We start from the raw sequence: 64,132 nt of genomic DNA on the forward strand, positions 1-64,132 counted from the left end.
AACTGCAGAGAAAGTTTCTTCACCGATATAACTTTGGAGAAGCAGTGTGAAAACACTTCATGAAAAAACAAGTTTCATAAAAACGCGGCTCGAGAGAAACAATGTCAGATAATTTACTGCGAGGAGCCACGCACGAGAGCAGAGCTCGGGCTCCAGCCACGCGAGGAAGAGGCACACGGAGGCCCGAGCAGTTTCATGTCCTCCCCGCACGTGACAGACCTGCCATGGTGTTTTAACCAACGCTTCGGCCTGCACGCCCGTGGAACTACCCAGCCACGCCGGAGCGCCCTGCTTCCTCCTGCCGGCCTCCACAGCACGCACTCACACCCGCCCAGCTCCTGCGCGGTTATTAAAAGGTGCTAATCACTGCGATGTTTTCCTCAAGCTACCCTTCAGCTGGGCCGGACGTGAAGAGCCGCCCGCACACTCATCCACAATCCCCTCCCCGGCAGCGGGGGCAGCCCCGCCGGGCCACCGGGGCTCCCCGCGGCTCCCCCGCCCATCGCCGGGGCCCCGCGGCCGCTCTCGATCCGCGGAAGCGCCTCCCCCCCGCTTCTCCGGCCGCCACGAGGCGCGGGCGGCCCGGGCCGCGTGTAAGCGGCGGCCGCACCGCCAACTTCCCCCGCGCCCCGCCGGGTCCGCCCCGTCCCGGGCGGCAAAATGGATGCGGGGCGGCGGCCGGGGAGGGGGCAGGGGACAAACATGGCTCCGCCGGCGCCCGCGGCCCGGCACTCACCGTCGGCGGGCTGCTGGAAGTTGACATAGGCGTATCCGAGCGAGCGGCGGGTGATCATGTCCCTGCAGACGCGGATGGAGAGGATGGGCCCGGCCGGGCTGAACTTCTCGTAGAGCATGGCCTCGGTCACGTCGGGGTGCAGGTCCCCCACGTAGAGCGAGGCCATGGGGTAGCTGGGGGCGCTGGGGTTCATCCTGCCGCCGTCTCCCGGCGCGGGGGGGGCGCTGACGAGGCGGAGGCCGCGGCGGTCGGTGCGAGCGGGGCCGGCGAAGGCGGCGCGGGGCCGCTCGGACTCAACGGCTGCGGCGGCTGCGGCGGATGGGCGGGCGGGGGTCGGGTCGCGCCGTGCGGGCCGGGTGGAGCTGGCGGCGGCGGGTGCTGCGTTCGGCGGGGTCGGGCTCGCTGTGTGTCTCCTCTCGGCTGCGCCGGGTCCGGGGACTTCGCTTCACCGGGTTATTTTATATCAAACCGGCCGTTTGCAGAAAGGTTGTCGGGAAGGTTGGATGAGGAAAGAGGATTATTTTTTTAAAAGGTTTTTTAAGATTTTTGGATTTTTTTTGGCTTTTTTAAATATTTTTTTAGTAATAAATGGTGCTGCGGGGCCGGGCCGGCGTGTCCGGGTGGTCCGGAGCACACGCACTGCGCACACAGCTCCGACGGCCGCGCGCGGGGCCGGAAGGGGGCGGGGCTCGCGCCACCGCCCTGCGCGTGCGCAGTGACGGATTGGGGTGGGGGGCGGTGAGGAAAGTTGGGCGATGGTGCGGGTGCCGGAGGAATGTTGTCACCGGGGAATAAAGCGGCGTTAGCGTTTAAGCTGTGCTGTGGTCGTTCCTTAAATTAGGCGGGTTTTATGGCTGGGTTTGTGCCAGAGAAGTTGGGCTGAAGGGCCCCGGGAGCTGGCTGGCAGCTGCGCTGTGGGTGCGTGAGGGGACACCGCGATCCCGGGGAGCTGGTGCCAGCCCGCATTCCAGACGGGCCTTTGGAAACTTCCCAGCGCAGCGCCCTGGCTTGTGCCATGCACAGGATCTCTCAGGGAGAATCAGGCACAGGATCACAGCACGAGTGAGGTTGGAAAAGGCCTGAGGGATCGTCGAGTCCGACCTTTGAGTGAACACCCCCATGTCTCTTACACCGAGGCACAAAGTGCTGCCTCTAGTCCTTCCTTAAACACCAAAGCAGTCCTGTGGGGTTTGGAAAACCTTGCTTTATTTTTAGCTGGGCTCTCTGGACTAAAAAAAAAAAATCCTTTTGTGAGAAAGGAAAATATTTTCCTATCAGTTAGAATTCTAGGGGGCTTTTTAATTAATTGTGTTTCAGATTGAATCAAATAAAATGTGCTTCATTCCTGCTAAACAAACGTAAAAGTACTTGCACAAAACACTAAACATTAATGCACGTGTAAGGCAGGATGCCAGATCAGGAATTTCAGAAGTCTTGGAGGTAACTGCTCTTTTATATTTAATGTAGTTTTTCTTAGTGTTTTCTTAATGTTCTTTACACAGTTTCAACATAAAGAAAAAGACTGGTCTGCAGCTTTGCATGTCTTTTTGTTTTCTTGTTTCATGTTCTGCGTGATGATTCGTTTTTCCTTGCACAGTTTCAACATAAAAAGACTGGTCTGCAGCTTTGCATCTCGTTTTGTTTTGTTTCATGTTCTGCGTGATGATTCGTTTTTCCTTGGCCAGCATTTGCCATCATGGGTTTGAGCAGAGCCGCAGGGGGAGTATTGTGGAATTGTCAAGTGTGAGGGTTCCACTGGCACTCAGCAGCTGCTGCAGTTTCGGTGCCTCCTGTTGGAGGTGACCAAGGCCAGGCAGAGCTGGCATCCCCCGTGTGTTCCGTGGCACAGTGTGACATCTCTGTCCAGCCCCCACCCCGCCCTGGCCTTAAACTGAGGAACCCTCTGGAATCTGAAGCAGCTGAATGAACACATCCCGAGGTGGCAGTGGTGGCTTCTGTCAGCTGAGTGCAGCAGATGGCCTGCACCAGCACTCTTATAGTGAGGTTTGATGTGTTTGTTAAAGTTTAGATGGTGGTTTTTAGAGAAAAATAAAAATTCTCTCGTTTAAACACTGGTTTATAACGCCCTCCCTAGGATGTACTATGTACTGTTGTGGTCTCTCCTTTCCTTACATGGTCCTGTTCTTCCCCATGTCTCCTTTCCCCAAAGTGTCCTCTTTCATACTTGCTTCTTGTTTCACACTTTCCTGTCACTGGCACTTGGTCATATTATTACATGTTTTTTCTTCCCTTGGCATGTTCCTACTCCTTCTTGTGAGTTGAGTTGCTCTGTTTCTACCCTTGAAAATGTCAGGATAGAGCCCAGAGCATGGTAAGGCATTTCTCTTTTACCAAATTTAGGGAATAAAATTTGCAAGTTTTGTTCAGCACAGAGAGGGACCTTTTGGAGATCTTGTCTCTTAACATGGTATGATTTCAGAGTTTTCTAACAATAAATGCAATTAAGGCAGTAAAAATGCATTCTCAGCCTTATATGGATATCCACAAGAGTTCAAATTATTGTTTAAAAGCACTGTGGCTTTCTAAGTAAACTTGTCTAGTGTTTGTTTTCAGCAAAATAATATATTATTGGGTCTTGTCCTCATAGATGGCACTCCTTTGGCTTTGACCTGAAGCAGGGATCTAAAATTAGTTAATTAGTTAAAAGTTTTACTGTCTATTCCCTCCCCACCGCCCTCCCCAAAGCAGCAAATGGAACTTTAGATAAAAGCCTGGTCACAGTAGGAGGTAGTGGGCAACTCTGATGGTGCCCAAAACAAGTATCTCGTCCTCCTGTAACAAACTAGACTTTTCAAGACGTGGCCTAAGTGTTTTAAGGCAGCAGGAAAAAATGCTTTCATGCTTGAGGCACAGAATTTGCATTAAACTTTAGATTCTGGTGCTGCAAAACACTCTTAGTGATTTAGGATTGAACCTTGCAAAGGACCTGGACATTTGTGTGCTTGCTTCTGCTGATTGCCCAGCAGAACTGCAGAGCCCCGAGTGAGATCTGGGCTCTGGGAGGGCTCTGGCAGGAGAGCCCTTGTTGGGTATGAGCTGATGCTCTCATCTGTGTCTCTCCAGGACCCATTTTAGCTCTGCTGCTCTCGAGTTCTCCATGGTGTGGATACAAGCTGCTGCAGGGAGCCTGTGCTGTCAGCTTACTGCCCAGGCCTGGTGTGTGTGCTGTCCTTGCAGGTGTCACGTGTGGGTGCCTGGGCCTGGAACTTGGTTCTTAGCAGCCACCACTTCCTTGAAACCCCAGGTTTGAGATTTAACTAGAATGTATAACTCAGTGTTTCCTTGTCAGCTTCAGGGAATTGCAGTCAAACAGGAATTTAATGAGGAGCAATAATTCTTTAATTATAAATGTTTTAAGTATTTTTGCAATCCAGATAAGTTACCTGGACATGTTGCCTCATTTCAGCTCAATGTTCATAGAACTAACAAATAGGAAAAAAAGTAAAGTGTACACAATGTTTTTCACTGACAGCAACTGAGAAATATTTCAGAGTTCCCAGATACATTATTTCTAAGCATAAGCTCTACCAAAGTTAAATAAAGATCCTTTGTAACTTAAAGCTCTAAGCAGATACAAGATTTTTCTTTTGTTCCAGTGGTATTATGATTTGTGAATGCAATTGGTTTTTATTTGAGGCTATCATGGAAATAGGGAAGTTATTGAATTTCATTCAGACTTCAATAAATTTCCTCTCTTGCCTAGGAATTATGACTTTTTGATACATGATGGATTGCACAAAACTATTGGACATTATGCAAACCCAGCTTTAGAGTTAGCCACAGGAAGCATTTTTAAATAGTATCTGTAAAGTGCCAGTATTGAAGATTTTCTTTTAATTAACACAGCCTGAATGTAAAAAAGGTTTTATTGTTTACCCAGCTTTATAGTTATCCACAGGAAGCATTTTTAAATAGTATCTGTAAAGTGCTAATATTGAAGATTTTTTTTTAATTAACACAGCTGATAGTTAAGGTCTTATTGTTTAGAATACACACACTGTTTCTGAGTTCAGGAACTGCTTGATCATTTTCACATCTCAGCATTTTCCTTTTCTGTTCAGCTACAGGGCACTGCCATGTGCTAAAATGGCACTGTGAAAGCTAAAACCTTGATGGTCTGTGTTAAAGAGATAAGGAAGAACACGTACCTTTTGAAGGGGAGTGCCAGTTTCTTTAAACTAAGTGCCTGACTGATAACACTGTTTGCTTTTGGTAGCCTGCTTAGTCCAGATAGTCTTTTGAGCTCAGCCAAACCCAAGTTCTGAGTAATTTGTTTAATAAAAAAATGAGGGGAAAAGATATGTCAAGATCTCAGAGCTCTATATTTTGAGTCTTCTTGAATGAGGGCAGTAGCAATTTTGCTCTCTTTTTTGGGACTATTCATTTGTGCAAAGAACTGTATGTCTCTTTACTGAACTTGTGAAGGAGAAATAATTTTGGCAACAGAACAGGGAAAGAAGTGTCATTCTCAGGCAGCCATGACATGGGAAAGGTAATAGTTAATGACTTTGTAATGTGCCTGAAGCAAACAAAGCAGCAGGTTTGTGCAGTGGGATTGTTTTCCCCAATGCCAAGTGCAGCTGAGGAAATAGGAATGTACTGAACCAAGTTTGGTCAGGAATATTGCCTCAAGTATGCTTTGTCTACCCCTCCTCACTCTACTGGTTAATAATTGAGCCTTGGGAGGTACTGTCAGCGTTGGAAAGATGGATGGGCAGAGGAAGAGAGAAGGCTGGGGCTGGGCAGGGAGCTGTTCTGGGAAGGCTCTGTCTGAGGAGCAGGGCAAGTCCATGCTCAGCTGTCACTGGCTGCACTGAGGGCAGGCTCAGCTGCTCTGAGCTCTCTCTCACCCTTCCTCCTTCCCAAGAGTGAGCTTCGTGCTGCTCCATCCCTGTCCCTAACACAGCCACCTCCTCTGCTCCATTTCACTCTGCCTGATGCAGTCCACCCCCCTCACGAAGAAACCACCAAATCAAGGTATTGTGAAAAACACATTGGTGTTTCCCTCTGCCCTTTATTAGCTACTATCAGAGTTTGTTATCTCTGAGGCTTGCTCCCTTCAGCAGTAGCTGCAGTATTTCTTCCAGAAGAGCTGAAGTACTCTAATCAAAAACATTTGAGTATCTTGCTGCTGTTCCTGAGTGTTGTCAAAGTGCCACACAGTGACTGTTAAATGTTGTGTACTTGGGCAAACAAAGTCATTGCCATATTTCTAAGCAAGCACTAGGCTGTAGACTGTTAAAGATGTAGAATTTTGAGTGGGGGCGGGGGAATGGTGTGGGGAAGAGATAGGAAGAAAGCATGGTAAGTATCCAACTCCATTCTCCCCCCAGGTGAGAACACCGTATCATCCCAACTGAGATTTTTCAATATTTTTTTAAAAATATAAATTCTCTGAGGGTGGCAGTTCAGTCTTCTCTAAGGCAGCCTGTTTTGGGGCATTACTCTCCTTAACTCGGAAATGATTTTTCTGATGTCTGACCCAAGTTTCCATTTTTGCAATGGAAAAATGTTCCTTCTCATTCTATCCCTGGTGAAAGTGGTTGGGTTCTTTTTTTTATTTTTATTTTATTTTTAACGTACTTTTGACTAGCAGAACCATGCTGCTCTTCCAGGGTATGCACTAGAAAGTGTTCTGGTGTGTGTGCTGGCTCAGGGAGTGGGTTAGACTGGAGTGACCTCTGGCATGAACAGATAATCTGCTTCAGATGGGCATTGCTGGATTAACATGTGCATGGGACAGTGATTCCTGTGCCAGCATGTGCCAATCTGTGATTCCCTGTTCCAAAGGAAGCTGCTATTGCTGTGCTATGTGCACACCTTGTGCACGATGAAGTGCCAGACTTTTCACGTTGTGGGGATTTTTTGTGGATATTCCCTTTACAAAAGGCTGATGATAGAATCATAACAGTGTGTTGCTTGAGAGAAAACAGAAAACATGGACTTTCACTGGACCAGCTGCAGTCATTCAATTGCCAGGAGAACCAGAAGGACCAAATAGCAAAGGATGCTTTGGTCAGTTTCAAGAGAAAATCCTCAAAGTCTTCACTGTGACTTGACATTACCCATATACAGGACAAATTTCTGTGATCCATGGAATATGCTTTGCCCTGGAATTTTCTCACAGGCCTCAGTCCAGGCTCTTTGACCATTTTGTTATGGTCCTGCCACCTTTGAATCAATGGCCTGTAATCTCCTAGCCCAGTGCTGCAATCCTGCTGGTCTGAGCAGGAGAGACACCAGCCTGCAGCTCCTCTAGCGCAGCCCTGCAAGCCCTGCCAGCCTGTGATTAATTATCTCAGTTCCCACAGTGAGCCAAGGAAAACTGCAGGGACCATCTGAAAACCAAGTACAGAGAGGAACAGTCAAAATGAAACTGAAGTAGAAGGTGATCCACAGGCCTGTGTGAAACTGAGGGAGGGCAGAGGCAGAGTGGGTGGCAGGGCTGGGCTGTGTGTCTCCTGCAGCCTGATGCTGAGCACTGGGCTGGGTCTGCAGGGATGCTTGCTGAGGAAGGAGGGTGCAGGGCATGGAGACAATACTTGAATGAGATTTTGTTGACTCTGCTGGCTTGATTGAGCTCTCACACCTCACGTTGGTCAGTATGTATCGGCTCCACAATGCTGCACCCACCCAAGGATTTTGTGGCTCTGTTTGCCAAGCTCCCTTCTCCCACTGCCAGCAGAATATCTGTGTACAATATCTCCCATTTCCAGTGTGACTTTGCATCAGTGGCAGGAGGGTCTCGACAAGCCTATTATGGACATGCACACAAGACCTGAGATCTGAGGCAGGAAGAGACCTGCAGGATTGAAAGGATCTGTGATTGAGGGGATCTGGTGACATGGAGGATAAAAGGGCAGATGGAGAACAAAACGGAACAGGCAATAAAACCTCCAAGGTCCTGTGCAGGGCCAGGGGTTGTACTCATTGATTCTTGTGGATCCCTTCCAATTCAGGATATTCTAAGATTCTGTAAAGGAAGTGCCATGAAACTCTGGCCCAGACACAGATGACAGCACCTGCATAAAGCCCCTGCTCATGTAAGTTAAACACAATTGTTTGGACAAATATGTTCCACCATGAGGAGTTTATTTCAGTAAATGCTTCTGCCTTTAACCCAATTTTAGGACATTGCAGCTCAATTTATTCTGTTGCCAAACTGTGGGCCTTGCTTGTGAATGGAGCCAGACCACTTGCCCATAGCCTGACATGGCCTTTGTGGCTAAAGCTGACCTGTTCCCCTCTCCACTTCTGACACCACAGCAAAGTTCTTCTCTCAGCTCAAAGGGATGGGACTGGCCATCAGCCACTGCCCTGCAATGCAGCTCTGACCTGTGTGAGGTGGGCAGCAGGGTGCTGCCATTGTTACAGACTGTGATGTCTGTTCTGCTGAGGTGTGTTTTGTGGTGTCTCTGGCTGCTGGAGCACTTTGGTTACAGTTGGAGCCCACTGTGGCCAAACCTGGTGTTCTCACAGAACAGGAGTGTGGCCCTGCCTGGCCATCCTTTAGAGGGCACTGACTGACTGTTCGTGGTTCCATCATCTGCTGAATGTACCCAGGGACTTGGTGCCACTGAGAGAAGGACCATTCCCCTTTCCTGCTCCTTTCTTCTGTTGTACTCAGGGCTTTCTCCTATTCTCCAGCCCATGCTGTCCTGACCACTTCCCTTTTAAGGGCTGCTTGCTTTTTAATTTTTGCACTGAGTTAATTTGAGATGTTTTAGTGATTTAGATCTGCTCCCAAAGTCAGAACTGACACAAGATAGCAGCAAGGTGTGTGGCCCAGAGACAAAGGGAAACTGTTCCAGTGCTGAAAAAAATGCTAAATGGCCTTATGGCCTCCTGTGGAATTATGTTATTTGCAGCACAGTTCTGGAGAAATAATTAACACTAATTTTGCTCACCCTGTTTTGCCTAAAAAAGGGGGAGAGCAGAAGGGAAGGAAGATTTAAGGGATGAGTATTGGTGAAAGGACTGAAGAGAGAGATGATGTGTCATGAGGGTCTTCAGGTCCTGGGGCTGGGCTTGGGAAGAGGATTTCAGTGACTGTCCAGAGCAAGGGGGATTTCACTAAGAACTGTAAGAGGTGCCTAGGGCAGGATTAAATGTCTAACATGTTTGGCTCGTGTCCCCTTTGTCCTCACAGAAGGGCGAGGTCCAGCTGGTGTGGAAAATAGATGATATGTCTCTAGCTCAGCACCTGGGTCTCTCTGAAGACCTGAATTCCTCTCCCACTGCTGTCACATTATTGGTGTTAGATAAAACACACTTAGTTTTGGGGGTTTTTTTGGTCATGTAAACTTATCAGCTGAGACTCCTAGAACTGCCTCCATCCCTCTTGCCAGGTTTGCAAATTTTCCCTTGAGCTTTATATGAGTCTGCAAAGAAAGGAAGACAGTGAGCAGATGAAGAGGAGCACTGGGCAGGAAGTGGAGCAGGAGCTCTCCTGCCAACCTGCCAACAAAGCCAAATGACCCACCTGGAGATGGTCCTTGGCCCCTCAGCAGCTGGGGCTGTTCTCCCAGCTGAGAGTGACTCTGCTTCCCCTGGTGCAAGGGAGTCAAACCTGTCCAGTTACCTGCACACCCAAGGGGCAGGCTACAAAATGCCAGGTGAAGCATAAATTAGCAAAAGTAACAATACACAAATTCCCTGCCCTTCCTAGGCAAGATGACAATTCACTGCCTCTGACTGAGGAGCTGAAGCAATTGCACTGTTATTTTGAAGAATGTGTTGAACTGGGACTGCTGGAGTCTCAGCCATCCCTGCAGAGGAGCAGAGCAAAAGCACTGGCTGCTGGAGCCTGTGGCACATGCTGCCTGCTTGTGAGAGGCATCTGAACGTTTTGGTGCTTTTCTGCTTCTGGAAATGTTCAACCTGCTCTAAGCATCCATACCTCAGTGTCCATCCAGAGGCTGCATGCACCTGCCCAGCTTATGGGTGTTCTGGTGAGAAATCCCAAATCCTTAGTTGTGATGGTGTGTTGCTCCCATGGAAGCTCACTGGAGAGCACCATGATGAATGCCTGGTGAGGGCTTCCTCCCCCAGGCTGGTGTGTTTGGTGGGTGTGGTAAGAGAGCCAGGCAGTGGTGACTGGGCCCAGAGAAGTGAGTTACCAGTGCTTCATTGCAACATCAGCCTTGGCCAGAACTGGGTGCCAAGGGTGTTGTACAGTGCAGCACGAGCTCTGCTCCACAATGAGCTGATGGCTGGCAAGAGAAGGGGAGGGCAAGGCATGGCACCAGGGTGTGTGTAACCCATGCAAAAAGGGGCTGGAAGAAAAGGTGCATGGAGGGAATTACATCTAGCCCAGCATTACAGACTTCACTCAAAACAAAAGCTTCAGAAACATCTCTGATACTCTCTTTGCTTGGCCTGCATAGTCTGGGGGGCATCCTGAGTTGTTCTGAGGCAAACCCTTCCATCTGGGCTCCTGCTACACTCACAGGCAGCCTTCCCCCCAGATCTGCACTTGCTCTGTCCATACAAGTGACAGCACCCTCTGAATAAGCAGAGGATGTTAGCTGTCATCCATTGAGGATGTGGCAAAGGTCTATGGACAAGCAATACTTGAAACATTGCTTAATGTTTCATCTTAATACTGCTTAAGATGAAAGATGAACCATGAAAAGGCTTGCAATTTTTAACTACAGTAGAATGACCACAGTGATACCCAAAACAAAAGGAAAATGAAATAGAAACAGCTACTAAAAATGCCATTGCAAAAGCAATCCAAAGAACTATATAAATGTAGAAAAAAGAATGGTCTTTTCATATACTGCAAGCTTCCAGTTTTTGAAAGCATCACGAAACAAGCTGTTGAGCAGTGGAATGGATAAAACCAGGCTTCCAAAATGCAGCTCTGCTGAGCTGCCTGGCCCATTAAATCTCAGTGCCAGTGCTGCTGCTGCTGGGCCAGAGGCAGGCTGGGGCACGGCCACCCCAGCTGTGCCCACGTGCTGAGGGGTGGCTGGGGCATGTGCTGAGTGGCACATCATCTGCCCCTGACCAAGCTCCTACCAGGAGAGCTCAGCCTCCCTTCCATGGGCAGGGCTGCTGCTGTCTCTTGCTGCTATCTCTTTCTTCTGTGCCCAGCTACCAATTATCAGTAAATGTATCAGAACACCTCTGTATTTGAGGCATCTTGGCCAAATTTGATCAAGGTTAGCTAGGGATACTGGGGAAGAAAACAGGCAGTCAGGCATTGGGATTGTACAAGTCTCTTGCCTTTATAAAATGCAGACTGAAAATAAATCCAGAGCTCAGAAGAGCAGCAAATGCCTCTGGCTCTTACAGAGTGCCAGAGCCTGAGACGTGTGATGTGCTTTGTGCACAGAGGCACCCAGTGCTTTTGCCAAACGTGGCACTGAACTGGGCATGCAGCACCAGAGGGGATGTCCAGCCAGCACAGGGTGGGTATCCCAGTGCAGATCTTCTGGTGGGAATCTGCTGCTGCCCTCTTCTGCTGCTCTGAGCCTGGACTGTGCCTATTGCATGTGAGGTGTGAGTGCCTTCAACAGGTCAGATGTGCCAGTGCTGAGAGCAGGGATGTTCAGGTACTTCAGTGATCTTGAGTGTGAAAGCCTTGAGGAACATGTACTTGGATTTGGAGAGGCAAAAATGCAAAGCCAAATAACTTTGATCATCACAAGGATCTGACTTACTCATGGATATAGACTGGTTTCTTCAGCTGGCTAGGGTGTTTTTCCAGGTGTTTTTCTCTGTAAGAACAAGTCTGTTCCATCCAGCTGCACTTTCAGCTCTGCTGCTGATGCTTTTGTGCTCTCTGCCTGTGGTACATGCTGCATGGGCATGAATTAGCAGGTACAGCACACTGGCAGACTCTCAAGGGATCTGCAGCAAACAGTGAGCACCATAATCCAAAATCATCTTCCATCTCATGCTGGCAAAGAACAAAGCCCAAGGGCACTGATGCCAGCTAGCATAGCTGGGCAGGGAGGGATGGAGAGTTCCGACTCCTCCATGTCTTTTCTGACATCACTGCCCCGTGGGGCTCGTGCTGGGTGTTGTTCAGCAGTCCCTGTGCTCCCTAGTGTTACAGCCAGCTTCACCTGGCAGCAGCACAGCTTCCATGGAGTGAAACAACAGCCTCTGCTTCTGCAATAGTGTCACTGCAGCCAGGTTACTGGTCTTCAAAAACAAGTTGTCACTTGTTCAGCTGTTTTGCTTGAATAAAAGCAATTCCCTGTCCATCCTCGTAAGAGCTGGCTGGGCAGCCCAGACTTGACAGCTTCAATTTCTTCCCTGGGGCACAGATAAGGTATTGTCAGATTATTATCCAAAAATTTCTCAAATCCAGGAGGAAGTCTTTGCACTGGGGGTTCTGGTGGACAGCAAGCTGTCTGTGAGCCAGCAGTGCCCTTGAGGCCAAGAAGAGCAAACATATCCTGGAGTCCATTAGGATAGGGTTCAAGGAAATTGAGGGAGATGATCCTGTCCCTCTGCTCAGTCCTAGTGAGGCCTCACCTGGAATGCTGTGTCCAGTTCTGAGATTTCTACTTCAAGAAAGACAAGGAAATACTGGAGAGGGTCCAGCAGAAGGTAATGGAGGTGATTCACAGGATCACAGGTTTGGTTAGGGTTAGAAGTTGCCTCTGGAGATCATCTAGTCCAATTGATTGGGGGTTTGGAGCACCTCAGTTTTGAGGAAGGGCTGAAGGAGCTGGGCCTGTTTAGCCTGGAAAAGGAGAGGCTGAGGGGGACCTCATCAATGTCTGTAAGTATCTGAAGGGAGGGTGTCAAGAGGATGGAGCCAGGCTCTTCCTGGTGGTGCCAAGCAATAGGACAAGAGGCAGCAGGAAGAAACTGGTGCACAGCAAGCTCTGTCTGAACATGAGGAAGAATTCCTTGCTGTGAGAGTGACAAAGCACCAGAACAGGCTGCCCAGAGGGGCTGTGGAATCTCCTTCTGGAATGATTCAAAAGCTACCTGCACACAGTCCTGAGTAATGTGCTTTGGAGACCCAGCTTGTGCACAAGGTGGAACTAGATGATCTCCAGTGGTCCCTTCCAACCTTACCCATTCAGTGTTTCTGGGAAGAATCCACAGCTACCCTTGGGCTACAGGAATGTGGAACAGAAAAACAGATGTGGCTTCCCATGGCTCTGCATTCTCACTTCCTGAGTAATTCTGTCATTTTGAGAGTGGAAACAATTCTGTATTCTGCTCCAGAAGGATCAACCCCAGGAAGGCATGAGTGTCCCAAAACAGACCCAACTCCCCAGGAAAATTCTGCTGCTAATTAGCTTTGGCTTTCCTGATTTTCTGTATAATTTTACGTTTGTCCCACCTTCATAGATAAAGCCTTTTGCCACTGTAGCCAAATGGTGGCTGTTTGGGACTGGAGCACCAAAATTAAAGGATCTTTTCTGCATTTTGTTCCCCTGGAAAGGAATTTGCATCCATGCTTTACCTGATGTCCAATTACTTGTACATGGTACTTATCTCCTCTCTTCAATTTTCCTGCCTATCCCCTTTCCATCTTTGTTCTTATTGCTGGGTCCACGTGAAAGTCAGTATTTTTTATAGCAGGAATGTACCACTAATTCCCACTGCCAGGGAGCAAACAGGAGCCCTGACATGTATTGCTTGGCTTATCAGAAAGCAGGGCTGTATGGTGAGAAGCTGTAGCAGCAGGAGCACACAGTCGGTTATGCAACTCCCTTCCCTGAAGGAAAGAGTTTGCTGTTACCCAAACAGAGCAAGCCCAAGCAGGCAGCACCCTGTGCTCCTTCCACCCTGCTGCTGTCCCAGCTGTGCCGTGGGGGAAGAAAACTGGGGGAAGGAGATGGCCTGGAAGTGCTGAGTCCTGGCTGAGACAACAGGCTGCCAGCACGCTGTGCAGGCAGGGCACAGATTTGGGCCATGTCCAAGCACCCCTGAGCAGCCTGCAGGAAGTACTTGGTGCCAGCTGAGGAGCCGTGGGGAGGAGTGAACCCAGCTGAACCCAGCTGAACCCAGCTGCCCGTGGGTGATCCCCTCCCTGGTCTCAGTGCCAGGGCTGCTGCTGCTGCTGGAGAGGCACTCTGCAGCTCCCCTTTCCCCTGCTGCACTGCCCACACCACGTGCACCTGCAAATTGCTTCTCTTCATCCCCTTTTCCCCCTTTTGCAATATGGTCAGAACAAGAGTCCCATCCAAGAGTTTTCTGTTCTCTAAGTTACTTTTTTTTTTTTTAATTATTTTATTGTTTCTCGCTCAGCCTCCTGACAGATCCCTAGCTATTTGGACCATTTGAAGCCCCTTGGTTGCTGCCCCACTCTCTGCTGGCACAGAAGTTTGTGGCCAGGTTGTGGTTGCTGAACATCAGTCACCAGCTCTCAAGAGCCTGGCACAGTTTCCCGTGTCCCAGTCCTTCTCCTGCAAGCAGCTACCATACAGGTTGTTTGAAGCCACAGCCTGGTTTTTAAGCCTTTCCTATTGTTATTGTGGAGATTCTGCAGGATTATTTTCTCAGCCACTGAGGAAATCAGCCTGAAAAACAAACTGGGAGCAGGGGGTCCCAGCTTGGTCTTATTTGGTGCAGAATGCCCCATGGCTCATCAAGGTGCTGGAACACATGCTGCCTCCATGTGCTGCTCATGAACTAGACTGTGCTTTGAATCTCTGCCTGGGGGTGATTCCCAGACTGCAAACCAGTAGGTGTCACACCTTCCTGCTTATGACCTTCACACAGGTGGTGGAGATGAAGTTTGGTTTGGTTGTGCAGCCAGGAGTGAGTATCTTGACTCAATACAGATGTTAGGCTAGGGCCACAGGATTTGAAGCAGTCAAGTTGGCAAGTTAGAATCGTAGAATAGAATAATAGAATAGGTTGTGTTAGAAGGAACCTCTTATAATCATCTTCTCCAACCCTGCTGCCACAGACAGGAACGTCTTCAAATATATGAAGTTTCTCAGAACTCCAAGCTGACCTTGCATCTTTCCAAGGATGGGACATCCATTACTTCTCTGCACAATTGTTCTAGTGTTTTGCCACCCTCATCATAAAAAAAAATCTTCATTATCTCTTAAGTTCCATCCCATATGCTGAGCTGGGCTTGACCCTACACAAGGTAACACATTTTAGATTACCAAAGCTCCCAAAGTGCTGTCCATCAGCTGAGCCATCAATTGTGACTATTGTGCTCTTCATGCTGCCAGTGAAGTGTGCTATCTGAAACCCAAAAGAAAGTGGGACTCACTCAAGAGTACTGGGCTGGGTCCAGATCTGTGTTTGTCCCTTATTATGAGGGTCTTGCAATCAGGTGCTTATGTACATCCATGTCTCCCAATATCTTTGAAAAAATGTGCAAGCAATAGAATGGTGCTCAGGCTGTTTCCGTCACTATTCTCCATCAACATAGTTGCACCATTAACAAAGCTGTCCCAAAATAAATGAATGGTTGGTACCCTCTGTTCCCAGCTTTGGTGTGAGAGCCAGCCCACAGAGGCTCTCCTGGCTCCCTTCCTACCATTCTTTAGTCCACTATCACAGCAGTGGCACAAAGGCTTTCTCCCTGCTGTGAACAGGGATGATCACCCCCAGGCTACATTTCTATACCATCATCTCAAGTGTCAGGTCAACTAGTTAAAAGCAGTTACCTTCTCCATCTCTTCCTCTGTGCTTTTCAGCTATTGCACAGGGAAATGGGTGTTTCTCAGGAGAGCCTTGTTCTGCACTGCTGTTTTGGCAGGAACAGGTAGGTGTGTCCTGCCTGCTGCATCCCCCATGAGCCCGGGGCCTGCCCTGCCCGAGCAGGGGGCAGGGGGCTGACAGGGATTGTCAGGCTGTGCCCTGCCCTCCATGCCACTGTCAACCACTGGGAGCCTGAAGGAGGTGGCCAGAGGCACTGGTGCCAGGATGCAACTCCCAGGCACTACTGCTGCTGCTATTTATAATTTCCCCTGGCTGTGCCATGTGGATGAGATAATAGGATAGCTGTTCTTCTAGGCAAGCTGTATTTGTTTTTACCACTGATATATCTTGCTTTGTCATGGTTTCCTTACTTTAATAAGAAGCTATTTTTTTTAATTAAATGCCTCATGAATTTCTGTAAACAAGGAGGGTGAGGCCCATGTTGGAGAAACTTAAAATGTTTTCAGTGAAATCCAGTGTCACAGAGCAGAGGTGTAGGGGCTGGAAACTGACCATGACTCGCCACTTCATCCCTCTGAAGAACACATCCAGAGATGGCAGTATTTGCCACTTGATGCTCCTCCTTCGTGCACTGTAGGTGGCCTGATCCAGAGGTTACTGGCTCCTTACACTGACTTCTGTGGGAATGTTTATGTGCTTTTTTGTCCCTTTGCTGGACCAAGGTTGGAGTGCTTCGTGTGCTATATGGTAGACCTGTCTAGTCCTTAGTTTCTCTGACAGCAACAAGGTTTGAAACATTTCTCTGAAATCCAGTAACAATCCAGAAGGGAATGAGATCCTATCTGCAAGAGCTTGCCTGGAGAGCTGAATGGAAAATTATAGCCCTATAACAACATTTACAAAAGACTGGTGCAAGACCTTTTTGGCTAATTAACACTCCCTACATTGTCTTTTGAAAAGCAGAACTATAATTTACAGGGAAGCTTGATCCGGAAGCTGGGATCTCAGAAATTGCGTATGTCTCTGTAAACATCTGATTCATGTCCAAAGTTTGCTGCTGGTTTCTGCTTCACTGTATCTCAGGACTGAATATGGGAGGATGGGCTCTGCTCCCCCTGAAGTTCAAGCTGTGTGGGTCTGGACGCCTCTCTTATTTCACCTGTACAACCATTACTCCAGCTGTGTCTATTTGACAGGCTGAATTCAAGCTGATGGTTACAAGTCTGTATCCTGAGAGGACCTTTCTCCCAGCAGTGGCAGAATTTTCTCTGCAGAACCCGGGCAGCTTGTCACCCCAAAACAACATGGGGTGGAAAGCCACATTTAACAAAAAAGGGAATTTAAGTAAGCTGTCTCTCCTAACTTGTTGCTCTGTGATGTCTTACATGCAGGTGACCATAGCAATCCAGATAAGCTTATTTATTTTTTAAAAAAAGCTGATTACTTCTTTCTTGAGCTCTCCTTCAGCCTCCACTCTTTTCAGAGCTGATTGTTACCCCCATTCTGTCAGTAATGAATCAATGGCACACAGATCTCGCTGCCTTCACTGCTCCTCTGGCTTCCTTCCTGTTGCTTCACACCCTTTAGAGGTTTTAGAAAGAAGGTAAAAGCAGAACAGGAAAGTTGCCCTTAAATGCTGATCTCCTTTTGCTGATCTCTAAATGGCCATGTCCTGCGGCCTTCATGGAGAAAGGAAGATGACACCAGGCTTTTAAACTCACTTCATTTTCCTGGCAGCACTGCCCCTCTGCCTAGGGGAAGCTTACATCTCTTGGGTCTCCTGCCATCTCTTGGGTCTCCTGCCATCCAATTTCTTGTGGCACAGGGTGGGGGGCTGCTCTTCTTTCTGTGTTAAAATGTGCAAAATGATTGCTCTTGAGGACAGCTTCTCCTCTAAACCATGTGGTGCCCTGAAGGAATGTCCGAGATTGCTCCCACTTGGACAGGAATAACTGAATGAAAAACCTCAGCCTGCTCCCACCAGCCCATGGTCCATCCCCTCAGACATGTTCCCCAGGCATGTCCCCAAGGCACGTCCCCAGAGCACAGCCCTGTCTCTGCAGGCTGCCAGTGCTTGCAGGGCACCCCTGGGCTGGGCTGGGCTGGGTGCAGGCGAAGGAGAGGCTGGCATTTCCCCTGCTGTGGTGAGAGAGGCTCAGCACAGGGCTCCTGGCCGGCTGCAGCTGCCCTTCAGAGGCCACCAACTGCGTGTCCCCTGTAGCATCACACTGCTGGGCATGAGAGGGAATGAGGTGTGTGGGAGCAAAGACAGCCTGTCCTCCAGGCACTGTGCTGTGGGTGCTGGGAAGTCACCGTGTTCATGCTCATAACTCCACCACCAGCTTGTGGCCACTGAATGTATAACCCCAGAGTCAATTTTTTACTATTCCAGCACATGAGCTCCTTTTTCAGCAAGACGTGGCCCCTGGGAGGCTCCAGCACTGACGAAGCAGCTGTCTTGCTGGATTTCCCCTCCTGCTGCTGATGAAAACCACTGCTTCCTTCCACAACCCCCTCCAGCCTGCCCTGCCCTGCTCCCCGGGGTAGCTGCATGCCTGCTGATCTCCCCAGTGCCACCTCCAGCCCCTGGTAGAAATACCAAGTCCCCACACCATTTTTGTGCTCCCAGTCTCCTGCATCCCCAGGTGAAGGGCAATGGAAAAAGCTGGTCCAGATGGTGAGTGCTAAATGCACTGGGAAAAGTCTCAGATTGGCACGAGGGGAAGAGGGTTCAGGGCTCCTGACAGCACCTGGCCATCACACCTGAGCAGCACTTGGGCACCTTGCTGTTGGTCCTGCTCCCAGCAGAGGTGCTGGAGTGATGGGCAGGCACAAGGCAACTCTCCATCTCTCTTACATGATGATTTTCTTATGCTGGGTAATGTACCTGGCTGTGTTCAAAGGGATGCTGGTGGCTTTCTGAATGCAAACACGTGTGCTCCATCAAGAGTGATGCTGCCTCTCTTCTTCCAAATGTGAGGGGAGTGAGGCCAAATCAATCAATTAGCACTGATTAACAAGGAAGAGTAACAAGGAAGGATTAACGAGGCTCAGGTAACATATCCATGCACTCTGAGTACCAGAGCACAGAGTGTGCAGGTCAGGGTGCCCCTCAGTCAGGGCCTCAGACACATGGAGTGAGCTGCTCCTGGCTGCTCAGGAAGCACAGCAAGCACAAAATCACCAGGGTTGGGCAGGGTTGGCCTTGGGCAGGAAGGGAGAGGGCCCAGGGGCAGGGGGCCAGGGTCAGTGAAGCACAGTCACCCCACAGGGTGCTGGCTTACAGGGCTGCCTTGGGCACGTACCTTATCTCAGTTCTCCCTGGTTCTCAGCCATTTACACTTCATCACTTTGCTTCCTCTTTTTCAGCATTCCAGTGGCAAAGGCAGTGCTGCAGCAGCTTCAGGTTTGCTTGGTTGTTTTCAGTGCCATGTGGCAAACAGACCCCAGGGCTGCTTGGTTGCAGTGCAAAACCATGGGCCTGCTCTAACCTCAGGGGCTCAGCCCAGCCCCCAGAAAGCAGAGTTGCCTCTGCAGGTCTGGCCCCATCTGTTGAGGTGGTGTCAGATTCACTTTGTTACAGACCCAGGGCTGGGACACACTTCTCTTCAGCAGGGAGCTCTGGTGTGTTTGGTCCAGTTGCAGTTGAAGGCATTGCTGCTGGAAGTGCTTCCTGCTTGGGTGAATGGGACCTGCATGCACACCTGAGGAGGCTCATTCAGGAATATGGGAAAATCCACTGTCTGCCCAGGCTGAGGGACCTTCACACCCCAAGCTCTGACTGCAGCAGCACTCCCTCAGCTCACAGCTTACACCTGAAGCCTTCAAGTCTTTGGCTAAAGTTGTATCTTGCAAGGGAAAGGTAAAGACAGACCTTGTGAAAGTGTCTTTGCTGCAATGGGGGCTTCTTAATGTGAGTTCAGCGTTTGCTGAATGGGAATAACCTGGTATCTCTTCCATGCTGCCTTACAAACAGTGCTGAACTGCCAACTTTTTCATAACACAATATTTTGTCACTTCATTATTAGTGGGAGCAAGACTTACAACTGCTAGGCTTGTAAGCCCTCCTACCTCCAGGGAAGTTGCCTGCACCTGGCACTTAGGCAGAGGCAGCCTGGGACAGCCCCACACAGCTCTTCCTTCCCCAGCACACCAGGGGTAAGGCTGCTCAGGAAAGCTGGAAAGAACAACCCAGGGGATTTGCTGCAGTACTTTAAGCACAAAGACACACCACACTGTGATTATTTTCCATGTGGATGTGAAGACATGAAACATGGTATAATTTATGGTTATGTTAAAACTGCAGTGCGTGAGCTGCTGAGGTGGCCAATGAGCAGGCACTGAAGTTTGAGGAATGCTCAAGGGCAGATTCCTCTTGATCCCCCAATCAATGTGGCATTTGGTGAGGTCTGCATGGAGATGCATTACTCACCCTCTGCTTTCAGTGGGAGAAATTGCTCTGGGCTTCCCCAGGAATGTCATGGGCAGGAGTGGGTGGGGACTGAGAGCAGGTCACAAGAACAGTCCTTGCAGTGCCATATATCTCTCTGTCAGCCTAATGAAAGCCTAATAATTAGGATTGCCATTCTCTTTATTTTTAATTATGAGGTAGCACTTTATTGTAGTGGGCAAAAGTAACTCTGTAATTAGCTTGTATGATTACTCAGTTATTAGCCAGTCTCTGATGCTGCAGACAGCCAGGAGACCCCTTGGCAGGCTGTCACAGGTCTGTGTGGGTTGGATGGGACCCCTGGCAAAACTTCCCCATCCTCCTACTGAGGCCATGCACAAACCTGGCAGGGATGAGGACAGCACGGGGCTCCAAGCACGAGGGGATGACCTCCAGCAGTGAGGAATTGCCATCCAAAAGACTGTGGCTCAGCTCCTCTGGGCAGCTGAGCCCTCGCCATCCTGCATCCCCAGCGCCCCAGTGGGGTTATTTCACCTGCACAGGCACAGGCTGGGTCTCCCAGCCCCAGGGCCCCCCTCGCTGACACCCCACGCTCCCTGGGAGCAGCTCCTGCCAGAGGCCATTGCTTAGCACTGCAGTGCACAGCAACAGCAAACTGTTGAGGGCATGGGCTGAGAAACCAATGCATTTATAAAACAAATTACTTAAGACTGAAGGAATGAAGGGGTGCAGCAGACTGCTGTGACCAGCCCTGTGCTTCTCAGCCATCTGATCCCAGCTTGCGCTGGTGCCTGGGGTTGCTCCTCCCCAGGTGGTGGCATCACCTCTGCCCAGGCAGGTTGCAGCCTGCTTGCCTTGCTTGGACCTGAAGGACTGAGAAGTTTATGTGGTCACTGCAGTGAGAACCAAAGAATCTTTCCTGGGCCTGGGGGAGGAGAGTGGAGCACTGGTGCAGGAATCACTGGGCATCGCCCCGGCTGCCCGGTGCTTGCAGGCTCACAGCTGTGCTGAAAACACACTGCATGGGTTAAGTTTTCCTTCTGCTGGGCAGATGCAAACCCTGTTCTCAGCTTAGCTGCCACTGCTGCCTGCATCCCACGCTCTGCTGGGCTTGCGGGGGGTTTCTTGTCCCCTCCTCTCACCCCCGCCAGGTTTGGTTCTTTAGCTGAGCCATTCCGGGGGCCGCCTGGTATTTCAGTCTCTGAAGAAATTAGAAACTGGTTTATGTAACATCTCGTGTGACTGACTGCAGGGTCTGCACGGAGAGACAACTGAGAACAAGTATGCTATCAGCAGAATAAGGGGCTGAGAACACACCCCACAGTGAGCTGAGGAGTCACCCTGCAAAGCCAGGTGCCACTCTGCTGTCGTGGCCCTGTGCCTGTGTGCCATGGCCGTGTCCTGGTTCACTGCAGCTCAGCTCTGTGGGCAAGGCCAGCAGCCACTCTGCCCTGTCCTTCCCAGAGCTGACCTGGACACCTTGAAAAGGAGTTCCTGGTCTCCTCTGTTTCCCCAGATGTCAGGCCAGGCCCTGTGCCAGCAGTGCAGCACAGTGCTGTGTCTGCCAGGAGCTGCTCAGGCAGCAGCTCTCCTGCTGCCCCTGCCCAGCTGCAGCAGTGCCCAGCAGACACAGGAGCTGTGGGTCAGCAGGGGCTGGCTGCTCTAGGTTCTTGCTCTTCCTCCTGGCTCCCTGCTCAGACTTTGTTTTCTGTCTCTCACCTCTGGTCATCAATGCTCACGGTGGGGCAGGAGGGGTGGTCACTCCACACGTGCATGGGAAAACCTGGGCAGAACAATTCTGGGATATTGGAATCTGCAGCTCTTGCTGACTCTCCTGGGGCTGAGGCTTTCAGCTTGGATGCTGCAGGGCTTATTCTGAGCATGCACATGTCCCTGGGCCACTGGTGGCAGACCTGACATCCCCGTGCAGGAATGGAAACCCCACTGGTTCAGCAGCGGTGGGCGGGAAGGCTGAGCAACATGCCAGCATCCCTCTCAGCAGCTGTGATCCAGTAGCAGAGGAAATAACAAAGAAATGCTTGCAAAATAATAATGCTTTTGATGTGAATAGAAATGTTTATAATAATCTGGATTTTTTTTCATGTAAATAAGGCTCAGAAAATGTGTTTTGTCAAAGTGACACACAGCGAGCTCTAGTAGGTGTACCCATCTCAGGATAAAAGGAACAGAAGCCACTCACTTGATGAACCTGAAAGCTTTCTTAGAATTACAAAAGGAATAAATGATCTTAATCATATTAACTCCTGGGTGGTCGCCTGAGTCTTTGTGAGCAGTATTCATCACATCCCAGACAGTGTAGTTTTAAACTCTCACAAAAGACAGCTTCAGATGATCTCATGGTCTCCTTTCCAGCAGTGTAAATTATTGCTAACACCCCAAGGCCTGGGATTTAACTCCAACACGAGCGTGTCCATTTCAGCAAACCTCAGCCTGGGAAGGCAACTGCTGCTCTCCCACTCTTGGCAGCTCCAGGGCCTCTGCATCCAGCGGTGTCCCACAGGGGCTCTGGGGGCTGACAGCTGCTGAGAGGAGCTGGGACAGTCACTTCTGCCCTGCAAACAGCTGGACAGGAGAGTGGCCCCTCCTCGTGCTCCCACAGGCACCGCTCAGGACAGGGGCTCAGCACAGCATCGGCCAAGCAGCTGCAATCCCAACATCAGCTGCTGGAGCTGCTATGTCATCGTGTTTATAAAGCATGAAAAACAATGTCTGGATTGTACCTTTCTCTCCAGCTGTGTGTTTTCAAAGGCAGTTTCTCAGACTGTCTTGATCTCAGGTGAGAGGTGCCACTAAATTTTTGCCATGCTGACATTGATTCAGCAGCTGTTGCCAGTCTTCTTGATCGTGAAATGAAAGTTCTTCACCAAAGGACTAATTCAAATGCAAAATGAATTAGGCTTTTTTTATCTTACTGCACATGTACTTCAGGAATTTAGGAATATTAAGAACCCCTAGAGACTACCTTCTTTTCAGTTACCATGGTTCATCTCGACAAGCAGCAACCCCCTCACTTGCAGGCAATGCCAGAGTTTTGGTTTTTGATGAGGGCAGGTGGGAGCAATCCTGTGTTGTTTCTGGAAGAGGTGATGGAGTCTGGCCACCTCAGTGTGGTGGGTGAAGTGTTGTAAAGGGCAATGGAAGTCAGATTAATCCCGCACTCTCCCTTTCCCATCCCCTTTCCTGCAACTGAGCTGGTAGGAGATGGCAAACACTGTAAAATTCAGTTTATTCACCCAGGATCCTGGCTCTGTGTTGTGGAGACATTATCACGTGAAAATGCACCAAGAATGCTGTGCTCAACATTTACTATCTAAACTTGGTCTGAGTGTACCTGAATGTACAATATACAGGTTGCTTCCCTAGAAACCTTCCAGGGCTTCTGTCTCCAGCTCATGCTGGTTACTGCAGCATGCCCCCAAAATCCTAATCCTGCAGCATATGTTAAGAGATCTCACCAGCATGTTGTTTTCATTAAGTAACAACACAACATGAGGATGAGATAAACTCTCTTACGGAAACCCTTCAATATGTATTGTTTATAAACAGAAAGTTCACCTTCCTCTTTCCTTTTGGGAAAAAATGATGAAGCAAAGTGCTTTTTTATTGCCTAACCTAGTTTCTTTTCAGGAATAGAAAAAAACTGTAAACAGTTTTAGCCTTGATTTATATCTTACACAGAAGTGGAGTGTGTGCAGGACAGGATCCAGCAGTGAGTGACCTCTGGTTCACACAGGAGTGGCTCAGGGATGAATCAGTCTGGCTTAGATCATAAATGCTCACACAAAATACAGCTTTGCTCCACGGGATGGAGTACTGCGTGTGGCTGATGCAAGATTGCAGGATCAGGCTCTGCATGCAGGGCTGTGATCACAAAGGGTGGTCCCTCAGTCCTGGTGCTGATGCTGGGCCTCATGCCCTCACAATCCTCACCACAGAAAATACAGCTTGGATTTCAGCTGCATCAGTTTTCTGATGGTGAAACCACACAGAGATGTGGAGGACAGCACAGTCCTCTGGGGAAAGGAACAGCAAATCTTACCCTGCAGTGTCAGCTACAACGTTTGCCATGATGCTTTTGCTCTCCATTTGCAGCACATGCTTTCTGCCTTGTTGAGCTTCCAATACACTTTCTCTGAAGGACAACAGCAGGGCCTGTGCTGGTTTCAGGAACAGCCAGGGCTCCTTTCCTTCATTTTGCAGGGGAGAGGAGGTCAGTGTCCTGGAAGCACCACTCCATGCAGGTAGCACCCACATGCTGCAGACAGCTTTGAATTAAGGAGGAAAATGTGTCCAGGTCCCATTTGCAGGTTTCTGAATGCTTTTTCTGCTTGAATACTTACTCTCAGCAGCATTTGGATCTGCACGTATGACAGGTTGAATCAAGGGTTTATTGTCTGCACAGCTCCTCTGTTTATCTAGAGATTGTGATTTTGGCAAGAAACAGCTTCTTGAGGCCCTGGGGTGTCCGTAGGCACAAGGGTCACTGCAGGCACCAACCCTGTCAAGGGGTGGCTGCCCTCCTGCTGCAGCCACATCAGCACACAAGTGAAAGAAACCTGGAGGATTTTGCAGGAGCTGTTTTCCCACTGCTTGGAAGCGAGGGAATTTGTTATAGAAACAACAGCGTTAAGAATCTCCCTGCTCCTCGGATTGCCACCTCCAGCCCTGCAGAGGGTGCCCTTCAGGAGCAGCTCACACACACCAGCTCCTGAAAGCCCCAGCACTGCCCAGCTGCTCCCAGCACAGGGACGGAACCACAGCGAGCCTGGCACCGAGGGGACAAGGGCACTGGGCAAGGCTGCACACACAGAACGGAGCAGGCACCAGCAACATGCACAGGGGCAGCTCCTCTGACTTCAGCCATCAGAAACATGGCTTCACTTGCCTTCACAGAGGGAAGGGCATCTCCAGGAGATGCCTGTGCCTGTTACACACAGCCCCATGCAGAGGGATCCATTCTTTTCTGGTGGCTTTAGAGGGGGCCACAGGGATTACCACGACCCTGCAGGTTGAAGCTTGCTCCTGGAGACAGGTGGAGGGGACACTGCTGCTCTGCCTTCTCCATCTGCAGTACCAAGCCCAAAGGCTGGATGCTTTACAGCTCAGCACCATGGCCTTTTACTGCTCAGTGCTGAGGAATACTGTCCAGGGGTCTTTGGGCTCAAAACTGCTCCATTAGGCTGGATGTGGTGTTGAAATGTGGGCCTGACATCTTTCTAGTCCATGACCTACCACACCAGCCACTTGCTGCCACGAGACAGACAATGATGCCGTCCTATAAGCAAGGAAAAAAGAAAGATTTTGGGTGTTCTGGACAGAAAACATGTTGCTGCTCTACCAGAAGAGCTAGAATTCGTTACTGAATACAGAAAATGAAATTTCAGTTTGAACTGCCAACAGTGCTCATTTACAGGCACCAGGGCTTTAGTACTTAAGTCTCTGGACATTTCTCCACTGAGGTTACACAGCAGATGGAGCTGCCAGGCAATAATGGACAGAGAAATGAACTTCAGCATCGTGTTCAGCCTCTGGAGGAATTCTGCAGATGCACTGAACAGCAGCTGAGAGCACAAACCCCCAGAGCATGTGTTTGCTATGCCCTGTAGAGCCCAGCACATCATTTGCTACCATTACCAACAGCAGAAACAATTCTTGAGAGGTTTTCCTCTTCTCTCAGATAATTCTGCATCTTCTGAGAATTCTGAGAAACAACACACCCTTTTCTCAGTGTTCTTTCCTCAGCCACAGAACAGTCAGACTTCTGCACAGCATCCTCAGGCTCTCCTCAGAGAGGCAGCTGAAGGTGGGTGTCAAATACTTTCAGCAGTAGCTCTTAAGTAACTACAAAAATACTTGGTTTTTCATCAACAACATAGGCAACATTTTCATTTTTTTGAAGTACAGATTTTATTCCTTGCTGTAACACACCATAAATTGCATTAGGGAGTCTGATAACTTCTTGATTTGTTATTTTGGTGGTTTTATGTTTTATTGTCAGATGCATATGGTCTTATAAGAGGGGGTTTCAGTCTATGACACAACTGGACACCTTAGCACATGCCACATGATAGAAAAGACATAATTAAAGAGGATCTTGTCACAAAGAAAACCAGTATCAGAGTCAATTGTGCAGAACTTGCAAGTAAAATAAAAATGTATCATCAGAGTGTAATAGACATTTCTTGAATCAAGAGAAGGTCATCTGGCTCATCTTCTGGACATTTCATTTCATCATGAAGGATTCTTAATTGATTCTTTAATTTGTTCCAGGAACCTTGTTAGGGAGAATGTGATGTAGCTTTTACTCCATATGTGACACAGAGTCTGTTCCAAATCCAGCTTACACACCCTCAAAGGTATCTGTGCTTTTGTATAAGGTTTAGTTACATCTCAAAGTTCCTTTTTTGAATAATAAATGCTGTAATTGGACATTTTAATTAAAAAGATCTCTTACATGAGCTTAAGTCAAACCTTGCAGCCCTGGAGACAGAATTCCATTCTTCAGCCAGGGAATAGGAGCAGGAGCAAGGCAGTCAGCCACATTGAATTTCTCTGCCAATGTCTCAGCATGACCTTTAAGGACAGCTTTTTAGGGCAGAGAAGAGTTTAGGCTTCCTCATCATGATTCCAAGAAAATGTAATTTCCTATTCTCATCCCAGAAAACAGAGAGCAGCAGTGAGGCTGGGTGTGACTGCAGCACAGAGCTGGCCCCTCTCTCTGGCTGGTGGGTGAGCCGTGTCCCCTGCAGGAAATCCATCCAGCTCCTTGGCCTTTGTCCCTCAGTGCCTGATCCCCAGTGGAGCAGGAGCTGAGTTCTCGGGGGACCAGTCTGGAATTCTGCATCAGTGACAGTGACAGGGATGGCCCTGCCCTTCCACTTTCCAGACGGCTCAGGACTGGCTCTCCCCTCCCTGGCTGACTTGTCATTCCCACTGCCAACCTGCAGGATGTTCATGTCCCAGCCATTAATGACCACAACGCACTAACTGGCTAAGCTGCACGGCTGCCTCAGGCATCCACTGTGCTGCCTGCTGGAGGGAACTTCATGGCTTTGCTGGAATTTGCTCCGTGATTCAGGGAAGTGAGGCACAGCTGGGGGTGCAGCCCTGGGGGCTCTCCTGTGCTCAGCACACACATTGCTCCAGGTGAGAAGCAGCACAGCTTCTGGAGAAGAACCAAGAGAATGAGCTCTTGAACTTTTTTGGGGAAGATTCCTCATCCTTTTGCAACAAAATACCATATACACAGAATTACCAGTGAACAGGCAATTCAGTAATTTGCCACCTTGTTTCATCCATTTGATAAAAGAGAAAAAAAGAAAAATTTTGAAATCCAGAGATAGAAAATCCAGATCATTTTTAGTCTAAAGTTTTTACAGTAAAGTTTCTTTTTAAGTCAACTACTAGGCTAAAACCAGCCCAGCAACTTCTTTTTCTCTCCCCTTTGTTATCAATCCCAAGGTATTATAGGATAAAGGACAAGTGACTCGTGAATCAGTGTTGCTCTTTAGAGGCATGAGGCACAGTCTCAGAGGCTGTGAACTCATCACAGACTTCATTGGGTGATCACTGGAAGCCACCCTTCCCATACACATTTTCTGTCACCCCCAAATGGCCATCTAGACGTCAATTTTGGCTTTTCATCTGACTTCCAAGGGTTTCCCTAATTAAGTGCAGTTTGACTAGAAAGCATGCTGGATCCATCCTTTACATTTCCATGGGTTTAGAACATAAAACGTTAATAAGGGACTTTGGAGGTTTTTTCCCTGCTATTATGCTTATCCCACTGTAGGAACACTGTCCACTGCACCCCAACCATCAGAACTATTTCCTTCCTCCTCTTAAAAATCCATCACTTTCTGCTTTCCTAACCCCTCACCTCTCTCCCCATCTGCTGAACAGTGCTGAGAAGCCCCAGGGCTTCCTTAGGCAGTCTGTGTGCCAGGGCAGCTGCTCCTGACAGCAGGAGCTGGGGAAGGCAGCTGGGTGGGCAGCAGGCAGGTAGCTCCACATGATGCCTGGAGAGTGTCCTTGGCTTGGGCAGGCTGCAATTGGGAATGTCAAGTCCAATTTTCATTTTACTTTGCAAGCTTATTCAAAACCTTGGGCCTTGTGTATACAGTAGGTTCCAGAGCAGGGAAGAATTGTTCCTGATAAGCATTGCACCACTGAAACACTCGCTGAAGCAGAGCTCCCCTAGCTGACCAACCCCCAGGATAATAATTTTGTGCTCCTGCAGTTATGGAAAAGGAGAAACTGTTGAGTCTGTGATGACATGCCCCAGCACCCACCAGGCACTGGCAGGTTTTTCAGCTAAGAAAACTCCAAATCCATTAGGCACTCCTTTAAAACTCTTATGTGTGCAGCATTTGGTATCTTCACTCCAATGACAACGTCATTTTACTGGTTCCTCTAGGACCTTAATTGTGACCTGAATTTCTACTGTGGATAGCAGTACAACCAAAACCAGATTTTCATCAACATCTCATCAGTTTTGCCAGTAACTCAGGCCTGATATATGATTAACAGGTAAATTTTTAATTTAGAAAAAGGCGGGGAAAAAAGAAAAAAAGGTAGTAATCTAACCATGCTTTTGAAGGTCACATTTAATCAACCCGATCCCATTTTGCTTTAAGTCCAGATCATTTTTCTAGGTTGCTTTCTGTCTAAAAATTCTCATGTGTCAAGTGCATGTGTGAGCAGCTTGTGAAGCACCTGCCAGTCCTACAAGATGAAGGTCCCACTGCACGTGCTACTGGAATGGTCCCAGCTCTGAGGGCTGGCTTGGAAGTCGGGTTGTGTAATCTCTTATGTGCTTTGAGGTTGAATTTTTGCTGCCTCACTTCCCTCTCTCTCTCAGCATGTCTTCTTACTTCCTTACTTTTAGTCTTGCCATCAGCATTTTCTTTGCTCACCTCACCGAAGTGCTGTTTGCATTGTTTGGAAAATAACTGTTTATCTTTCAGAATACTTAACACCACAGACTTACATCCCTACAACTTAGACCGTTTCTATAGCCCAGCTGTGCAACCTGCTGTTTTGCTGGGGCTATAGCACACAATGAATTTCAAGCACTACAAAAATAGACTGGGAAAAGATGGATAGTCTACAAAATTTGCTATGCAAATGTTAGACTTCTTTCATACTACTGATGGTCAGCAGGAAGTAAAATTCATCCTCTTTCCTTGGCAGGTCAAGCTATGCTGGACCTGCTTCATTTTGGAGAAGGAACTTGCTCATTGCTGATGTTTGCTGCCTCAGACCCTTCTGCACTTCTATTTCCCTGTCACAGGGTAGGCACCTTGCTTCAGTAATTTTCTGCTCTGTGCAAGAGCCTGTCACCCCTCCGTGCAACTTGCTCATTGCTGATGTCTGCTGCCTCAGACCCTTCTGCACTTCTGTTTCCTGTCACAGGGTAGGCACCTTGCTTCAGTAATTTTCTGCTCTGTGCAAGAGCCTGTCACCCCTCCGTGGTCACTGCTCCTCCACACCAGGCATGGAGGTGAAGGGTCTGGAGTCACAGTGAATGCCTGGCATCCCTTGGGTGAGAGCTCAGCTGTAAGCACTGAGGAGTTAACCTTCCTCTGTCTGGAATGGAATGTGAAGCTGCATAAAGAAAAATTGCCAGGTCTCAAACCACACCAAGATGCTGTGCTGAAGTTCAGTGTTTCCTTTACAAAGCTTACTGGAATCCCCTTTGGCCACCCCAGGAACATCCCTGGGCCAGAAAAATCTCATTCATGAAATGCCACTTGCTGGCAATCCAGAGACAACCTCACTGACCTAGAAGGGTTCTCCAGTTTGTTTGGCAGTAGGAGTGGAATTAGATGTGCTGAGGGTAAATGGCTTAGCATTAGCAGCAAAACAGCTTAAATACCCTGTCCCAGAAGGTTAAACTGCAATGAGCCTCTTAAAAACTCTCAGTGCATTGGGCAAGCACTTGGCTCTGTACCACAAGGCTGGGGATCAGTCTTCCTCTCACTTCCTTGTGTGGCTACACACCAGAGGAAAGCATCAGAGGAAAACATTTCCAAGTGTTACTTTTGAAACATAAAGAAATAAAACTATCAAATTCAGATGTTAAAAAAACCCCAAAAAACCCTAATGGAATTAAATTTGACATTAATCTAAGAATAAGGATATTCTACCTTGACTTATGCAATTCTTTCCTTTTTAAGGAACCTACAAAATTCAGCAGCAGGGACTTGTCTTTGCAAATTTCCACATTGACAAGCTGATGTCCTACAGGTCACCTGGGGTCCACAGCAGCCTGCCTGGGATGGTGTGCTGGGATGGCAGCTCAGGTGGATGGTACTCAGATTTTATGTGGTTGGCACACTCATCTACAGCTAATGGCACTACCAGTGGATGCTTCAGAACACAGATACCACTTTACTCACCAAAATATGTTGATTCCTGATGAAATGCTCCAACTTTAAAGAACTACAGTACAGTTTATACAAGGGACCAGGATTAAAAGCAAGGAGAAGAAAGACCATAAAGCAAACACACAGTAAAGGAGTAATTTCTCTCCCTCAAACTGATGTTTCCTGCCGAGCAAGAAGAAATGTCTGGTCAACAAAAATAATTTGCCAAGTTGCTTCAGGGAAGTACATCTGTAGTAAGAAAGAAACCACCATAAAACGCACTCAACCCTAAGAAAAAACAAAACAAAGAGAAGGTAGTCTATGATTGAAAATACTATTTTCCAATCCCTCACCAAGACAAGCCTCAGACATGTAATCCAAGGCACGACATATTTGAAGTTCTGTCCTTGAAACCTTTTCTTTTTACCCTCTTCCTCCCAGTCAGGAGCCACACAAAGTAATGGGTCTGCAATGAATTACAGCATTCCAGATCTGCATCAGGTAGCTGAGTTAGGGGGAACCTGTCTCAGCCTCATTCAAGGCTAAGACAGTCTGGTAACATCTGGAGGCCTTGCCAGGAGGGCAAAACAACCATCTGAGCAGTGACCTTAAAATGTTTCTGGAACAAATTATTTTTCTCAAAAAAAAAAAAAAAATTCTGCAGAACAATGCTACTAAAAAGTTCTTCAAAGATAACTAAAACTGCTTTGTTTTCTACAGAAATGTGGGTTCCTGAGGCGCCAAGCATGACCTTAAAATGTTTCTGGAAAAAATTATTAAAAAAAAAAAAAAAAAAAATTCTACAGAACTACTCTACCAGAAAGTTCTTCAAACATACCTCAAGCTGCCTTGTTTGCTACAGGAACCTTGGGTGTTCCAGAGATGTGGGTTCCTGAGAGGCCAAGCAAAACTGCATGACTGGCAGAGTGAACCTCCAAAGCCCATAGGAATTCCTACTTTCAATCCATAATTGTTGCTGTATTTTGCCTGGGACCAGAATGCTACTAAAAAGTTCTTCAAAGATAACTAAAACTGCTTTGTTTTCTACAGAAATGTGGGTTCCTGAGGCGCCAAGCAAAACTGCATGACTGGCAGAGTGAACCTCCAAAGCCCATAGGAATTCCTACTTTCAATCCATAATTGTTGCTGTATTTTGCCTGGGACCAGAATCTGAAGTTGTCATTTTCTCCCTAGTTCTAAAAAAAGCAATTTGGCATGTGGCATGACTGACTTGGCTCTACCCTGTATTTCACTGCTAATAACTGTTAGCCACTGGAAAACCAGAGGTGCATCCCTCACCTGAACAGTGGAGATAAGGGATGCCCAGGTAAGGATAAGGATCACTCCAGGATCCAGGAGTCCTCCCACTCCAGCCAGTGCTGATGGGATGGCCCATGCCCCTTGAGTCCCTGCTCATCAATATTTAATATTCTAGATTTATATAAGAATATAAATTTGTTGTTTCAAGCATACAGTTAAAGATAAAAGTGCTTTGCATCCACTGAAGCTACACCTCAGCCTCGCTGGGCAGAGGAGGTAATTTAATTCTCAACTCCCAAGAACTGGTGATAATGTGAAGTGCTGACTCCAGGAAAATCACACCAACGCTGGGACTAAACCAGGAGAGCTGCCTCAGCTTTCCTGCTTTCAGCTGGAAACTGAATTACACAGGACAGAAAGTCTTCAGAACACCTTTTTGTCACTCATCTTTCAAAAGCAGTTTGGAGACAGCAGAGCACAATGTAAAGAACATTGAATTGAGCTTAATTATCTGTATTCATATTGAAGTTGTGTCTTATCATGAATATTTCTGTATTTTTAAAAGATTTAAGTAGTTGTTATGGCACTTTGCACTTGGTAGGTTTAAAAAAAGGTTTGCTGTTATTGTTATTTCAAATCCAGCTACAAGAGGACAAAAAAAATCCATAGGAAAATGATTTTGTTACAGAAGAATAAGCAAAAAAACAACCTTTACTGTAGAATTCATAACCCCAAGAGTTGAAAAGCATACTTGGGTCTCACTCATCCCAACTAGCAGCTCCTACTGCTACATTAACAGGCAATGCCAGTTTTTCAAAGGGCTGGGTAGGCAAAACATTATTTTCTGTGAAATCCAAGGGATTAATGCAAGGTGTCTGAATACAGCGTAAAGGTAACCGTGATTGTTTAGAACAGTTCTCCTCACCTTAAAACCACACCAGTAGCAAACACATTCCCATGTTTAAAGGGAGTAATCATTTTCAGAAAGGCTGAAATTCCCCATCTTTCAACAAATTTTAACTGTACTTTGGAAGAAAATAAAACTACTTACCATTAAAAAATCCCAAGAGAGTTGGGAAAAGTGGCAACATCTTGACTTCCAATAAATTTTCTTGTTCCAAGGGCTGTCTGTCCTTCCTTCCGCCCTCTGTCCAGAACGAGGACGCACCAGCCTGCCAGGACCTGGCTGAGCTGTGATTTAGTGTAGGTAGAATCCTACCCCCACGTGCTGCCTGCTGCACAGCTGCCTCAGCAGTCACCTGCCTTCCCACAAGTGCCACCTGGGCTGCTTCTGCAGTGCCCTGAACTTGCACCTTTAGAGCTTCTGCATGGCCATGCTGCCATCCTGGGAGGTTTCCCCATCACTGGGGCTGCCAGAGAGGCCTGGCTGCCCCACGTCCAGTGGGGGGTTTCCATGCAGACACCCCCAGTCCCTCCTGGGGTCACCTGCTCAAGCTGTGCTGCCCAGCCCTCGTCTGTCCCTGTGCAGAGCCCAGAGCAGGGTGTGCAGTGTGTGCTGCCAGTCCTGCACTCAACAGGAAGCATTTTCTGCTCAGCAAAGCAGGAGGCAGCACTGCCACACTTCAGGGGCTTCAGTCAGAACAAAGACTGAAAACACATGAAAACACGTTTGAAGTAAGAGAAGGCTGATCACCCAAACAGGACATTTTCCATCATCACATACTGTAGATGACTTGAGTGGAAGAATGGGGGAAATGAAGACTCCATGTGAACCTTCTGTGGTATTTAAAAGATCAGCATAACTGCTGAGATCAGAGAAAGCTTTCTTCAACAAAACCCACCACACCATTCAGTGACCTATGTAAAGATACCTTCATATTTTGTGTTCGAAGTCGTAAGAGTAAAATATTCCTTAGCTGTGTTCCACTGGCATGATTATGTGTGCTTCTTAATTTTCATGAATACCTTGATTTCTCCAGGCACATGGAATTACTTCACAGAACCCTATTACTCAAAACTTCTTAGAGGTGGATAAAGGCTAAAAAAAAAGGGCATTTTTCTAGGCACACAGTTTCATCCAGTTTAAGTGTTTAGCATGCTAGCTGAAAGCCACATCCTTTCAGTAAGGGAAGCAGGCAACGTCTTCATTAAAGCATCTCTAAGACAGAACTCACATATGCTATAGAGCTGTGCTCCTTTCTAAAAGTGGATCAGATATCCCCACTGGAATTTTTTTAGTCATGGTCTGTCAACTTCCCTTGCTTCCAGACTGGAATGTAGCCCTTTGTTTTGTAAATGTATTTGATTACTGCTTTTTCCTTTTGACAAGTGCTTTCACGTATTAAAGAAGTCATTGTTACTTTTTCCCTGGTGACTGAGAGATGCACCAAGCTCTCCTCAGAAAGCCTTGTTAACCTCTGCCCTCCATACACTTCCCTTTCTCCTCTTCTTAATTGGATTCTAATTTTTATTATGTACTGTAACAGATTATCACCTTCCAATTCTAGGCATGGTGACTATGTCCCTAACTACTTTTATAAAGGTGTAAAATTGTCCTAACCACCTTTTCTACCAATCTTCATCCTTAAATACCAGAATAAAGGGCTCAGATGTTCCTGGAAATGGAACATCATGATCCAAATGCAGTGATGTAATTAAAAAAAAATAAAGGCATACCTAATTTGTAAAAGTAAGATCTGTAACTTGCTGAAGTCAATTCCATGTGCAAACGGGTAAGGCCGCTGAGTTCATGTTCAGTGAGGTGGTTCAGCTGTTTCCTCCAGATATAAAGATTAAGCTGGTAACTTTTCACCCCAGTAAAGACTATGTAAACCTAGAAAATACTTACACTGTGCTTACAGGTGCAGCTCAGTCAAGAAAAAGCCACTTAAGCTTCCCCGGTGTTGACTATGTGAGTATAACAATATTTGAATGCTATTTCATTACTTTCCAAGATCCTCAGTACTTGACAGGGATATGACACTTTGAAAATCAGTCTCAATTTCCCTGTAACTATTTCAGTTTCACACCAAGTATCCACAATTGCTGTAGTTAGTCTGAATACCATGGATGCACACCTCCCTGAGGATGGGGAATACAAGAGCATCATTGCTTCATCACTCTGGGCTTTTCCACAAGCTGAGCTGTAGTGTCTGAAACCTCTGGACAATATGGAGGCTCCTCTCAGTTCTCTTTAAAGGCCCAACAGTAGTGAGCAAGGGTTTTCCATATCAATAAAACTATTCCTAAAAGTCAGCTCTTAAAGAAGCTTCTAATGCCTTTTGCTGTAAGTCTGGGGACCATCTATGTTAAGGTATCTCCAGAGTTCCAGTCACAAACAGTAAAAAAGCTCAGGCACCTAAAAGTTCTAAACTAATTAACCAGAGCAATCTTAAAATCAGGTATGGAGTACTCAATCTCAACTTCCCTAAAAGAAACTAAATACCTAAATGTGTATTAAAATTTTCTGTAACAGAAATATACTTTATATTGAATTTCTGTCTAGTACTGCCATTCCTCTTAAAGGTGTAGGAAGACAGATGACATGAAATCTACACCAAAGGTAGTTGAAAAGTCCATTCATAAAACTTTTATTCCACTTACATCAACTTAATACACATGTTTTGAACAGTTATGCTTGGATTGTTCATGAAAATTTCATAAGACATTAAACAAAGCTAGCCATCATCTCAAGTTATTTCCCTGTTAACTATTTTTACAGCACATGCATGTTAGGCAAGTATCAAAAAAAAATCACAAAAGCAAAAAACCTAAAAAAGTTAAATACATGGGTTTTTGTTTTACTGCTGTGCTCGATATACAGTGTCATTATGAATATCAAGCAATTCATTTTTTACTGCATCTTTACTTGTACATTTGTTCTTAGGTTGCTTAAACCATTTAAATACAAATAAAATGTGTAGCAAAAATAATGAAAGCAACAGCAGGTAACTTTACAAATAATGGAATGTGAACCGTTTCTCTGTCCTTCTCTAGAGAAAGCTGACTGGGTTATCGAACTGTCTTAAGGAACACTTCAGCTGCAATCAAAGATGTACACTTGATTGGAATATTCCACAGATGTCACATGTTCCCCTGACATGCAATATCTATGGGACATCAGTTTATTCACAGCCATGTGTGCTCCAGGTTGGATATTCAGACTAACTACACCTGTGGCTGCAACATTGATTATCCCTTTTTTCCATCGTGACAGACCAATATGCAAGCAGTCACCTTTGCCTGACATAGAAAGCTGTTTTAACACTGGCCTTGTGGGAAGCCACAATGTACCAAAAGTACTATGCCAAACATGTAAAACTTGTATAAAAATTTCACAACCCTATATTGGCCACCTCAGATGAAAACAGATAAATTCCCCAAATGTTAACTGGCTCTATTCCCCTAATATTAAACAAAACCACATGGGAAATATAGAAATCCAAATAGAAGTAACATAAACCTGTCAAATCGTAAACAAAAACTATTTGTGGGACAGCATGGATGACAAATGGTCTACTGTTTAAATTTCAGAATGAGGCAGATAGAAGTTGGAAGGCTGGTTAATTCTCCCCTCCTTCTCCTGCTTCGGCTTCATCTCCCTGGGTATCCGATGTCCACAACTGTTGAGGAAAGAAAACAGAGTAACAGGTACATTATTATACATTTATTACTAACATTTAGTAAGCAATTTTTAGAAAGAAGGTCTATATCTTAATAATAGCAACTTCTAACAGGTCCTACTAAGCACTGTGGAGCAGGAAAAGGCACACAGCAACATGAATCTATTTCTTGGCTATGGCAAGATCAAAATTCAGTTCTAGGCAACCCAACACTGCATTTAATGAGCAAGTTTATGAACAGTCAAAACCCAAGTACCTTACTCACAGGGCTCACTAAAATACGACTAACAAGCAGGCAAGAATCAGACCTACTGAGCAGGTAAGTGGGAATCGGGAACTAACAGCAATTTCTTTCTCCCCCATCAAGTTTTACATGTCTTTCTGAAGGAAAAGCTTCAGTAAAATTATCTCTCCACATCCAGTGCTACAGCAAATGTTACCTTTTCTTCAGAACAGGCATGTGAAGGTTTTCTTTTTTTTTTTTTAACCCCAAAATATTTCATCAAAATCTCTACCCTCTGGCTATGTTCAGTTAATTGTGCTCCCCTTTAGCAACTTTCAGAACACTGAGCTGCCAACTTGGCAAGCAGGGCAAGGATGGAAGAAAATCAGGCTAAGCACACACTATGCACAAAATGTTATTTTCAGCTCCATAAAATCATACTAAGGAACCATATATCAAGATTAAGTACCAGCTAAGGAAACTAAGCATCAGTTCCAGAGCAACAGTCAGTGCCAAGAAATTATTTCGTGAACCAAATATCTCATGCTGGCTGCTTCCAAACTATCCCCAGCCTAATATGATTTGTCATCTCTCACCACTTTATAGAGTTAGAGAAGTATTAACCAAATCATTCATGCTTTGCAGTATAAGGTGGTAAAACATAAAACCAACTAATTCTCTCCACTGACAGTGTTATACCACTGAAGTCTTGCAGAATGCCTTCATTTTTAAAATCCATCATCAGAAAATTTCATACTTTCAGGAGCAGAAGGCAACAATGACACTAGTACAAGACCAGTAGCCTTGTCCTTGCTCTGAACATAATGCATGGTATCTGCACTTAATCTTCCTTGCTGAAGGCATTAAGTAGCAAGTTATTTTACTGAAGATAACAGCACACCAATAGTCTGTTTCTAGACCTGCACTGCAATCTTTAGTACATTATTATATTACTACATTAGTCCCAAATTCAGTGCTATTCTTGTGAGGAGAATTAGTAAGAACAATTCTATCATTTTATCAGAATTCAGAAATCAAGAGATTTCTATCCTAAATCATCACCCCTAGAATACAGTCACAAGAGTAATTTAGGATGGTAAAGACCTTCAAGATCACCAAGTCCAACCATTAACACTGCCAAGTCCACCATGTCCCCAAATACTACATCTACACAAATTAATTACTTTCAGGGATGGTGACTCAACACTTCCCTGGGCCACCTTGCTTGACAACCCTTTTAGGGATGAAAATCTTCTTCATGTCCAATCTAAAATACACATTCATTAAGACAAAAGGGCCTGAGTGCTATGAAAGGGGCATTACCAATTTTACCAACTGAGACACTGAGATCAGTTTAACCAATCTACTTGGGGTGGGAGGGAAATGCTTAGGAAGAAGGATTGCCTTTTATTTAATAAAAGACAACAGAATTTCCTAACAGAACAAAAAAATTATCTAGTAATTCCAGTAAAACAGATTTTGATGATATGTTAAACAGCCCTCTGAACACTCCTCTGCCTTCAGTCCCCACAGAGAAGGAACAGATTTCTTCAGCCATACAAGACTCAAGGTAAAATAACCAACTGAGGAAAGTGCTACTGCACAGAACTGATCAACATGCTAAATCACTGTCTAAAGCCCACCTACTTCAGACTTCACCACTTGCATAACCAGCAAAACAGACCTTTTTTACATTTATGAAATTCACTGTAGTCTTTGTCAGTCGCATACATATCAGAAGTTATTTTCTACTTCAAGAAGTTGTGGATAAACACAGAATCAATGTACTTGTACAGATCACACTAAGCATTTAAGGCAAGACATATCACTCATTCAAGAATCTTGCATCTGTTTACAGCTTTCTCCCTTGCAATGGAAAGCTCACATCAATCATCAGGTCTACTACCCTAATTCACAAACTATAGTAGCTCAGCCTGACTTTTGTTCTTGTGTGAAACAATTTGCTTTCCAACTGCTATGACAAGCTTTACATTATTTTTACTGGAAGTTAGCAATTAAAGTCAGCTTCTATCCTGTTTCAAAACCACTCATTCAGAGGGCAGCTCTTGAGCAATCCTACTCAAGGGGACAGTACACAGACACTGAGAGCAATGCCAGCCCTCTATCTGTCTCCAATACAGAGGTTGAGAAATCACTTCCATTTGTTTTGTAAGCAACAAATGGGACAATAACAAGTAGTTTTTGCAGCAGTGTTAAGTTGCAATTCCCATGGAAAAGGCTCCAAAAGACAAGAGAAAATAAATGTTAGATGCAAAAGCAGAAAAAGTATGGCAACTCCAATTTTTTACAACTGCACAATTTTACTTGTAGGTATTTTTAAAGTAGTGCAGCTATTTTGCAAAGGTCTCTGATATCAGAAGCACAGAGTGTTAACAAGGGGCTGCATGTGGCAATAAGAAGTGTTTCTTATTTTTTCATTTCTTGCTTGCAGCTCTTCTCCCCACAGACCAAGGACTGAACTAAGCCATCTAATTACACTATTGCATGTTTGCTCACATTTAGGTTTCATTTGCTTTAGATGTTTATCTTTGTCAGTTTTAAAGTTCAAAGTACGATAAAAAAATCCCACACACAAGATGAAGATTTTGATTATTCTGACAACTTACACCACAGCTGTGAGTCCAAGGAGGAAAAAAAAAAAGTAATTAAGACAGTTATGTTACAACTGCCATGGAAATAGCCTGGCTAGCATCAATTTCCATTTCAGCTTTACCAAAATTAAAGCCAAACAAAAAACCTCTAAACCACAAGTCCTTAAATGGACTTGCTAGCTGCTAGCTTTGTTTCCAGTTTTCATGCAGAATCTGTTCCTTGCAGATACATTAATGCAGAATAAGCTATATGAAATTTGACAATCTTTAAAGAAGCAAATGCAACTGCATTCTCAAATGCTGCTTAATATTGGGTAGTAGGTTTGATAGTCACAGTTCAGACTCATAATTTAAACATGCTAGATTCCTTGAATAAAATCGCCTGAAAAATGTGGTTAATTTGTAATTTGTCAGAAAATCATGTTAATTAGCATGCAAACAAACAACCCAAAAAAACTAGTCAGGAAAAATATTTAGTTCAGAAGGATGATGTACTATAGACTTGTTTCTGAGTGAAAGACACAGCTCCATGGCCAGGAACAAAAAGGACACCTTGAACTGCCAGAAGACCAATCCTGTAATCTATTTGCAAACTTTGATGATACTCACTGTCAAGTTGTCTCTCAGTAACTGCATTATTAGCGTGCTGTCTTTGTATGACTCTTCACTTAATGTATCAAGTTCAGCAATTGCTTCATCAAAAGCCTAGCGTTGTAAAAACAAACAGCTCCATTAGCCATGTGACAAAAGGTTATGCAAATAATTTAACTGGAATTTCCCCCTCTTTGACTTACCGTTTTCGCAAGGGAACAGGCTTTCTCCGGGGAATTGAGAATCTCGTAATAGAACACAGAGAAGTTCAGAGCCAGGCCTAATCTGATGGGATGTGTTGGTTGCATCTCCTTTTTACTGATTTCAAAAGCTTCTTGATATGCCTGTTGTGATTGCTCCACTATCCCTTTGGGGAAAAAACAAACACAAACAAAACCCACAAAAATTAAGTCATTCACACACTGTATGCAGACATACAATCAGGACTGTGTTCACACTTGCATGAAGAAACCATGTCAGGAGTGAACGCCTGTGAATGAGCACTTTATCTAACAAGTACTGTTTAATGAAGATTTTATTAAATTGCATTTTCAAATTATTAAAAAGGAGGGAAGTTGTTACTGACCAAATCACAGCTTTGAGTCTCTTCCCAACACTCTACTCTGTGACTACCTCTATTTACAAATGTTTGCAGCAGTTTTGCAGCACTGAAGATAAAACCCACCATCTACTTGATACAGTACCACAATTTCAATGTCTTTAAACACTGCAGTGCATTAGAGAGCCACATTTTAGTCACAGGAAACACTGATGACCTTTGCCTGTCATGCTGAACCCTTTCAGTAACAGTCATCTATGAGTCTCCATTCAAACTGCTCGGCAAAGATATTGTGGCGTATCTCAAATCAAATTAAATATGTATTTTTAAAAGCTTCCAACACAGTTCTATTTCCAGTGCAGATATGGGAAGCATTTTCACCTAACTTAGAAGTTCTAGTACCTATAAACTTTGAAGGGAGAAAAATTAAGAATTTGGCTCCTTTATTTTAGAGATTGTCACTCTTGTCACTCTTAATTGGTTCAGTTGTACAGGTTATTAACACTTGGCAAAACTACAATGTGTATATCAAGATTGAAGAGCTTAACAGCTTCCTTTCTCACTGAAGGCACCTGAACTTAGAGCAGGTTCTGCCTGCACAAGTCAGAGATCACGGCCCAACACAGCCCACAAGCTGCAGGGGCCAGGGAGGCACTGCATGCTGAGCACAAAGGGGCACTTGTTCCTCAGCTCTCCACCAGCATCTGAGAAAAAGGTGGGCAGAAAGTCATCCAATTCAGATGCAAAAAGGATTCCAACCCTAACATTTCTGGATCAAACCAGAAATGCATCCAGCATGATGTCTGCAACAGTGCAGTCACACGTATTCAAAAACACAGAAAGGAATTTTAAGGAAAAGACTCAAAAATACAGCAGGATTTAAGTAAGGAGTTTTCAGACTCCAAGTCTGAAAACAACTGAATACCAATACTCAGGATGTCTATGCAATCATAATTTGTTCACCTTTAGACAGTCACAAAAATTAAAGCATCATTATTGTTCTCTCCCACATGGAAGAGCGAGGACACGCACTGCACAGCTCAACAGTGCTCTCTCTGCACTCATCACTAATAACTGAATGCTTCAGACCTGACAGCTGCCCTAACCTCTTGAAGATGACTAGAACTTAGTACATTACAGCTGAGAAGAACTAGGTTTACTGCAAGTTAAATTTAGAAATAGTGAGAAATGTTTAGCTCCTCTCATAATGGAAAAGCCTTAGAAAATGGTGCTGTTTATGAAAGGCAAAACAAGCAGAATGAAAAACAAGTAACTTCAGGGAATGAAGCTGAGTTTTATTTTCTAGTATTTTTTCTTTAACATAATTTCAAAGTGTATTTTTTCTCCCTATTTGAGAAAACAATTACCTTTTGAGCAATAATTCAGAGCACTTCGTGCATAATTTGATGTATTCTGTTAATTTTTACATCAGTCACACAGTATAAAAAAGTTTTTAACCTTGGATTCTTTAGGAAGTGCAGCTCCAAAGTTAAAAGGATAAAACAGAGTGAGGTACCTGCCTGACATTCCTGTCTGCTAGACTGCCATAAGGAAGCCCCATCCGATAAAATAAACAATGTCCTTTATGAAGATAAAAATCCAATTCCTAGAGTTGGGAGCTTTATATTGTTGCTGTATTTACTGCAAACGGCTGAAGAATAGTGTCCAACTCAACAGCCATTCTTTCCTACACAATAATTATCAACTGCTTTTCTTCAAGGTCACAGACAACATAAAGGAAAAACATGTGACATGAAACGCTGGAGGAGGGGGATGAATTGAAAAAATGGAAACCCACCAAAAACTACTCAGGCAGGAGACTGAGTTAAATAAAAAAAAGCTTTAAAAGCACTTTAAACAAAGATTTTCACAGTCTAATTTTAGAGCCTGTTACTTAATCCTCAACAGAAAAAGAAACTTTGGGGCTCAAAATATTGTATCTCCTATGCATGTGAACAGAGATCACTAAAATTACCAAAGAAAAACACGGTAACTCTCTATAACAGATCTAAAGTACTGGTAGCACATACAATTCTGCAGTCACCAAGACTGGCTCAGTTTGCATGCAGTAAACATCAGAAATCAAATCCAGCCTTACGAGTCTTAGGATCTTTGTGTAACTCTCTGTTATCCAGCATGCTGAGAAAACTGGGCTTCACTGTGTGATGTGGATGGAACACATGCCAGTAAAGCAGACACATCTATCCCCTTGAAATTATCCCATTTCTGTTTCACATCTATGTCTCTGAGGTCCCACAGCCATGGTCCTGTGCCACACGGGGGGTTTAGCCAGGGGCTGCAGGTGCTGCTGAGGGCAGAGTGGGGCTGCACAGCTCACTCCACACCCCGCGGGGTCCCGCATCCCCGATCCCTGCAGGCTCAGGGCAGCCCAGGGGAGTGTGACACACCAGGCTGGCTCTGTGCTGGTGTGCTGCTCCTCAGGGCACACTGCCAGCAGCCCTAAGTGGCTCCAGGAAACAGCCTGGCACTGTTTGCAGCGAGCTGGATCTTGCTAATGCACTGCTCTGAACTGAAGGGGACTCTGCACGAAGGCAGCAATGCTGTCAGGATGGCTCCCACCACAGCAGGTAAGGAACTCAAAATGCTGAGTACCTAATATTAACTTTTCAAAATAAAATTAGGTGAAGGCAACTTACCTGCAACTGTGACAAGCTGCTGACGTGCAAATATAAGAAATTTGAGGAAATTGAAGACATTTGGACATTAAACTACCATGATTACAGAAGAAACTTTCCTAACAGTAAGATTAATTTTATTAAACCTTTTCTCTTCCAGATTGTTTCTAGTCTCTTTGCTCACTGAACCTATGCAGACTTATATTCTGCAGAAATGCAGGAGGAATTGCAAGAATAAGTCTAAGGGGTAAAACCCCTAAGATTCAGCCAGACAAAAAGAAATGCATAAACCAGTACGCCAGTGGTAAACCAGATACATGCGTGAGGAAGCTGGAGACAGTTTCAAGGTTTTGAGACTCAGTGTCTGTTTTGTGCCTCCATGAGCATGTATGTGGACATTTCTGCAACTCATTTGAAAACCAACAATCTCTGATTTTCCTTCAGAAAACAGGAAGCCTATTACTAAAGAAATTTACACGCAAATCAGAATTACTCTAAAATTAGTGTTGTGTCACTACCCCACCAAAAGCAATCTAACTGGACAATATTTATCATACAATACCTTTCTTGTCATCTCCAGCAGCAACCTCAGCCAAGTAACGGTAGTAGTCTCCTTTCATTTTCAAATAGAAAACTTTGCTTTCTGCTTGCGAAGCATTAGGGATCAAGAACTTTTCCAACAGAGACTAAAAGGGAAACAAAGAACACAGTGTTTTGTACATATGCTGAACCAACAATTCAATTATATTTCAATTTATTTCAAAGTCAAGACAGCTTCACTTCTTGCTTATTTTCTTCACATCCTACATAACACAGTCAGCTAGAGAACGTGTTCTGGATTCCAATTCTAGATATAAAAGGAATGCTGCATTGTGTGCCTTGATGGGGAGAAGGAGGCTGTGTCAATTTAGCAGATGAGTTTTATACAACCAAAGGATGGCTTTCTATAAACCACTATACAGAACTCTGGCAGAAATAAGGTAGTCCAAAGACTCTGGGCAGAGGGTATACCATGAAAGAAAGCTTGCATCCACAAAGTACAATAAAAGGATTTGATATCATCATTTACCAAATCAGATACCTAATTATTTTACATACACAGGCAATAAATAAGCTTCCTTAGCCCAGATCCCATTAACTTTAATGCACTAGTGGCATTCCCAGCAAAAAACCACAAGGTGAACCTGTATTCTTGCATTTTCAGACAGCTAACAATCTGACATTCAGCTCTGTAGCACCTCTACCAGACTTTATCTTCCAAAGCAAAGGTAGCTCTCTGGAGTCACTCCACCAAATCCTCCCCATGGGCTGACATATAAGACCAGGTTTTTCTAGATTATTCTAACTGCTTGTTAACATAGCAAGTTAACATAGCTGAGGCAGTCATGTAATTTAGCAAGAATTCTATTATGATGAAAAAAAAAAATCACTAGCTCCAACACATTCAATAATTAAGGTACAAGCTTGTCAAACTTTGTGATATTGAGTGCTTCAAGTCAGACTCTAAAAAGAAAAGCCAGTTATTTAAAAGTCAAAAAAGGTACAGCATGCCTGAATAGTCAGAATTCAATCAGAAGCTGTTACATATACTTGGTGAAGGCTATGCAGAAAATAATTTTTTAAAAGAGGTTTTAGTACAGATTTTTGGCCGTATTTTTCCCATATAAATTAAGATTACTGGCACTGCAGTTTTGCTTCACTTTTTTGACTTTTACTTCCAAGGATACCACAAAAACACAGAAACTAATTTAGTTCCAACTTATAGAAAAGATTGGTGCTTTACAGCGCTTTCCTCTCAAGGCCATCCAGCAAGTTAATGTAAATTAATGTCTTACAGGACATACTCCTGGGACAGGCTGCAACTACTGCACTGTGACATGGACACCTGTGCTACCTGCTCTGCCTAGCAGGCCAACTATTAAGCTACAGAAAACTGTAATTCACAGAAAGAGCAAGAAGAGCAAGTCTAGTCTTGGTTTTCATTTTGGTTGCTTTTTTCTTTAAGCAAAGTACTGCTAATTCATTTATATGAATAATGAATATTTATTGGTAGACTAAAACTTGTGTGAAATTCCTCAAAATGAAGCGACCCATCACAGCATCTATCTCATATCTATTGCAGCAGACAGATAATAAAGAAATCAGGCTGATAGACACAGAAGTCAGACAAGGTTCAGCCATGCCTATGCTACAATGAGATAAAAACCTGGAAGTGGACTTTCTTTAGTGGCTTCAACATAGTGGATTTATTTATCTTTAATATTAGCCTTTCCAGTACCGTGGGGTTTGGTATATAACTTCATTTTATAACCACACAGGAAGACACTGAAAAATCCTGCATGTCCTCACTTCCCATCCATATGACAGCAGACAATTCTTTGGCAACAGAAGGAACTCAACAGTATTTTTCTGGAGACATTCAAAAGGGCTGCTGAACTGCCTCATGCCAAAGGCACCCTTCTGAGGGCATCCCACCACACCAGGAGAAGGGTCCAGAGCCAGCTCTGTCCCAGTGAGGCTGGGATGTAGCAGGAGGCCAGCAGGTTTATGAGTCACACACCTCAGCTCTCTGTGACTCCTTACACACTCTGTCCTCACCTCTAGAGAGCTTCAAGGCTTGCAGCTACAACACTTCCGTGAGTGCCAAGGACCTCCAGTGACAACTGAAGGTTGCCAGCTACTGAGAATCAGGCTCCTTATCAGTTTTTCTCTGTGAGACTTCAATTAAGCCAGGTGTATCAGTTTGCACCCACGCTTCTGGCACTGTGGGGAGTTGCCCTTCTTTTGCATTCCCCATTCACTGGCCAGACCAAAACAGATTTAGTGATTCTAGACACAGAAATTATTCCTCATCCCTACAGCAGGTCATTTTAAGATTAAAACATACAGCTCTGCTAATTCACACAGCAGCAACCAAGCTCCAAGATTGAAACTTTACTCAGATCACAAATGAGATGAAGTTGTTTGCAATCTGAATGGGTGAATTGCACCAGTAGACAGATAGGAGGAAAGACTACTAATTATCTTTTTAAACAGGCCAACACCAGCAGGGCAAAAGGAGCTTCAACACTGTAAATCTTGTACCACAAGAAGTTCTAAAGCCATGTTGAATTTCAAAGACTCATGAACTGAGAAAATCCCTTTGAACAGCTATTCACAGAATACAGCCAATGCAGAGACTCCAACTCAAACTGCACTGGGAGCTTACTCATATTTGGATGAAAGAGTCTATTCTATACAAACAACACGTAGGACTGGTGTGCCACGTATCTCTGAAAGAATTTTATTTATGCCAAACACTTCATAAACAGCAACAATAAAACCTGCAAGCAGATGAATATTTAAAGGTAGCATGTGAAATTATTGAAAGGAGATTCCTACCCTATTATTTATTTAGTCTTATAAATTCAGTTTCTTCTGTTTGTATTAGTCCATTTATTTCACTATCTATTTTCTTTTACTGGCAGAAGTAGTCACAGACCACGCCTTTAAAGTTAGCCTGAAGATTCATGGTACACAGATTTATCCTAGAGAGTGGCTGTGAAAGCATAACCTGCATGGACATGGTATGGCTACAGAAAGCCAGACAGGTAAGACCAGTGAAACTACCAACCTTTTAAAGATCAATTACAGAAGACAGCAGAATCAAAGGCACAACAAATCTAACAATTTGTTATCTGCCAACACATGAGCTTATGGGGAATACTGTTTATCTTGTGCATTTCTTTAACAGCTTTAACTGCAAAGCATTCTGGAGGATACAATTTTTTCCACAAGGAAGAATATATCTTGATATTTAAGTTCTATTGATAGGTTGGTTGTGCATAGCTTAAGAAGTACCAGCAATGTCCACCTTCTCTCTCCTTTACCAGTTGATAGGGCAGTGTTTATGGTACAGAGCTGATCACCACACAAGTGGGAGCAGCCAGTCCAGACTGGATCAGTTAGATGATCTGTATTTACTAAGCTGATGTGATCTGCATCACTGCAATGCATACAGCCCATGTCTATTATCACATTTTATGTAGTTAAGGTCTCATGCATGTTCATGATGTTCCTGCTACCACATGAAACTCCCATCCAACTTGGATATATACTAACACATGGGCAGTTAATTACAGCATCTTCATCAGCATCTGGTAGGAACAATTTTCTGAACAACACTGAACAGCCAGTCCCTGCCTTTGAAACCCCTCAAGGACACAGCAGTAATTGTCAGAGCTTTTAATGTGACAGCAAGAATCTAACTGCTGTGAAATAAATCACACCATTGCAGTCAACTAGGCAGATGCAGCAGCATTTTAGAGCACTTTTCAGCCCAAACCTCTAACACTTTGTGCAAGTGCTTCTAGCACTTTCTGCAAATCTTTTCAGAAAGATTTAATGGGAATTACTTTTTTAAAAAGAGGATGTACTAAATCTGAATATCAACTCTTACTAATAGCTGGCTGCTCAAAGATCAGGCTTCAACACTTCACACCTGCAATTGTGGTTATGACTAAGCCAACAGCTTTCTGCCTCTCTGGACTGGCCAACAAAGACACTCAAACTCAGGAGATGTCAGCTGGGCTCACACACACCATTGGTAGGATTTGGTACATTCCCTCACTCTAAGCAAGGACTAGAGACAGTCTTTGTCCTAATTATCCTAATGGTGAATTTCAATCCTGGCTTATTTCAAACACTACACTGGAGAGAGATTGACTTCTTTCATTCTTACACATATTCTACTGCTTGAACAGGATACACTCAACAGGTGTCAACATGAAGAACATCACATCTTGAGCTACTTTGATGAAAGGCTTTTTATCAAGGCTCCTGTGGTTTTGCAAGATCGAGTCTGAAAGGTTAAGAGTTATCAGACTGAGGAATGTGAAAGAAGCCTCACAAGTAGTTACCAATAAATCCCAATAGCAACCTTCCCCTAAAATTCTGTCTGCTTCTTACTGCAAGTGGACATGCTTCAGTTGTCCAGCTGTGGCGAGGCCTGCACTTGAAGACAGGAAGCCAACACAAAGACTTGAAGAATCCTTTCCTGACACTTGAAGCCTAAAACCACTCTTGTTTTAAAAGCATTTGCATCTTTGGCAAATGACGTCTGTGGGCCAGAAATCTATTTCCAAATCCACCATAAGAACATTAAATTAATTTTATTTTAATGCTCAATTTTGCCTTGTTGCTTCTAGTTCAGTGCTTATTTCCCTTTATCAAAGGCTTGGTCTCAGTACATGTTATTGCCTAGAAACTTTAGATAATTATTAATGCACTAGAGATGATTGCATCAACAGCTCGATTTTCTATTTTTATATTTCCCTCCAGACAAGCAGGAAAGTAAGAACAGTCATTAGATTCTAGGAAAATGTAGTAGCAATTAGTGGATAATACACAGTTAAAGTACTGGGAACAAGAAACCTTACTCTTAAATATGAAAAAATTAATTATTAAGATATCTAATTAAATAAAAACATTAGAACTTATAGGAGAAATAAAAAGATATTCTTGCACAAAAGAACCAAGGTGCAGAATGGGAAAACTTGAAAGAAAATATACTGATAAACTTTAGGTACTTTAAATACTATCAGTTCTTCTCTGAGATAACCTGGCTTTTTGTTTAATAAATAAGTAGCCTTTTTGTATTCATGCAGTATCTAAGGACATCTAACAATAGTTATGATGTTTTTTCTAATGTTGAGAATAAATTACACAGGAGTACTAGCTGAACTTCAACTCACTTGTCACCCACCCATGGTATATGACATAGAGCTGAAGATGACATGGAAGAACTCTTGTTTTTTAAATCAATGAAAGAAACACTCTTTTTTAAGCTCAGCTTGACACTAATTTAATATTTAATGACAACAGCATGGTATTTTCATGATGTAAGTAGCATCCTTCTCCAAGATGTTGTAAGGACACAGGAGGAATCATACTGGCTGACAGGACTCCTCTGTCTGCTAACCTCACTGCAACACTGCCCAACAGAGGATGCCACTAGAAAAACCACATGAACAAAGCAAGAAAGTCTCATGCTTCTCTTAGCCTCCATCAATGCCCAGGGATTTCCCCAGCCAGATGTGGTTTCTCTGGAGGTAGTAACCTTTAAAAGGCTTCTTGTCCACATTCCACACATTATTCAAATTCCCATTACATCAAAACAACCTTAATACCCACAATGCCCCACAGAAGAAGCTGCAGATACCTGTGTACCTGTACATGAGGGCTACTTTTGTCTTTAAATTACTTTTTAGTTTCATTTAAAAAGAAAGGACTCCTATCAATTCCCATTAGAAGCTAGCAAATGATTTCCCATGACTTTTCCACATGAGAATTAAGTTAGGAGCTATAAAACAACACATGCAATTAGCTGCACTGCATAGATTGGCACATGCACTACAGAGGGTTTAATTAAACCATTTGTGGCCAGTCATTTTATTTACACACATCCATCTGAACTGTTGGAGAAAGAGACAAGTACTTGCATTTTTAAGAGGTATATTTTTAGACAATCCCTTCCCGAACCCTGTTTTGACCCAGGCTTACTATGCTGCTCCTGATTACAGCTCTGCCCAGAGTTTGGGATTAAGGGCTCTGCTGCCTCATGGGTGACCTCCATCCCTCTTGGGGAAACCAAAAGGACTGTTCTCAGCCTTCTACTCCAGCCAAAAGTGAAGCTACAGTTTAAAGTCACCTACAGAATTCTCTCTACTAGTTTGCTCACGAGAACAGGAATGCAAGAAAAGCTGTCAATATTAGTGGCTGCTGAGGCACTGGAGATCTCTGCTGAAACATCTGCTGAAGAAGGAACCCAGCCTGCTGCCTGTTCTCAGTACCAGTTATTCCTTCTTCCAATCAAACAGGCTGCCCACAGAAAAAGAAGCAGAAGTTTGAGAAAAGTGACAAGGCTGGCTGGAAGCCATAAAGCCAGAAGCAGGACCCTCAGCAGGGGAGGAATTGGGACAATGGATCTTAAAGGGGAAGGGAAGAATTTGACTGTGGAGTAATTTGCAGTGTTTATGCAACAGGGGGAGATGTGAAATTGCTAAGAGCAGAAAAAAAGGTACACTTGATTAGCAGTTTTGCAGTAGTCAATCTGGTGAAGATCTAGAAAGGAAACGAGCAGAGGAAATGAAGTCTGAATAGTAAGATGGCAACTGAAAAAAAGATCTAAAAGGACTAATGGACAGAAGAAAATCCTGTATGACAGAAACAATGGCAAGCAATTTTAGTTTATACATAAAAGCACTACTAAACCAGTCTAAATGTGCTCCCTTAGAAAAGAGAACAAAAGCAGCATCACTGTGGGCAGGTGAAGGAAACATGAAAGAAGGAGAACACCCTAAAAAATCATCTTCATGCTGAGATGTATGCTGGAAGAGGGATACAAGTCACTTAGAAGTAGGTGTAGGCACAGAAGTGCATACAGGGTCCTTGGCATGGACACACCACTGGTCAGCAAAACAAGAAACAGCACCTGAGGCAATGAGGAACAGCATCTCAGTTCAGACTATGACAGCCATACACATAGCTCCCTTTGCAGATCTGCCTTCCTCAACTTAGACTATCAGGATACACTCGAGATAATTCATAAGCCTCCTCAGGTGTTTCCTGCCAATCACTACTGTTTTCTACCTAGACTACCATGTCCTTTACTAGTTAGTTTCTTCTACTGTTTTGCTTTCCAATTAGTATTTATGGCAAGGAAGGCAAGTGTGCCTGGTATCAGGATACACTCTTGAGATAATTCATAAGCCTCCTCAGGTGTTTCCTGCCAATCACTACTGTTTTCTACCAAAGCATGCATAACAAACATGATAGTGAGGGAACCCAAATTCTGAAGTACAGGCATAAATACCTCCCCAATTTAGTAACCCAATCTGAGGAAACTCATGTGAAAGGCAGCAACTGTAAAGACACTTAATATAAAAACATTAGTATTAAAGTCTTAATATTTTTGAGGCATCGCTATAGATCTTAATAAAATTTCCACTGAGGATCAAAAGTCAATATGTAATTTTTACCTGGGCCTTTTTTTCTCAGCATCACCTCATTAAACTGCTTCTTGAATATTGGAGACTTGCATCAAAATAAAATTGTGCCACATGTATCAATCATGCATGTGAAACTTGAGATAATAAAAATCTGAAACCAACTGAGCTGGGTGAGAATTTCTGCCCAGGATGTAGGTCTCAGCTACAGCTATTGCAGCTGTACTCCAAACCAGAACATGTCTAAAGATTCTACAGTTTTGGTCTCTAAACAAATACTAATAAAACTCCCCACAAATATGATGCAACACTTTTTATCCTTGCTCAGAAATAGAAGCAGGAGCTTCTATCTTTTAGCAGCTTGCACTCAGAGCAGATTTCAAACCTCCTGAAGCAGAATGCAGATTGACTAGGGGCTCGCTATAGCAGTGTTAATAAAAACATTTTATTAGGAGAAATGCCACTTTAGCAATGTAAACCTAATCTGCACTAGGAGAAAATGACCAATTGAAAGATCAGATTACTTTTGTTGAATCTTTTGTAACAATCACAAAGGGTAATATCCAGAAAAAACCCCACTGCCTACAAAAGACAACGGACAACTTTTCACAGCCTCATGTGAGCTGCCTTAGAGAATCACAGAATCTAATAGGTTGGAAAAGACCTCTGAGATCATTGAATCCAACATATTATACCTGATAAAAAAATTTAAGAATTTACTGTTGGTCTCAACAGAACATGACTTCTTACTACTTCTCTTTGAAGAGGCATTGCCAATGTTCTGTCAGATTTCAAGAAAAATAAGCCACTGCACAAGAGTTAACATTCAGTAAAACAAAAAATTAGTTTAATAAATAATTACAATCTTAACTCTCTTCAATCAACTTCAATAGCACAAACTTCTTGAGCTATTTAAAAATGGTAGTCAACCACTGCCTGAATGGACAAGCAGCTTCAGAGGCAGGAGCTGATGGCAGCCCACAGCAAAGCACAAGTGAAGCGTTTGAGAACCTGTTTCAGAAAGGCACTTCTGTCACGTGCACGGTAACAAGACACAAGTTTCCAGATAAAACCAGAGATAGTGCAGAATTTGTTCGTACAGATGTGTAGAGATAATGCACTAACTCTGCTCATATTCTAAATTTTATGTTTCTATCACTTACAGCCTCCATAGGCACAAGAAGGAGATGATACATTAGCAATGCAGTGTTTCTGCTTAGATATCTAAGCAACCAACCAGTGAAACAAATACACTTAGCAGCTCCAGAAAACTGCAGGTACATGCAATGAAGTTCTTCCTTCAACAGCACAAAGATGAAGTTATCTGTCACAGGTGACTAAACTATCAACTTTATTTGCTGTTTAGAACTGAGTATCAGCAGTAGGTACATAAAGTACTTGAACAATGAAGGCTGCTGTCAAATAAAGCAAGTTGTTACTTCAATGCTTTTGAGCAGTATAAGCACTCTGTACCTTTTTACTGTAAATCAAACAAACTATTAAACATTAATGCCAAATGAAATTAGTACAGTGGGCTAGTGGTTATAATAAAGGTTTCTCCTACTTGCAATAAATGCAAGAGGATGCAGACACATGTACATATGTGTATACATATGTGCAAGCAGAGTTAATGTAACAAGTAGCTGCATTTATGCAGAGCACCTTCGCTGATTTTATGACAAATGGGAGCATTAAACATATGTGTCAACATTATGGATGCCCTTATTGCTAAGATTAGAATAAATTAAAAACAACACAAGTAATCTCATATTTACACTGATCCATGAATGATTTAGTTATCAAAAATTCAACAATTTTGCAACAGTCTAATCGCTTACAAAAGTAAAGGAAATTACTCTAGCTTAGGTACTGCTTTCACTGCAGGCAAATAACAAAAAAAAAAAAAAACCAACCAAAACCCCCCAAAAAAACCACCCACACCAACAACCCAAACCAAAATAAAAAACCAACAGCCAAAAAAACCCCCAAACCTGAAAGGGTGTAGCTACAATCAGGGAAGTGAGTGAAATAATGAGGTTGATACAAATTGCCTCTGCTTCCTACCTTCAATACATATGAGCACTGATACCAACCAAGCCCTTACTGAAAAAGCCAGACTTGGAGAGTTAAACAAAAGCTTGAATTATATATAACCACCCTTGTAAATTAGCAAATCCTGGCTACATTTTGCTCTGCAATATATAAAAGTTCATTCACAGGAGCATTTGTGAACCAGAGTACTCACATATTTCCACTTATGTCACTAACACATTACCAATTACTATCTTTCAGTGCAAATTTTAACAACTTGGGATGACATCTTGACTCTATGTCTAGGTTTGAGCTCCACAGCACAAGAAAAACACAGATACATGAAGAGACTATGGGGCTGGAGCACATGAGGTACAAGGCAGGGCTGAGAGAGATGGGTTTCTTCAGCCCAGAGAAGACCAGCAGATCCTGCTGCTGTGTACAGCTGCCTGGAGACGATGGAACCAGACTCTTCCTTGAGGTCTACAGTGACATCACAGGAGGCAGCAGACAAGCTGGAACTTGAGAAGCTCTGATTACACGCTAGTATTCTTTCCTTAGCAACATGAACAAATATTAAGACAGGCTGTGGAATCTCCATGCTTAAAGATAATAAGAATTAGACTGACAAGGCCTTGAGCAAAGTGATCGAACTAGATCTGTTCTGAGCAGTTGAACACAATGATCTCCCTTCTAACCTCAATTCTTCTGGGCACCTAACTCCCAGATTTCAACACATTAATCACCCCCTTCTGCAACTGACATTTTTGCAAATAGAAGGTTCTACAAATGTCTCCGTCTCCCCTTTTTTCTGGAAAAAAAAAACCAAAACAAAAAACCCCCACAGATCTCAAAACCAAAGTGCAGTAAAAAATAAAAAATTAAGGAAGTCTGAAGGAATCACAGAACTGAAGGTAGTGATTTTCAGTCAGAACACTGAATTTTCTGTTAGCAGAAGATATCATCATAGCAAGAAGGTTGTATGGTACCGTCAGTCCACAGGTTAGCTGTGCACTTTAACCATCAGGAGGACACATTGAGCATGCAGTGGCTGAGTTTTAAAAAGACAATTCATGTATGTGCACATCAAAAACCATATGGCTTCCTGTAGGAGAGAAGACCAAATTCCCTAACCCTGTCAATAAGAATTACAGAATTATTAAACATTTTATAGAACTTAACATAGTAACTTATTAGATGTTTGCAGGCAACTAGGAAATAGTTCCACAGTAATCTGAGAATGATGGCAATAGGCATTAATTCTGTGGTATGCTCTTTAAAAAGCCATTTAGATGCATTCAGAATGGAATTACACTCCCTTCCCTCAGTGAACTGCAGCCCCATTACAGGCTACTAAGCATTCTACTCCTCTCAAACAATACACATAAAAAAGAAATGTAAACCTAAAGTCACTAATCTGAGATGTAACTGAACCTTCTGCTCTCACAATCAGCACTTCTAAAAAGTGAAGCATCCATAACAAGTGCAAAGAAATCTCAAGTATGAGCACACAAGGAGTACATTTTTATGCTTCTGAGGGTGAAATTTGGAAGAAATAATGTAGTGAAGAAAGCAAACAATTCATCTTACTGGAAGGTCCTAAACAATACCATTAACCTGCTGATTTTCTGGCAGGAAAGGAGTGGGGGAAAAGTGCTGAGTAGCACCAATGTGTAACAGTAACTCCAGAAAGCTGAAGGGCAGCCAAGGTTTGCAGAAGTTCTCCAAACCTTAACAACTAAAAGAGCAAAGAAATGGTGAAAGGGTGCTTGGGCACTGCCAGAGGAGATTTACTTAGGACATTTCTGCTGTGGAACTTGGAGGGGGAAGCAACATCACCCACAGGACTGGGCATCGGGCAAGGACATGGGAACTGTCACACACTATGCACTGGGAGGACAGGCAGGGACTGCTGCAGTATGTGCCAGCCCAGGGAAGAGTGCAACTGCCTGGAATCATATCCATACTAATGTGAAGATAGCCAGTCATGTTTTCAATTATTAGTTTACATTTAGCTCATGTAAGAGACTTCCGAAAGCTACCAGAGCTGCTGAGAACTTTTAACATACAAGCAGTGCAGGGTGTTAGCTATTCAAAGACATCTCCATTCTCCTCTGTACTTCAGAATCCTGAAAAATTCAGCTTACTGCAGATTTAATTTGAATCACTTCAGTTACAACTCACTTCTCTGCTAACAGCAGTTTAAAGAAAATCCACACCTGTTACATTAATAACGATTTTTATTATGGAAATGACAAATGAAAGATGACTATATATCATTGTACTGGTACCTTAGACAGACCCTCCTTTCTACTATAAAAACTGAAACAGAACGTGAAGCACACACTTAGCTAACATGAGGAAAAGTATTTAACTAAAAGCCTAATTTCCTGTATCAATTGGAAATTTTCTATAATACTCAAAGCACTTTTCAGATGCTCAAGTATGGTAACACATTTCCTTACACAGAGCATCACACACACTACATTACTATTGAAGAATTTGGAAATACAGCCTTCTTTGCCACAGTGCAAGGAACTTGTACTATACTCAATGTAGCACAATTATTTGATGTTTACCAGCACTACCAGACCAACTCCAAACAAGAGCTGGTTATATCACACTTTAATATATTTAAATGCATATCTGACAGAATTGGTGCTGGAAAAAGATATTTAAGGTGTCTTTTTGTACAGCAGCACTCTGAGGCTGCAGGAAACAAGAGGATGATTTCAACTCTTTTGCAGAGTTGTAGAGGTGCTCCATGGCAGGCTGAAGAAAAAAGATTCAGGAAGTGGCAAGGATGCAGATGCTGTCTTTTCCTGTTGCAAGGTCAGTGTAAAGGAGAAAAATAAATATTTGGACCTGATCACATAACTTTTTTATCACATAATTTTTTATCATTGGGCCCAATAGGAATGAAGCAAGAAAGAAGTTCATCTTTAATTGCTCCTATTCTCTCTGTAAATTAGTAGAAGAGATGGAAACAAAGCCCAGGCAGAGTTTAGTATACTTGGCATCTACAGGATTAAAGGAGCTATTTCTTCCAGTACACTGTATTTTATTCCAATAAATGAGGGAAGAGAGCAGGAAGCTGCAGAGGAGCCAGCTTTGGCCACACTCTTCCATCCAGTCACAAACACATTCTCTAAATTGCTTTCCTCCCTTCAACACTGAAGTTGGGATGGCAGTCATACTCAGCTCTGATGTAACACCCCTGGGCATTAAACATTACTTAAGACACTAGCAGACAACTGAAGACACAGCAACAGCTCAGAGCACAGCCTCAATAAAAGATACAAGAGTTGCAGAGCTGCTTTTGTACTCTAATTCATAAGGCTCATGATTAAAAGCTTTGAAAGTTTAACATTTCAGGTCTTATTAATTAATGGCATACTTCACACCAATTAAGATGGGGGTAAGCCTCACTTTTCACTTCTGTAGACAGTTATAGATTAGATTATGCTGCATAAAAAATACAGAGATCTTGTGAAAAAAACCCCCAAAAACTAAACCAAACCCTAATTCTACATTTGAATGTAGCATTGTACAGACTTCTGTGTTCATGTTAAACAACTGAATCTTACCACACTTCTTTTTTTTTTCTCTGTTAAAGCAATACAGTCAGCCACATTTCTAGGTAAGAATGAACATGCATAGGATACTTCAAGAAAGAAAACAAGAGTATAGTTTTAAATATAAATCTAAATCTTCAATGTAATTGGCAACATCAAAGGTAGCACATGTAATTTGAAAGTACTTTTAAAACCTATCCTTTGAATACAAATGTTTTAATTATTTTCTTTTTAAATGCAAGTCTAAAAAAGTAGTTTTATTACTGCTAATCACTGCTTAAGGCATTGTTTCTTCTGGACAGTAATTTTTCTTTAATGTATTAAGAAAAACTGGACTGGCAATGTTAAAAATTAGTCAGTCATTAGCTTCTTAAAAATAGTAGCATGTTAAAGAACAGTAACTTCTTTGAATTATATATGTCTCATTAACACAAAGAAATTCAAGTCCACTTTGAGATTCAGAAGAGTTAACAAGACTCTCCACCCATATTCCTCCCCTCCCAGGCACTCTAGTTGCTGCAGCAAACTCAAAAGCTGGGTTTTGTTTTTAGCATGCACAATAAAAGCTAGTTCCACCTTAACCTGGTTTCCATTATCAGACAAAAAATTAACTGCAAACATTAAATTCTTCTAAGGTTTCTAAGATCAGATTTAATTAAAATAATTTCTTAAACCAAAATGTAACTTACAAAAGAATTTCAGACCCTGAACTGAAAGCATCCACCCCCACCCCAACTTTCCCATTGGTAAAATAATTAAAGAAAGAAATAACAATCAATTAGAATGGCAGATTTGGATCCTCATTTCCTTGGCTTGAATATATGAGCCACTGCTTTACAACACAGGCACTAGTAAATCAGTTCTTCCAAGAACTAAGTTCTGCATTTCATTTTCAGAGTAGAAGTTAATGAGTTATCCTTCCACGACATAACAAAACATACAAAATTGGGTGTGTTACAATAACCACAGCGGCCAGCCTGAACTGGAAGCCAGGACTCAGTTATCCATGCTGACTCCTACAAACCCTTGGAGAACCAGTCTTCTAGAAGCTATCATCACCCATATCATTTAGTTATCTCACACATCAAGCAGAATTTATGCTTCTCATTGATCTTAACATTCATATGGTATCAGACCTTCAGGCACTTAGGTATTTAACACTTCCCTCATGGCACATGTCATTCTGTCACCTGCAGGTGATCCCTTGTCACACATGGGATGACAGCCAGCAGCGTCCACAGTGCAGTGGACAACTCTAGTGCTGACATAACCTCTACCTTCCAAGTGGTTGTAGGACTGAACAGCTGCTCCTTGTGTGCTCACTGAAGCACCACAGGCGTGTGCAGTTGAAAAAACCTGACAATCTGGAATAAGCATTCAGGAGAGGTTTGGGTTTCATAAACCAGCCTCCCAGTGAAAATGCAGTGTTGCTTGCTGTACATATGCACATTTCAACAGAACTACAAGTCTCAGAAAACGCCTAACTTGAACACCTTTTGAGTTTGCTACAAAAAAAAATTAAGTGGGTATCACAGCACTTCTACTGCCTCTTCCTGCAAGAAATTTTCTGCACGGCTGAGTCATAACTAACATTACATCATCTTACCCAGGGAGGGGCACAATTTCCGTAGAGTAAGAACTACCTCTTACAACCACAGCAGCAAATTAAAATTGCAGAAATCCAAGACATCTAGGATACAAATACCGCATTAAGGGGGAAGGGGCACTGGGGGAGGAGAAACCCCCAAATTAAACCTATATACACTTCAGTATCAGGGAAATATGTTAACCTTTCATAACTACTACTTTATGTACAGTAATGTTTCTACATGTCTCCAAGTTTATTAGCATTCACAACCATAATTTGTATATAAATAATCAGCACATTAGAGGGAAAGAAAAATTCAGACATTTTTTAAACCTTATTGTCAGAAATAGCATAGGAGACCACAGCTTTACTGACAGACTAGAAATAGTCCCAGAGGGCCCAGCACCATTTACTCTGCAATTCTAAGTAAAAATGGATCAACAGTTTCATTATTTCTCACCAGCACATCATTGCAGATGTCTCTTAGCTCGGTCTCAATTTTCTCTCTGTATTCTCGAGCCATCTGCTGTTTTTTCTCAGCGCCTTCCGTCTTTTGTTCGATACTTGAGACGACTCTCCAAGATGACCTACGGGCTCCTACAACATTTTTATAGGCAACAGAGAGAAGATTCCTCTCTTCGTTGGACAACTCAGCTCCTTGCTCAGTCACAGATTTCATGCAACTTGCCATGTCATCATATCTTTCAGCCTGCTCAGCCAGTTTGGCCTTCTGCACCAGCTCATTTTTATCCATGCTGATATTTCTGAAGGGGAAAAATAGTGAGGCATTATTCAGACATTGGTCAAGGACAAAGGTGTTTTAACTTCACAGCCAGAGCAACACGTATTCTCTAGTTGGGAACTGTAAGAGGCACAACTGAAATCCAGCACACAGGGCATACTAGCAGCACTGGCTGCTCAAACACAAGGACACATGGAGTAGAGAGTTAAAGCACTGATTCCTCATGAAAAACTGTAAACTTTTAGAAGCATGTTATTTTAATAAACACAAACAAAAGCATCCAAAGGTGAACCAAAACCAAATAATTTTTATCTTATGCACAAAAATGATCCTAATTCTTGCCACCATTCTTTCATAAGACAAAAAATTAATTATCAATGTAGCAAAATTGACAAAGAAAATATCCAATAGTAAGCTTTCCACAGGAGACAACCAAATAAAGGACAAAGAATACCAAACAGCATTCTGAGCCTTAAAAGAATCAGTTACATGCAGAGGTACTTCATATAAACATCTGCAAATCAAATCCCACACTGGATGTTAAAAAGTCATAGTGCAACAAACATCTAAATTGTGAGCTGTACACCTTCCCACAATGCTAACTCCCTTTCCCAAAACGGGAATTCCCATTATGGGATGGTCTGTGTCAGGTATTGCTGCTATGCCTGGGAGGCTGTGCTTTAACAGACAAAAGAAAATTTTACTACTTAAAGATATGACCTCAACATCAGTATTTCAGATAGCACAACCTGGTAGAAATACTTCATAGTCTTTAAGTGCTGTCCTATCAGCACTTAATTTTTTAAAAAAAAAATCAAACTCTGCTAAGCAGAGGTATTGAGAAATTTCTTTTGAAACAGGAAGAAAAAGTACTCCTATTCTTCTGTGTATCCTAACTTGATCATTTGGAGGAACTGGTTATGTGCTCTGGGGATACATTATCCTTTAAAGTTTAACAAGATTATTAAAGCATGAACCAGTTTTGGTCACGAGTGCTTTATCTATTTCTGTGTGTTCCACACAGCCCAACCAAGCATTTTCATTTTTAACCACTTTTGCCATTTTAGGTGACGTTAGGAGTAACAATGGCAGGGCTATGTTCCGTGTTTGGGAATAAATTAAGCGCATTCTACCATTCCAGGTGACTGCGAGTTTCAATGGCTGCGGGCCCCAGCAGGGAGGCACAAGCCCGGCGTCAGTTTGCGAACGCCCGTTGAACAACTCGCCCGCGCGGCGGGGCGAAGGAGCCATTTTACAGCGAGCGTTAGGCGGCGGTTACCCACCACCGGGCCTGGCCACTGGGGCAAATGTGGCCACAGCGCTGGCCCCGCCGCCGTTCCCCGGGGCACCGCAGGCTGCCGCGGCAGCATCCCCGGGCGGGCGGGCCGCCCGCCGCCCCCGCGGGCTGGGCGCTGCCGCGTGGGCGCCGGAGCCCGGCCCGCCCCGATCCCGCTCCCCTCCGCCCAGCGCCTCCGGGGGAGGATGCCGCGTCCCCGCCCCGGAATAGGGAAAGCCCGCGGGTCCATTCCCGGGGGATTCGGCGAGGGGGAGGGGGAGCGGCGGAGGAGGAGCCCCCTCCAGTCCCGGGGGAGCCGCCGCTCTCGCCCGGACCCCTCGGCCGGGGCGGGGAGGATGGGCCCTCCCTGCGGGGACGGGGTCGCCCTCACCTGCCGCCCCCTCCGCCGCTGCTTGCCCCTTTTTCGCCGGCGGAGAAAGGCCCCCGCCGCTCCGCGCAGCGGCCCCCGCGCCCCGCTCCCTCCCCGCAGAGCCGCGCCGAGGGGAGCAAGGCGCTGTACCCGGCCGCCCCGCTCGGTGCTCCCGACCTGCCGCGTGCCGGGGGAGCCGTCCCGGGCGGCGGCCCCGTTACCTGTGCGCGACGGGCGAGCAGGCGGGCGCGGGTGCGTCGGTGCGGGCGGGCGGCCGGCGCGGACTGTGCGGCTCTGGCGCTCGCGGCGCTGCAGCCTCGCTCCCTCCCTCCCTCTCCCGGCGCCGCGCACGGGGCGTCTCCGCCAATCACCGCGCCGCTCCGAGCGGGCCGCGCGCCGCCCGTGACGTCAAGCGGCGCCATGGCAACCGAGCGCGAGGGCGCGCGCGAACCTTCCCCCCCTCGCTCCCCCCTCCCTCNNAAGTATGTTAGGGACATTGTAAACACCCCGCACCCGCCCGGGGGCGGCGGAGCGCTGCCCGCGCCTGCGGCACGGAGCGGGGGCGGCAGCACCGCCTCCTCGTGCGGCCGTGGGGTGTGCGCGGATGTCACCGCCGCCCCGGGCGGGCTCTCCGGGCTTTGTGCCGCCCAGAGCGCCCAGTCTCGCCAGTGAGCCCCGCCGAGCCCCGAGCGCGGCTGGGTGGCGGAGCCCCAGGGTGTTGGGGACACCGGGACTGTCCCGGCACAGGCGGGGCTGCGGGACGGCTCCGCACGGAGCCGCGCCCCGGAGCCTCATCCGGCACCGAGAGCGCCACACGTGAGGGGCGGGAGAGGAGGGGAGGCCGGGATGGCGGCAGGGCCGGCCCTGGGACACTCCCCGGGGCTGGCGGGTGGGCGCTCAGCCGCTCAGGGCAGGACTGCCCCTCTGGAAGCCTCTCCCTTGGAAAGGCAAGCGGGCATTTCGGACAGCACCACCCAAACGTTGATGAGAATGTGCTGACAGGAGTAGGAAGAGTATTAATAAACATTGCTGTTGTTGGAAATGCTTTTTTCATTTTCTGAAAAAAAACGCACCCTCTTTCCTAAAGGTCTTGGAAGTCGGCATTCACTTGTCCCCTTTCTGAACAGCATGCCCCAGCCTGAATCCTTGTCTCAAGTATGCAGTGTCCTGACCTCTCCTGCTTTCTCCTGGGCTCTGGGATCAGCACTGCCTCACAGGATTAGAAATAAAATGGAGAATAATAAGATGGAGAAAGCACCTCAATATATTTTTTGTAAAGGACTAAAGCTTCTCTTCTAGATTCATGTTGTATCTGGCACTGCCATGGGCCAGGAGCATCTCCAGAGTGGGAGGGGGATTCCCTCCCGGGGGCTGCGGCAGGCTGCCGTGCCTGCGGGACACCCCGGCAGCTCCCGGGAACCCGCGGGCTCTGCCTGCCCGCTCCCGCCGGGTGCGGAGCTCCCGGGAACCCGCGGGCTCTGTCTGCCCGCTCCCGCCCGCTGCGGAGCTCCCGGGAACCCGCGGGCTCTGTCTGCCCGCTCCCGCCCGCTGCGGAGCTCCCGGGAACCCGCGGGCTGCGCTCACGTCCCCGGGGCTGTGTCCCGGCTGTGCGGCCGGAACGGGCGGCAGCGGCTCCCGCCGCATCCCCGGGGCTCGCTCGGCTCCCTGCTCGGAGCAAGCCCCGCAGGACCGGCCTGTATTTTATATCTACAGCCATAAAAATCTCTAGGTGGGGCAGAGTGAGGGAGTAGCGTAGGAAGGGTGAGGTGCTTGCTTCTGGAAGCAGGGGGAAGTTGTGGATGTATGTGTGCTGTAGAGCGGCCGGGAGCAGCTTGGTTCGGTACCAGGGAGAACAGCATCTCCAGGTTCTCCCGCAGATGCACTGCCTCCTGCTCTTGCCTGCACGCCTCGCTCTGTCTTTTCCAGGCAGTTCCAGGACAGCTGCCCAGGGTGGCCTTGCACCCTGCAGGGACAAAGTGGCTGTGGACCTGAGTGAGATACAGTGATCAGAACGGGGTCACTTTCATCTTCAAAACACTGATCCTGTATTTTGACTGAGTATCAGAAAGGTGCTACTTTAAGATCCTCATGTCAAAGCTGACTGCTTAAGAACGAGGCTTTTTTTCATTATATCATATCAAGAGTGGTTAGTTCTTCTGTGGTGGCATTTTACCTGCGGTGTTTGTTTTTGTGGCCTAAGATGTTGGGGTTTGTCATAATGTGCTCCACGTAAGTTTTGCCCATCAATCTCTGTTATCTTAGACATTAACAGTGGGAAATTTTAAAAATTATTTCTCATCAGTTCTAGTTCCTTCAATTAACTCCAAGGTTTAATGAATTTCACTCATGTTCCTATGAAATATTGTTGGAAAGCTTGTGAAAAGAGCTAAAAAAAGCAAAAATAGGCAATATTGTGCAGAGTGAAGCTCACCAGAATTTACTAGCTGTGTCAGGTGAGAACATCACTGTTGCTTAATTTAAATGTGAAGGCTATAAGCCTCCTCTTTGGTTTCCAAATGATGCTTCATTGGAGTACACAGGTACGGGGTGGGGGGGTTTGAAACAAACATTGTAAGGCTCACGTTCATAATGCATTCCAATACACGATGCTTCATCTTATATGTTTTTATTTTTTACCATTATTTTCCACTTTAGGAAGCAATAGGAGGAGAGCTTTAGAGCTGTACTTGAACACAGATGGTATGATGGCACAGCATTTGCTGCATCTTGTTTCAAGTTATGTTACAGAGTTCATTTTTAACATAAGCTAAAAACCCTTATTTTGTAGAAAAGTCTCATTGAAATGGCAACCACCCAAATATAGAGCATACGTTTTCTGAGGTACTTGAATATTTTCTGGTAACATGATGAAAAATTAACTGATGCAAGAAAAATTATAGTCCTTAAAAGTGCATAAAGAACCCAGACTGGAGCCTGCATTAGAATGAAGCACAAGTGTGTATTGCATTTTGATATTTCCAGGAAATATAGGGGAATCCCGTGTGAAGTAGGCTGCAATACCGTAGGCAGCGTTAATAGTTTTGTGGAAGGAAAACATCAGCCTTTCCATTCTGTCCTTTCCATTATTTTTGGTTTTGGAGTGAACGGAACATCTCCAGCAACAACCCTAATTGCCACTGACCATAGTTTTGTTTGCTCTCAGCCCCGTGCGTCAGTGGACGCTGCACTCTTTCCCCTTTAAGTGGGCTATTTCTGCCAAACACCATTTCCACTCCTCTGGATTTCATGAACGCTGCCATTTGGAACAGATCCAAGGAATTAGCTGTTACTCACCTTTGCATATGCTGGCTCTTAAACAGATACTCGCATGCTGTCTTTTATTCCTACATTTCCTGCACTTTCCCCCCATTGTGGAATGTTTTATTTTGTCTTGCTTATTGCAGTTTTGACCAGGGAACTCAAGTCTCTTAAAAACCTGGGCTTTAAGCAGCTTTGCTGTTCTTCAGATGCATTTTCTCTGTTGCTCTCCTCACAGCTTTTTGTTCGATGACTTGCACTTTCACTATCTCAGACTGTCAGGCGGCAGCCAGCAGCAAAAACTCATTTGTAGAGTTTGAAACATTTGCATATGAAAGTGCATATATGCATGTTTATTTACACTCATTCTTACTTTACTTTCTTACATGAGAGGAAGAAATCCAGGGATGGAGAGGGGAATAAAATACTCCAGATGTATTTTATTTCCCCTCTAAAACAGCTTTTAGTTCTTCTTCCTTCCCATTCTTTCTCCACAAGTGCTTAGTTATTCTTTCTTGTGCTTAAGCATAATTGATTAAAAGTAGACAAGTACAAGGTTGGGTTATCCCCCTACTAGAAGAGGATGGCAGGATTTTTGGAGGTCACCCTCACATAGACCAGAACATCAACCCAGGAAATGCATAAGAATAGCTCAGTGAATTCTGTTGGGACTGGAAGGCTCCGTG

General features: G+C 44.9%; 2 protein-coding genes across 3 annotated transcripts in view; both read right to left on the bottom strand.

Annotated features, from left to right (window-relative positions):
• Positions 1-1,416, bottom strand: part of PABPC1 (poly(A) binding protein cytoplasmic 1) — a 16,347-nt gene extending 14,931 nt beyond the window's left edge. For both annotated transcript variants that reach the window (XR_005627165.1, XM_039706036.1), the window contains exon 1: positions 737-1,416. Coding sequence is in view for 1 of the 2 variants with exons in the window: in XM_039706036.1 (XP_039561970.1) it covers positions 737-929 (193 nt within the window). In the remaining variant the exon portion in view is untranslated. The remainder of the gene's footprint in view (positions 1-736) is intronic.
• A 33,525-nt stretch (positions 1,417-34,941) lies between these two features.
• On the bottom strand, positions 34,942-60,564 carry YWHAZ (tyrosine 3-monooxygenase/tryptophan 5-monooxygenase activation protein zeta). Its single transcript, XM_039705989.1, has 6 exons — positions 60,410-60,564; positions 58,261-58,564; positions 43,184-43,307; positions 39,630-39,793; positions 39,445-39,540; positions 34,942-36,000 (listed from the first exon to the last, which is right to left on the bottom strand). Exons 2-6 carry the CDS (start codon positions 58,552-58,554, stop codon positions 35,941-35,943), a joined length of 738 nt encoding a protein of 245 aa, XP_039561923.1. The 5' UTR covers positions 58,555-58,564; positions 60,410-60,564; the 3' UTR covers positions 34,942-35,940.
• Positions 60,565-64,132: the final 3,568 nt, after the last annotated feature.

This window comes from Passer montanus, unplaced genomic scaffold, assembly GCF_014805655.1.
Source record: "Passer montanus isolate IOZ18808 unplaced genomic scaffold, ASM1480565v1 scaffold19, whole genome shotgun sequence".
Taxonomy (NCBI): Eukaryota; Metazoa; Chordata; class Aves; order Passeriformes; family Passeridae; genus Passer; species Passer montanus.

Bases quoted from the DNA above. Each gene is read 5' to 3' on its own strand.
- YWHAZ (XM_039705989.1), bottom strand. From the start codon at position 58,554: ATGGATAAAAATGAGCTGGTGCAGAAGGCCAAACTGGCTGAGCAGGCT. The intron at 43,308-58,260 runs GTGAGAAATAAT...TTTCCCTTTTAG, and splicing joins ACATCTGCAATGATGTGCTG to TCTCTGTTGGAAAAGTTCTT. The intron at 39,794-43,183 runs GTATTGTATGAT...TTTTCCCCAAAG, and splicing joins TGCTGGAGATGACAAGAAAG to GGATAGTGGAGCAATCACAA.